The sequence below is a fragment of the Rhinolophus sinicus genome, chromosome 2 (genome assembly GCF_057876585.1).
Source record: "Rhinolophus sinicus isolate RSI-liver-muscle chromosome 2, RSI-T2T, whole genome shotgun sequence".
Lineage (NCBI taxonomy): Eukaryota > Metazoa > Chordata > Mammalia > Chiroptera > Rhinolophidae > Rhinolophus > Rhinolophus sinicus.
In genome coordinates this window covers 122,107,129-122,178,917 of record NC_142502.1, presented here as the reverse complement: position 1 = coordinate 122,178,917, position 71,789 = coordinate 122,107,129, and the positions used below count along the sequence as shown (strand labels likewise).

At 45.2% G+C, this 71,789-nt stretch overlaps 1 protein-coding gene across 9 annotated transcripts; it reads left to right on the top strand.

The window, feature by feature from the left end:
* The first annotated feature begins 30,683 nt into the window (after window positions 1–30,683).
* On the top strand, window positions 30,684–67,576 carry IL1R2 (interleukin 1 receptor type 2). 9 transcript variants are annotated; one of them, XM_074332454.2, is made up of 10 exons: window positions 34,658–34,838; window positions 40,385–40,434; window positions 50,796–50,923; window positions 51,762–52,026; window positions 56,944–57,124; window positions 60,166–60,340; window positions 62,437–62,499; window positions 63,805–63,940; window positions 65,397–65,539; window positions 67,378–67,576. In XM_074332454.2, the coding sequence occupies exons 3-10, from the start codon at window positions 50,818–50,820 to the stop codon at window positions 67,557–67,559; spliced, it is 1,251 nt and encodes a 416-aa protein (XP_074188555.2). In that variant the 5' UTR covers window positions 34,658–34,838; window positions 40,385–40,434; window positions 50,796–50,817; the 3' UTR covers window positions 67,560–67,576. The 9 variants fall into 9 exon arrangements, with proteins under 9 accessions (XP_088652127.1, XP_074188555.2, XP_074188554.2 ...); XM_074332453.2 differs by having other exon boundaries at window positions 40,382–40,434; XM_019753786.3 differs by lacking the exon at window positions 40,385–40,434 and adding an exon at window positions 36,036–36,152.
* Window positions 67,577–71,789: the final 4,213 nt, after the last annotated feature.

The window sequence follows — 71,789 nt, the reverse complement described above, 5'->3', positions numbered from 1 at the left end:
CTGTATTGGAACACCCTTCCGACTCACCTGATCTGGCCCCCAATGACTTCTTTCTTTACCTGAAGAAAAAGGAAATATTGAAAGGAAGACATTTTGATGACACTCAGGACATCATGGGTAATACGATGACAGATCTGAGGGCCATTCCAGTAAAACAGTTCCAAAATTGCTTTGAAGGGTGAACTAGGCGTTGGTGTGGGTGCATAGCTTCCCAAGGGGAGTACCTTGGAGGTGACTGTACTGATATTTAGCAATGAGGTGTGTAGCATTTTTTCTAGGATGTGTTCATGAACATAATTGTCTGACCCTGCATAGGCGCCTTCTAAGATCCTTGCGGCCGTTGGCCTTTGGACAAAGTTCTCCTTCAGTCTAACATGTCAGCTCCCGCAAGCAAGTTAAGGTTCAGTTGATGTGAGGCCAGTAAGCAGATGGTGGCTCCCATTTTTCCTTCCTGGAAAACAGATCTACTACGTGGAGCTTAAAGTTTCTCATGTGTTTTCTTTTCTGAAGAATGGCATTTATTTTTAATGCACTGGGAAGAGGAGTCAGAAGGCCCAGAATCACTTTCTTCACTGAAACGTCAGTCTCTGTTCTTTCTCCTTTACACTAAAATCAGGTCGTGGGTTCTGTGGGACAGCACAAACTTACATGTCCCCGGAGGCTGATAGAGAAGCACCACAGGGAGAAGGAGCTGGCACAGATCTGCAGGGGACTCAAACGTGACTTGTATTCATCTTCTGTTATCAGTATATATTGATTATTACAATTAATATAGGCTTTTCCTTTCTTAAAATGTGTATACATTTTTTTTGGCATCCTCTGTATATATATTCTGGAATATGTGAAACAAACTCAAAATTCAACAACAAAAAGATAAAAAAAATTTAAAAATGGCACAGGACTTGAATAGACATTTCTCCAAAGAAGATACACAAATGTCTGAGAAGCACATGGAAAGATGCTCAGTAACATTAGTCATTAGGGCAATGCCATCAACAATGACAAAAAGGAAAGGATAGACCAATATTTCTTATGAATACAAATGGAAATATTTTTAAATTTATATATTTTAAATATATTTTTAAAGTTTGACTTCTGCAATTACAAGAGGTGCTCAAAGTGTTTACCGTCAGTGTCCAGACACTTTTGATTGTGGCAAATTATTGCTTGAGCATAGATAACATTTCTTAAAATGTGTATACATTTTTTTAGCACCCTGACATTCTTTATACTATATTCTGGATGATATATTCTGGTAATTATATCCTTTTCAGTTAGATGACTTGCAAATATCACAATGTGATGTCTTCCCTTAGCCATTGTTTGAGGGTAATTTTGCTGGCAATAAATTCTCTTAACTTTCCGTGGTCTGAGGATATGCTTGGGCACGTCTCTTCCCAGAGCAGTCGTCACTGTGACTCATCGAATCTTCTCATGCATATATTCAAATCTTTTTTCAGCTCGGAGAAGTGAACTTCCACTGTTTGTTCATTGTCTCACTCCCACCTGCCCCTTTTCCTCATTCAGGAACTCCTATCCTGGATCTGCCCTCCAGGTCTCGTTCGTTTCCCTTCAGATTTCCATCCCTCTGTATTTTGGTGCCACAGTTTGACCTGCTTCTCCCTTTGGATTTTCCACAGCACCATTGGCAGCCAGCTCACCTGCTCTCGGTTTCACCAGTGACTATGACAGCGACTCATTCAAATTATTTACTGAATTTTTGGCTTGAGAAATTTTCAAGTTCCAAAATATCTTTTTTGCCCTGTTCTTAAAAACCGTGAAGTGCTCTTATTTCTTTTTCCCCTAAGAGGTAGCATATGTAGTGGTTAAAAATGTGGATTCTGAAGCCAAACTGCCCAAGTTCAAATCCTAGCTCAGCCTCTTACTGGCCATGTACCCTTTGGCAAGTTACTTAACCTCTATGGGTCTCCATTCCTCCATCTGTAAAATCGATATAAGAATAAGGGAGTGGTGACGCCAAAAGCTGTAAATTCTTCATAATGTCAAATTTGTGCATCTCACTGTCTGACCAGGTTCCGTCTTTCCAGCTGACTCCCTCTACTTTGCAACCCTGTCCTTTGGCTTCACTTGTCTTCATCCCATGTGAAGTTCCTACCTAAGCTTCAAGACTCCTGTGAGGAGTTACACCCTCTCCTGACATGCACACTTTCTTCTCCTGCTCCCTCTCATGTTTGACCTGCCTGACAAAGTCACTACTCTGGCCATACAAACCGCTCCCCTGTTGCAGAAAAAGACACATTCAAGCTGAGTGGTGGCCCTCTAGATTCTGTCCCCAGACCTCATCAGGCCCTTGCTGTGCCAGGAACTCATTTGTACTACATTTTCTTTACTCTCTCCAGCCCTCCCTTCTCACTTCTGCTGTCAGTGTCCCCAGTGGGGACACTTCCCCTCAGTGGAAGCTGGTGGACTAAGTACCACGGTTTATAATACAGTTCAATTCTGGAGCTCTTCTAGCATCTTATACAGTTTGATTTTGCCACCAAATCCTGAAAGGGCCTGAGATCAGCAGAGCGCTCAGTCCACTGGTGCGCTTGTTTAATTTGAACAAGAAAACATGTTTTGAAAATTTCTGTGCTAGACAATATTTCAGACCAGACCCCTCCGGTGATGGGCCATAGTGTCAGTCTCTGGGTTGCATTGGTACAATTTTCAGGGAGAGGTTTCAGGGGACCTATGTGGGGAGTAAAATTGATAAGGCGTGGGGTAATTGGTCCTACTGGGGAGAACGACTAGGTTTTCAAATTAAATGAGCTCCTCTACACAACTGCTCAGTGAGTGGAATGTGTTCTGTAAATTCAGGAAATAGACTGTGGGGCTGCGACGTGTCTCCCGCTCTCTCCGGGAAAGGAAAGTTAAGTCTTGAAATTAGATCTAGACTTCTCAGAACCATGACGTCATTCTCACTGACAAATACATGTTTACGACTGGATTTTTTATTTTGTATTCCTGACTGCTTCCTAGAATTCCTCCAGCAGCAGGCCTCTCCTGGCTGGAAGGGGATTGCCTGTGTGGCAACAGCCTTTGGTGTCTGGGAAGAGGTGCCCAAGAGGAGGAAGAGCTGGACTGCCTCAGGTAAAACGTTGCAGGGGTTATGAAAAGCAGGTTTCCAAAGGCCATCCCACAGGGGCTGGGAGTTATTCACTGGGCACCGCAACCTGACCTTGGAGCTGGTTTTGCCCAGTGAGCCCTTGGAGGAAGCAAAGCCTGTTGCTCAAAGCCCCAGAGTGCAAGGAGAAGCCCTGTTGGCTTGGCGAGCAGAGGTGGGGGTGGTGTCATGGGTGGAGCCCTCTCCACTTTTAGCTGTTGCCACCAGTGGGATCACCTCGCAGGGCACTGTTTAGCTGGGCAGTTAAGGAGGTGGAATTGCATGTGCGTCCGTGGGCAGCGGTAGACAGGTGCATCTTTTCTCTGTTGACCCATGCCAGGGTCTCTTAGGCTTGAGTCCCAACTCAGTAACCAGGAAGCACATATAGAGAGCATCAAAGGGCCGCATGGCTCCTCAAAACTGCCAGCAGCCAGATCCCAATGTGCCCAGGAGGTAGAGGTGAGAACCTACAGCAAGGTGTCAGGTGAGATGTGGGAAGAAATCCTTCTCTCTGGACATTCGCTAGAAGAGAGCAGTGCCTCGGTGCTGTCTGAGCAGCGCACACTTAGGAGGCCAGTCGAACCCAGCCTTTCTCAAACCTTGGATGGCTTAAAAAAACATCCATGGCGGTTGTTAGGTCATTCCAGCGTGCGGCCAGAGACGAGCACAGCCAGGCTTACTCCACGCTTGGGGACACCTGCTGGCCACCGAGCGTGGGAGGTCTGGATGGAGGCAGGACATGGACATGCCCCCATTCCCTCTGTTGTTCCTTTTATCCCTCCAGCTCTGCATAGACAATGTTGCTCTAAGAACAGAAACGCTTGCTCTGGTCTTCCTGCCCTAGGTACCTGCAACAAAGCTGGGGTCTGCAGAGCGGCCATAATTACCCAGGATAACCTTCTGGCACCAATCTAGGGTGAAAAAGTAGAAACACTGATTCCCAGGGCTCGAAGCCATTTCTCAGATTGTCTCTACCCAATGAGGGCTGTGCGACAGTGGGTGCCTCCTGCCCTATCCCGTATCTCCTCCTCTGTGTGGGTGGGGGTGGGTGGCAGAGCTGTTTCTAGAGCAGAAGCCCTTTACCTGGAAACATGCGGTCAGGGAAAGGAGATTGCTGGGTTCCCCCACCCCAGCACTACTGTTTTACTTTAATGAATACACAAATATTTGGTTCATTCCTAACCATAATTCCATAACCTAATCTTTTCATAAAGCACGGCAGTCTCCAAGAACTGTTCAGAGGCTTATTGTCCACAAGAGAGCACGTGTGCAGGTACACAAGCCGCACATACACACTCACAGCCTCATTAACTAACAAAGAAGACAGGGGCCGAGTATGAAGGCCTCCGAAGGACTGCCCATTGCCTGGTCAGTTGGCTTTTGTAACCAGGAAAGAGCTGGAGAAGCTTGGAAAGAAAGGGGAATGGAAGATGACCCCGATGAACTTCCGACAAAGTCCAACCACCCACTTCCTCTCTTAAGTCCAGCAGCACTGGGCCTGGCCAGGAGGTGGAGTTGGGAGGGTGGGCCTGTAGGCGTTTGCCCCACTGAGTCTTGGGACTAGAGCCAAGAGCCCTGGTGTGTGTGTGTGTCGGGGGTGTGTGTGGGTGTGTGTATGCGTGCGCGTGTGTCCGTGTGTGTGCGTGTGCATGTGTGCGTGTGTGTGCATGTGCACGTGCGTGTGCGTGTCCGTATGTGCGTGTGTGCATGTGTGTGTGTGTGCATGTGTGTGCGTGTGTGCGTGTGCATGTCCGTGTGTGCGTGCGTGTGTGTGCACGTGCGTGCGTGTGTGTCAGTGTGTGCGTGCGTGTGCGTGTGTGCATGTGCGTGCGTGTGCATGTGCACGTGCATGTGCGTGTCCGTATGTGCGTGCGTGCGTGCATGTGCGTGCGTGCGTGTGTATGTGTGTGCGTGTGTGCGTGTGCGTGCGTGCGCGTGCATGTGCATGTGTGTGCATGTGTGCGTGTGCGTGTGTGTGTGTGCATGTCCGTGTGTGTGCATGCGTGCGTGCGTGTGTATGTAGTCTTTGGTCTGAGGGATGGCCAGGGGCATCTATAGTGGGGTGTGCGCTGCTCGGCTAGAGAATGGCTAGAGCTTCGTGACTGGTGTGCTCGGGGACCCATCCTCGCATGCGAGGTCCCTTTGGTGCTAGACAGCGCGGGGGCTAGAGGAGGAGGCAATGGGCTGGGGCTGGCCTTTCTCAAGTCTCCATGTTCCTGTCTAGAAACCCACGTGGGAATCCAAGATCTCTCTCATTCTAGGTGGATATGCTGGGGAGTTTGCTAAGAGTATACATATTTCAGTGAAGTGTTTGTTGCTTGAGTCATGTTTTTCAAATTTTAGGTTTAAAGTCTGTAGGCTTCCATTTATAATCTTGCCCCAGGCCCTGCAATGTTGAGGGAGGCCAAAATGTCACCGTGGGAATTCTGTTCTTTGCAGCTTTCTTGAGATAAGCTCCTCATTTGCTGGATCACATGTTTCTCCATCGGCTTTCACTAGGTAACGAACCACCTTAAAACTAAGTGACTCAATCAACAAAGATTTTCATTATTTCTAATGACTTCATGGGTTAGCTGGGTGGTTCTTCTGTCCGGGTGACTCTCCTGTTTCCAGAGCCTCAGCTGGGATGGACATGGTGGCTGATGCCTTTTTCTACACGGACCCTCCTCCTCCAGCAGGCCAGACCGGGCTTGTTCATGGGGTGCTGGGAGAATTTCTAGTGTGAGAACAGAAGCTGCGAGGCCTTTTAAGAACTATGTTTGGATATTGTTTGTCATTTCTGCCACATCCTATTGGTCAAAACAAGGCACAAGACCAGTCTGGTTTCAAGAGTGGGGAAACAGACAGAAGGAGCTGCAAAGTATTGTGGTCTTTTTTTAAAAAATTGATCACGACATACTTTCTTCCTTTTTGGTCTATTCCCTAGTTCTACAAGAACACAAATTCCAGTAGTTTCTTTAGAGTTGTGCATGGGAAGTAAATGTTTTGAGTCCTTTTGTGTCTAAAACCAACAATGGGATTTAGCGTGGGAACTGGTCACGCCAGAAAGATCGACAATGTGATTTAGGGCTGAGGCTTTGTGCCATGCCTGGATAACTGAAGACTACAGCCTGAAATCACCCACGTGAACTGATTTGCCTACTAATGGAGCCCCAAGAAAAGTTCTGGACAGCAAGGCTCAGGGGAGCCTCTGGTCAGCCATACTTCACACATATCACGACATATCGTCACCATCACCAAGAAAATAACATGCCCTGACTCCACGGGGACAGCACAATGGCAGCTCTGTGTTTTGTAGGTTTCCTGGGTGGTACCTGATGCGCTTCTTCCTGTGGCTGATGTTAATTTGTAGCCTTTCTCTAATAAACTGTAACTGTGAGTATAAGAGCTTTCCATGACTTCTGGGTCTTTTTAGTAAATTACAGAAACCTAGAACGGTTTGGGGAATCCCTCAAGCTTGCAGTTGGCTTCAGAAGTGAGGGATGTCTCATGTGGACTACGTCCACTGGTTTGGCAGTTGGATAAATCCTTGCAGTTTCCCAAGAAATCTTTCTTGTTCCCTGATTATGCCTTTGTTTTAACATTTTATTCTTGTAATGTGTACATGTAGGGTGGGTGCAGTATCTTATCTTATTTCTCCAAGGACATTCTCAGGTTTTTATTTCCTGGACCCTATTTCTCCTTCCTTCTATTTTCTGTGAATTTGTTTGTCTCTTTTGGTTCCTCTCTTTCATGTTGGGCACCTTCCTGAAATGTCTGCTGATTCATCACTATCCATTCATGTTTAAGATGAGGCATGAGACGGCAATCAGAAGCCTCGTGTCCTGTGCAGACCTTGTGGACTGGGGACTCATTAGAGTGATCAGATGGTTGGTTGACCTTTCCCTCGGAGGATCCCTAAATCTGCAGACCATTTGGGAGGTGTTGAATTTTTCAAAGACCCTCTGACTTCTCGTGGTGGGGGTGATGTAGACCTGGCTAGGGGAATTCTGGAGACAGAACTTTGTCTGAATCAGACAAAAAATCATTTCTTCTGTCTTTGCCCTACATTTTTACTGCTCTTAGTAGCCTGGAGTCTGACGCTTCCATGGTTCCATTTACTCAGAGAATATACCTCTTTTTATTGAGGGTTGGGTTGGGGGTGGGGACAGGAGTGTGGAAGAAGGGTGGTCACCTTGCTACCTGGAATGGAAGAGGGGCCTGCCAGCCTTGGTTAGTAGCACTCAGTTCAGCCCTGACATCCGAGGTCGGACAATTAAGTTTGCGAACTCGTCCTAGAAAAAGTGCTACATACCTCATTGCTAAATATCACTACAGTCACCTTCGAAGTCCTCCCCTTGGGAAGCTATGCACTGACACCAGTGCCTAGTCCACCCTTCAAAGCCATTTTGGAACTCTTTTTCTGGAATGGCCATCGGAGCTGTCGTCATATTACACTTGATGTCCTGAATGTCATCAAAATGTCTTTCTTTCAATATTTCCTTTATCTTCAGGTAAACAAAGAAGTCATTGGGGGCCAGATCAGGTGAGTAGGGAGGGTGTTCCAATACAGTTATTTGTTTACTGGCTAAAAACTCCCTCACAGACAGTGCTACGTGAGCTGGTGCATTGTCGTGATGCAAGAACCATGAATTGTTGGTGGAAAGTTCAGGTCATCTCATTTTTCCATGCAGCCTTTTTCAGCACTTCCAAATAGTAAACTTGGTTAACTGTTTGTCCAGTTGGTACACATTCCTAATGAATAATCCCTCTGATATCAACCCCTCCGATATCCCTCCGGTATACTTCCATGGGCTGTTCTCAGGTGGCTTTTATCCATGTCTTGTCTCCTCAATGAATATCATCCAGTAATGGCATTTTTGGGGATTGTTCCAGGTATCAAGCATTAGGCCAAGTGTCGGGAGAGACCAAAAAGGAAAAAGTCCCTGTTCTCGAGGATGTTGGCATCTTAAGAGAAAGAATAACTGCATGCAAATAGCTATAATACCAGGTACACGTGCTCTCTGCTTTGACAAAGGAACAAATATAAAGGTGTAGGAATGACAGCATCGTACCAAGGAAGGGTTCCTGGAAGAAGTAAGATCTGGCTGAGTTTTGAAGGGTGAGTTGGATTTCAACATGCAGACTTGGGCATGGGCTGGGAGTGGGCAGTGGAGGGAAAAGGGGGCCTCCCAGTCTCTTTCCATGTGTTTCTCCACCTGGAGCATCAGATTCTTTTCTTGTTGCCATAGTGTGCAGCTCGGTCCTTGGCACAGGCTGGGTGCTTACATTGGAAGGATTGTGTGGGGCTGGTCTAGGAGAAGACTCCAAGACTGACTCCCATAGTAATTCTGCAGAACTGGCCCTGGTCATGCAGGTGGGAAATCAGGAGGCCACCCCTGGAACCACTGAGTTAATAGCTTGTCACATAGCTTGACCGGGGAATTGGGAAGCTGCCCCTTCCTCTACTGCTCTCAACATCCACAAAGCTGGTGAGTAGCCCCAGAAATGCTTTTCAGAAAAACCCAATGTCTCTATGGTCATGCTTGCCAGTAGCAATAGCAGAAGCCACTGGACAACGGCTGTGCTGCCCTTTGGCCTCTGGAACCATGAGGAAGTACATCCAATTGATGGGACCTGGTTTGCATCTAGAACTTGAGCAGCAAGGGCTTTTCGATCTGCAGTATAAATCTTCCACATATGTGGTCGGTCCTGGGCCTCTGAGATTCCAGTAGCAGTGTTTCTTGCAATGCTCCATTTGCTTATAAGCATATTTATGATGATAACTTACATGGTGAGGGATATTTATCTGGGCTGATGCCTGAGCGAATGCCACGGCTCTCCATCTTACCTCTGGTATTGCAGGGGTTTTGGACAATGCACTATTTTATTGTTCATAGAGAGTAAAAGTCCTGTTGGAAAGTTTTGCTCAGGAACAAGGAGATGGTGCCTCTAGAATTTGTGGCGATGGCCTTGGGTGCCAGCTCTGGGCTTGGGGGGCAGCACATGTCGGTGACGTCCTTGGGATACTTGTTCCAAAGGATGAAGCAACCACTGTCATGTCAGAGGTTCCTCCAACATGCCAGATATCCCTTCTGCCTAGAACAATGGACTCCTCCCCTCTGTACCTAACTCCTCACTCTTTAAAGCTCCATTTCCCTGGAAAGGACACACGTCCTACTAGGAAGTGAGTCTTAGCAAACTGAACAGGGCTAGGGGTTTACTTGCTCCTTTTCTACACGGTGATATTTTCTTCCTTTGCCCACATGGAAGGGCTGGAGATTGATATCATCAAAGTCAATGATGGGTCCCCACGCAGCTGGGGAGGGGGGGATGTTCTTTCTGAGAGGGTCTCCCATGGGCTCAGCCACTGGGGAAGGACAGGGGAGGGATCACCAGGGTATCAGGAGACCGCTTTGCCGTCAGTCTAGCCCAGCCACAAGGTGCGTGAGGGCTGGCTTCCCTAGGCACGCAGGCCAGCAGGGTGGTGGAGCATCCCAGGGCCTTTGAGAAATGGAAAGCTGTCTCCAAGGTCATGTCAAAGGTGGTCTCACCCATGTCCCTCACTGGACAGAGGGAGACACGGAGGCTTAGAGTGGCCATGACTTATGTCTAAAGTTGTTTACTGAGTTCTGCAGAGCAAGGCTGTGATTCTTCATATTTTCTCCCCAGTGAAAGGATTAAAAGCATGTTGCTTTTAGCTGATGAAGTAAGGGCAGTGTCTTTTTTTTTTTTTGAAAGCCAATTTGTGACAGCAGATGCTATGTGACCTTGGGTTTTAGGTGCCTTGAGGTAGTATACAGATCCACCCAGACACCCCCGGGGATCCTGGCACGTTGGTACCTGGGACGCAGGAGTTGCTGGCTGTGCCTTTTGCACCTAAGGAGGTGAGAGCCCAGGGAGGCTAAGTGACTCGCCCATGGACAGATCGTGAAATCAGGACCAGATGATGTGGTCTACCTGGTCATGGGCCTGCTCACTTATCCTCTAAGCGCAAAGCTTCCCGAAAGATAACCAATATTTTCTTTGGAAACTCTGGGCCATAAGCCTCTGTCTCAGTGACATGGGGGGCCTGGGAGCTGACCGCAGAGTCTAAGGAATTTAAGGGTCTCTGGCCAATGGTCTCGCAATGGCTTGGCTTAATGTCCCTTGGAGACATGTCCCAGCCCCTCCTACAGCCTCTTCCCTAGAGCTGGGAACGAATCGTGGCCACATGGGCTTTGCGAGTGGCATTTCATAATGTGTTTCTGTTTTGCATAGGGTCAACCGCAAACTGTTTCTCAACCAGGCAGAGAAGTTCTGGCATTGTTTCTTTGCAAGTAAATTACTGTTAGGCAACTGCTGTGTTGAAACACAGTGTGGCTTGTAAAACAAACCTGGGGGTTCTGCCTTTTGTCCTAAAGACTCAACTCTTCCCATGTGGTGGGTGTAACAGGAGAGATGTCAGTGTAGAGAAAACATGCCATGGGTGGGGGGGCCTGGGCCAAATCGCCTCACACACCCTCTGAGTCTCGGTTTCCACATCTTTAAAATGGGACAGAAAGCACATAGCGTGACAGTGGTAGAAAATGAAATGATACCTTTTAAGCAACAAACTCTGCCTGTTCCCTTTCCAACTTCCCCACCCCAACCAAGTTCCTGGGTCCCTGCCCACAGGGACCACTGGTGAGGTTGAAGAGAGTCACAGCAGAGCAGAATTGGTCCAAGGTGTCTGGTGCTGAGGTGGACTGGGGATGGGGGGACTGTACCACACAAACCAAAGTCACTATAAACCAGCGAGAATAATCTACAGGAAGAAGAGTACCCCGTAGGCCGCTTCCCCCGCCTGCTATGAGCAGCTCGAAATGAATCATTCATCAGGGTACTTAAGGGCCTGGCGGTGAAATGCCAAGTGCTGGGTCTGGAAGGCAGAGAGACGGTTATTTCTAGTAGTATGGCCTGGCCAGACCCCTTGTATCAGCCCGGGTCCCAGTGGGAAGCAGAGTCACCCTTGTGTTTCTACAGGAGGGCTGTCTTCCAAGGTGTGGGCAGGTAGGGGGACTGCAGGAGTATTGGGGCAATAGGGTGGCCACAGTGGGAGCCAACCCCCCAGCGCCCACCAAGGAGAAAAAGGGGAGTTTCCTGAGTGAGCAGCGGGGGTGCCTTCCCTGTCTTCTCTCATCTCCCAGTCTCCTGCTGGGGCCTCCTAAGGGCTGAAGAGAAAGCCTGCGTGACACCATTCCAGGGCTCAGCCTCTGGCCCAGAGCAGGGCGGTGTGTGTGTGAGTGTGTGTGTGTGTGTGTGTGTGCCCTCGCCCGCACACGCACATATGTATGTCTGAGCACGCATGATGGAAGATACCAGGCTCATTCCTGACCTGCCCTGAGCCTCACCTCTAAAAACAGTAAGACAATCCTGGCTGTGCCTACCTCTAAGGATGGTCCTGTCAGCACATGAGCAAAGCTCCTCAAACTTGCCAGCTATGGCACCTCTGCCAGGGCTGGGGTTGGGAGGCCAAGGGCACAGGTAGCCCTAAGGGTAACGCATGTTAACTTAGACATTCTTGTGAAATTTGAAATCCAATGGCGTAATGTAATACCCATTCGCTTTCATTTCAAATAATATTTTAACTTACTTATTGAATTTACTTATACTAAAGTATTTTAAATTCCTGAATGTTGAGTACATTTGGTACTCTGGGGGCGTGAAGCATGTTTGGCTTGGGGCTTCATGTGTCCCCTCCACCCTCCCCTAGGGCTTCTCCAGGTGTAGCAGCGCAGCTTGCTGAGCCACCACCTGTGTCCTGCCCGGGGTCACAAAGGTGAGCGCCCAGCAAGGCCTCAGTCTCCATGCTAAGGAAGGTTAGAAGGCGTGTGACAGCTCTCAAGTACATCTCAGGGGTGAGGCGCTGTGGGGGCACCATAGCCGGACTAGTATCAGGCCATCCAAGGTTTGGGGCCACGTCACTCCACATGGAGAAGATGGAGGTGAGGCTAGGTTGTCCTACTGGGAAAACCATAAAAACAAAATCTCACAGCTCAGAAATATCTCTCCACAAAGGCAGGAGAGAAAGAAAACAATTTTGTTATTAAATAAGCCTGAAACCATCCCAGGCAATACGCTAAGAGATTGTCAAGGTGGAAAGAAACGTCACAGCTTATATGGCCAAGCAGGTACGACCGTGACATATATGTTCTCAAGATAAACAGTAACTAGGCCTCATGTAAAAGGACTTGTCAGCGCCACTTGTCACACACAGTTCATCAGTTCATCCTAAATTTACTTGGTAATTGTGGTCACCATTTGTGTTAGTTCATTGAGAGAGAGAGAGAGAGAGAGAGAGAGAGAGAGAGAGAGAGAGTTATCTTTAGGACAGGAAGTAGTTTCGCAACTTGGAGCCAGGCCCCTGTTCTCCCACTGAAATTGGCAGAGAGGCTATCTCCCCTGATGTTTTCATTTCAAAGAAATGGCTCCCAGTTCCATGAGAAAGACATGCCTCGGTCACCAAGCTGGCAAGAGGCTTACTTAGGTTCTAAAAAGGATTTACATACACTTCAAAGAGACAGAAAAAGAACTTGGACTTTTTCTGCTCACTGCTCTAAAAAAAGGGAGAGGGGAGAGGAGCCTCTTCGTTTATTTTCAACAGGGAGAATTCAGCCTCTTATTTTTAATTTGCGTTTATCTTTACAGGCCCTGAGTGGGGAAACGCGTAACAAATTCCACCATGGTCCAGCTGGCTGTTCTCTCTCACACACTGAGAGGACCTCAGGGTGTGATTTAGACTAGAGTGAGGGTGGACAGCCAGGGTCAGGCTGGCTGGGTTGACTCAGTCTTCCATGGGGCTCTTTGTGGCTAATGAAGTGGTTGAGGCTTAGGAGATGGGGGTGGGGGGGGGGGCAACTTGTGTTTCTGCAGACTCAATAGTAGCATTTCTATGGCCAGAGAGCAAACACAGTGGAGCTCACTGCTTTCCATTTTAAACCCACATGTCACAGGTTGAAACCCCTCAGCAAGAGGCTTTGGACAAAGTTGATGGTTGACCTAGGTGCTCAGTGGGAAATGTTCTTAGATCCATATAGGAGACTATGTGCTCCGTCCAGTGGGAGGCTGAAGCACCTGGGTCCCACCAGCCCGAGTCTTTCACTAACAGACAGCAGTGTGCACAGAGCCTGACACCACCCCAGCTCAGTGGCCTCAGGCCCTTGTCTCAGGCCATCTGGTTTCCTCCTGCTTCTAAATATGGCAGGGGCTGTGGGCCTGGCTGGAATTTGGGAGAGGCAGGAGGGTTTAGCCTATGCCTGGCAGGAGAGAAGGCTGCGTTTAGTTTCTAATCCTCTCTTCCTGCGTTCTCTATCTCTGCCCTCAGGCAACACCTCTGCTTCCTTTTAGAAAAGACACACTCAGCTTTAGAACGTTTTCCCCAGCTTCTGCTCCTTTCACATGGGTTTCTTTGTTCTTTCTCCTTAAAGATGAGAAAGAGCAGGAGATACACACACACACACACACACACACACACACACACACACACGACAGTGAGAGACAGACTCAATGGTTTTCCTGGGAATCCAGGATAGCACTAAATAACAAAAATTCAAGTAAAATTTAAAGATCTAATTGGCTTTATTCAATGACTCATAAATCGGGCAACATCACAACTAGTAAGTAGAAAGGAGCTTCATTGAGCGATCGAAAAGTCAAGGTTTATAAAGGCAGAGAGGGCTGGAAAAAGAAAATTATTAGCCAAGAATTCATGGTTTCAGGCCAAGCCGCTCTCCTAAGGGGATGGGAGGGGTCCATCAGCGGGTCACCTCAGTAGTGCTGAGCAGGAAATTCCACCTTGACTGGTCAAAGGCCGCATCCCTGGGGAAGGTTGAAACTGTAGCAGGTTCGGAATTAAGTCTTGGTTTGCTGACGTGGGCCGAGTACAAATGGCTCCATTTTGGGCCTGTTGTCTCCTTTAACAACAGCCATCTTTTTTCTCACATGTGGTCTAAGAGCTACATCAGACTCACCTACAAAAAATGCAGATTTTTTGCACTTCTAGAACTGGAAACTCTGGGGGTGGGGTGGGTCCAGGATTCTGCATTTCTAACCACCATCCCCAGTGCTTCTTACACTGACAGGATTTTGAGAAAGGGGCTCTTCCAGAGATAGCTTGCCTGGGAAAGAGTGCTGTCCCTGGAATTAGAAAGGCAGGACTGCCACTCACTGTGCGGGTGACCTTGGGCAAACCACCTAAGCTCCCTTTGTCAAAGAGAGTTAACACTGCGTGGAAGTTTGGGAAGGGTAACATGAGAAAACGTGTGCATAAAGGGTCTGGAAACTGCAAAGGGCCAACCATAGACGTAGTATGGTACTGTTACTACGTGGGACTCTTCCAGGCCTTTGAGCATCACCGTGTCTGCAAAATACTCTGAGTCCACTAAAGCATCAAGCTCTCTTGTCCCACTGGCTGGGTCCACTGCCAGGTCTTCCTTTTAAAGACGTTCAGAGGAAACTCCAAAGGGAATTCCAGGACCAAGCTGCTGTGCTTGGGAAGCCCCCCCCCCCCCCGCCCCACACACACACACCTCCCACCCTAGTCTTCGCCTGCTCACACTGTGTGCTACCCTGTGATGTCACCCACACCTTGTCCAGGTAGGAGGGAGCTGTGGCCGCTTCCTCCACTAGGGGCACCACTGAGATCTCAGTACCCGGGCTCCTGGGCCATGGCTATTTATGTCTCTCTCCACCCTCCCAGTGACCCCCCCAAAGGTTTCATTTAATGTCCATATGAGCAATGAAGAAAAAAGTGCAGAAGTAACATGGACTCACTATGGTCAAACTGCTAAATTATTGAAATCAAGTAGGCTCAGGCGTGAGGAAATGATCCTGTTCTTGCTTTAACTACCTTGGATACTTAAACTTTTGAACTTTTCAGTTGTGCCTCAGTGTCTGCATGTACCTAAATTCCATAGATAAACCTCTGAAGGACTTAAGAAAGAATGTTCGTATGCTGGAGGTGTGTATATTTCTTATAGGTAACCATGTGTCATGCTTAAGAAACAATGTTTCTTTGTCCAGACCACTGGACATCTGGAAGATTACTCCTCTGAGCTAATCAGTGGTCTAAGAACACAGAACTGACTTTTCTCAAATGTGTGCTTTTTTCCTATAAAAACTCACAGACTTTTCTTTCTCTTTTGAAACACTCTGTGTGTTACCTGGTAGTGTTTTCGATTTGCAGATCCTAAAACCCTTGAATAAATCATTGTCATGTATTTCTTGCCAAAGCCTTCTGATTCATTTATGCTTAGCTGACAACAACTTACACTACACGAGGAAGTAAAACACACACCAGATACTCCTGGGTCTTGTCTTCACGGATGTGTGAACCTTCCCAGTGGGATTCTGGAGTTGTCGGGGGCAGGGGCCAGGGTTGAACAGTCTCATCTCTATATAACGCTTGGCACAATGCTAAATTGACAGTAAATTCTTGTCGAATTGAAGTGTTTTTAGTGCTCTGGTTTTCTCAGATCTGGCCCTATGGGGATCTAACACAATGAATATTTAAATAATAATAATAATAATAATAATAATAATAATAATAATAAATTATTAAGAACTTACTATATGTGCTTGCTACAGTCAGATGCCAAGGTTAAGTGGGTTATCTATGAATCATCTCCTTTAATCGTCCCCACAATTTATAAGCAGGAACTATCACCTCTGAATCCACTGATGAGGAGATGGAATCTCATAGCAGCTAAAGTAAGTGCCCAGAGTCACACAACTGTTGGTAATGGGGCTGGGATCAAACCCAAGTTAGTTCCCCCCCCCGAACTAATAAATAACCCTTTATAAAATGCAAATACTGTAGTAATGGCTGTGATACTCACTCCCAAATTCCCTAAGCATTATAGTAAGAAGGAAGGTGGCATTTCGTGGGCCATCGTGTCTTCTATGTGTATGGCTTTGGCTTTATTCATTTATCTGTGTGTTTTGGGGTTTATATTTTTAACTATTTTCAAAGGACAGCTGCACAGTCCGTGTGATCCGATCCGCACGTCAGCCTGTGAGCCGGTCAGGAGACGCATGGCTGCGTTTTTCTTGAGCGAGACGACTCAGAGAGGCTGCGATTTGCTCCAGGACTGGGGGCTGGGAAGTGACAGGGTCCGACCTAGGACAGGAGACTGCTCACTTCTGTCCCAGGAAAGGCAAATGGAGCCAGAGCCTGGAGGCACTAGCAGGGGAGGGGGGCAGGTTGATTGGATCTGCGGTCTCCAGACCTTGGGCTGGGGGTTCAGAAGCTGGTAGTAGCGATAAGTCAGTCAAAAAAGCTTCAGTCTCCTACTTGATGACAGTAATGCTGTTTAGAGTATGTTAGTTGATAAAACACAGACATACAAAAAGCCACAATGATTCACCATTGCTTTCAATGAATTTTTTTATTTTACGGATCAACAACAGAATCTCTATGCCCTTGGTGAATGGTAAGTTATGCACATGAGACTATAATTAATTTACTGTCCCAATAACTCCTAGAGGGAGGTAAGGATTTCAGGATCTCTGCAATTCCTGTTTTCCCCATTCTTCATCCCTGCCCACCTCTCCCCTTGCCCTCCCACACCCCAGGTCTGTAAGAAAGCTTCAGAGGAAGACTCATTTCAGGGCTGCCGGCCAAGGTGTTGGGAATGAGCGGCTCCCGGGGTCTACAACGGGAAGTGGGCCACCCTGAAGAAAGGCCTCTCAGAGTAGACCCCCCACTGCTGAGTATCATCTGCAGGGCGAGTTCAGCATTGGCAGCCAGTGTCAGACAGCTGCTGCAGTGATCTAGAGCAAGAGTAAGATGGGATTTGGAGGTGGTCTTGTGCTCATGAATACGCCAGGAGGAGAGGCTCAGACGGTGGGATTTTGTGTAGGGTGCAGTGTACATTTGAGAAAGGCTGAAGTGCTCAAATGTCTTTCATAGGAGTATTGTTTTGGTTCGTCGCTTCCCTGGCCTTCAGTGGCCAGGAAAGGATGGGGAATCACAATGTTGATTGCCGTGTACCATGTCCCCTTTCTGTGGGGCAGCATGATGGGTGAGTGTAACTGTCCTATTCCTGCCACTGTAGAGAATGAACAGGTAAGGTTTCTCTTCTCTCCAGTACAGGTCGGCAAGCTGAGACTTTGGATTTTGAATTTTAGCCTTTCTCGTTGTAGGGCATGAACAAATATTTTATATCCCATTGTACAGAACATGCCCTGTGAAAATAATCACTACCCAAATGAGAAAAGCAAAGGCTAATTATCGAGAGCTGGCTATAACAAGGGAGTCAGCCTCCATCACGTGGTTTTGGCAGACACTCGAAGGCAGCCAGAAGAGTTGGGAAGCTGTAATGGTGGAAAAAGAGCAGGCTCAGGTGTTCCCTTATGGAAGGCTGTTGGCCTGGGGAAACGGGAGGTGGACTAACTGGATGGGGGACATCCTATGTGATTGGTTGGTGGGGGCGCATATTTGGCTTTCTCTGGCTGGTCCTAAGTTAGAAGTTCACGGGACAGGGGGACAAATATTAGGGCAGCTGTCAGTTATAATAGTAATCAGTCTTGGCCATTGTGGGACAATTGTTACAGGCAAGGTAAGTTATTGTTTGGCTTACTGGACCGGTTGCTGGAGATGGTGGTCAGAATTCTATTTTTATATGTATTCTGGCTGTTGTCCATTTGTATATTCAGATGAAGGAGGGATGGGAGAACAAAGGTAGAGCTCAGTTGATTTGTGTTGAAGAAAAAAATTGTTGTGTTTCAATGGAAAACTATGCATCATCTATAGCATACACTTCAGGGTTGGTTATCAGAGTCTAGTCCTGTTCGTTACTTTGATGCTGTTCTGTAACTCTTTGTAAGTTGTAGGAAAACTGATAGGCATGTAAATTGTGTCCTGTCTGGTGGAGATTTAACTGGGTTTCCCCAGCCTTCTTGGAAAAACCAGTTTTCCTCCATTTGCAATTCATCTCAGCATTTTTTCCCCACATAAATCAGTGCTGTTTAGACCTTTTCTTTGATCCAGTTATAACATCTGCATACATCCTTTCTATCTTTTTAATACATGTTTATTTTTCTATTTGTATGAGAGTCATGATATTATCTCTTTCTCAAAAGTATATTTAAATGGTGTGTGTGTGTGTGTGTGTGTGTGTGTGTGTGTGTGTGTGTGTGAATGGCAGCAGGTGTCCCTGGAGACCAGGTACAAAGTAGGGTGGCCTTGAGAGTGATCAGGGTCTTGGGGGCTGGGCTCCTCTGTGGGAATGATTTTTCATGTGGCTCCTGGGCAGAAAGTGAAATAATGGTGGTGAGTTCCTTCCTGTGGATTCTTGTTTGACCCTGGACTTGACTGAGATTGCATTTCTCACCAGCTCTGATTAAGGTATGTGTGTCTGTGGTGGTGCAGGTGGGGTGCTCAGGCCAAATCTAATTTAGTGTGCAAAAATTGAGGAATGTGAAGTGTCTTGCATGTCAGATTGATGGAGCAAATACCATGGTTGCTTGACCTTGAAGGTAGGTCTGGGCTTGCTAAGAACATTTGTGTGGCATGTATCCGTACCAGAGAGTTATTACAACTCCATTGACTTGGAAACAAGGCAGGTTTGGGAGAACTGGTGTGTAAATCACTACTAAGAAAGGGAGGGCATGAAAGATCATTTTAAGGACCCTATTTCGTACTCTGAATGACTAAAAGCAGCAGCCACGACAATCACAGCAGAGTCAAATAAAACAGAGTCAAACTCTGCATACCAGAAATACTTCCTGGTGTCAAAAGAACTCGAAAAGAGTCTGGAACCTTTGCTATCAATACATGATAACGATTTAGTCAAGGGTCTTAGAGTTTGCAAATGGGGAGACACAGCTAGGCCAAAATCCAGAAGTGTTCCAAAGAAGAAAGAAAAGTTAAGGGTTCTTATAGAAAAAGTACATTCTTGAGAATCATCAGTCCTGCATTCTTAGCCTTGGGATTGGTCAGGAGGGTGATCAGTCAGATGTTAGGCTGTCTGAATGCCAGGAGGTCTGGAAGGTGTGTGCCAGGTGGGCTGGTCACATCTGGTGGTCTGGATAACGGATGCCAAGTGGTCTGAATACGTGAGTCCTTCAGAGGGTTATCTGGAGGTCTGGTGTGTGTCCAGGTATTTACACACAGTAAACTGAAGTATATCCAGACATTGACACAGGGCTGGAAAATTCAAAAGTTTAAGTTCCCAGGCTCGTTAGAACAAGAAGAGAATCTTTTCCTCAGGCCTCAACCTTCATAATGTTAATAATTTCAGCAGCTTGGTTAAAGTGACTCCATCTTATGTATTCCTTATCTTCACTCTTTCCTCTCTGTAGAGAGAAGGGTGTGCAGGGATAATGTCAGGAGTGAGGACGTGGTCATACTTTCCTCCCCAAGCCTGGGCCTGACTCCTGAGATGTGGGCCAATGTGATGGGCAAGGAGCAGGGCTGGCTGCATGATGAAAACAGAGCTACCAGCAACTTTTGGGGAGAACATGCCATTGGGAGCATGGGGAGTGGGGCTGGAACCTGGGTAGATGATTCAGCTGAGATGATGGGGCAATGGCGGCTCTCGGAGGCCGAGGAATGATGTCGCTGAGGGAATGCTTCAGGGCTCCTGGTGTGCACACGTCAGTGACTTAGGCTGGATGACTGAGAACTCAAAAACACAGCAAAACACACCTGTGGGCACCTATCAGAGAACTGGTTATTCTAGAGCAGGGGTGTCCAAACTTTTTTCAACGTTTTTCACCAAGGGCCATATGTGGTAAAATACACAAACAGCTGGGCCACTCACTCGAGGTGAAGTATGTATTGCCTCACCTGGTTTATTTAAGTAAACTAAATATATTTTTGGAATTTGCTGCGGGCCAATTAACAATGGATCATGGGCCGCAGTTGGCCCACGGGCCGCAGTTTGGACACCGCTGTTCTAGCTCCTTAAAAACTTTCCAGGTATGGGCTGAAGTTTGGGACTTGAGATCACTGGGTACTGGCAGAGCTCTCTCGTCTTGGAACTTCAGAGACTGCATACACAAATGGACAATGGCCAGGATATGTGTATAGAGAGAACTCTGACCCACAACCTGTAGTAACCAGCGTGCTATCTAAAAGTCAGCCTTGTAGGAAGTCAGAGTACTTCTCTAGCAACCAATCTAGGAAGCCAAATAATAACCCCGCTTGTAATAATTGGCCTCCAATGGCCATAACTTGATTAATAACTGACAGCTTCCCTAATATTTGCCCCTGCTTCCAACTTAGGACCAGCTAGAGAAAGCCAAATACGCACCCCTACCAACCAATCACGTGGGATGTCCCCCATCCAGGTAGCCCCCCTCCTGCTTCCCAGGCTCACAGCCCCCCATCAGGGCACACCCAAGCCTTCCCTTTTTCCACCATAACGTTTCCCCACTCCTCTGACTGCCTTTGAGTGTCTGCCAAAACCACATGATAGAGGCTGACTCTCTTGTTATAGTCAGCTCTGGGTAAATAGCCTTTGCTGGTTCTCATTTGAGTGGCCTTCATTTATTGCCCCCCCAAACATGGCTCTGACCCATGAAGAAACCTGACACAAAAGTGGGCTGGCCAGTTGGAGGGCTCCTGATTCAGTTCTGCTCCGAGTTCTCTCAACATCTAGAGGTGAAGCAAGGGGAGGGGAGGGGAAGCAAGTCTTGAGCACGATTTTAGTGGCTCCTTTCCAGGCCCCGATAGCAGGGAGACAGGAGGAAGTGTCACAAGAGTGGGGGTCTTGGCTGTTGCTTTAGCCGCCTGGGAATTTCAGAGAGGTAGATACCCCTGAAAGCCAGCTGCTGAGTCATGGGGTCCCCAAAACCTGGTAAACAGGGATGTGTGATCGCCTTTAGTGCAGTGGGCAGAAGGCCCGGGAGGGAGGAGGGGACCCAGACCTGTCAGCAGATGAGAAAACCAACCAGGAAGGATGATGGGAGGGGGCTGGCGTTTTTGACTTAAAAAAATTACTTTGACATAATTTTACATTTGGAGAAAAGTTGCAAGAATAGTAAAAAGAATTCTCACATTATTCACTCAGATTCCCCAAACGTTAACATTTTATTATATTTGCTTTGTCTTCTCTACCATCTCCCGTGTGTGTGTGTGTGTGTGTGTGTGTGTGTGTATTATTTTGCTCTGAATCATTTAAGAGTGAGTTGTCAGCATGTCCCTTTATTCCTAACTATTCTATGGTATGTTTCCTGAAGACAAGGAATTCTCTTATGTAAGCACGACGCTCAGAAGCAGGTCATTCACATGGTATTATTATCTAACGTACAGATCGTGTGTGGATTTTTCCATTTGTCCTGCTAATGCCCTTAGAGGCAAAAGAGAATCCAAGATTATTCGTTGCCTTTGTTGTCATCCCTCCTTAGTCCTGTAATCTGGAGCAGGTTAGTCTTTCTTTGCATTTCACGAGACGGACACTTTGGAAGAGTGTGAGACGAGGATTCTGTAGAAGGTTCCTCACCTTCTGTCTGGTGTTTACTCCTGAATAGATTCAGGTCTGCACCTTTGCCAGGAACCCCATGGGAGAGGCTGAGCCCATTCAGTGCCTCAGGTAACTGACTTTGATGTCACGTGGGCACTACATGTGACATCACGTGGAGTCCGGAGGTTAAGTTTTACCCCAGGAGCTGCGGACATGTCGGGCAAGAGAGCTTAGGCCAAAGGTCAGCCCACACCCCAGAGGAGGCTCCCTGTCATCTCTATCTCAGTCAACAACCAACCGAACATCAGAGTGGTTTCTTTTTTGTTGAAAACAGTGACCTATTAATGTGCGTGGTACAATTTAGAAATGGGCTCTCACTGCTGAGATGAAAGGTATTTGAGATGTGTGGCTCAAATATTTTAGAGAGCATTTTCCATTCTTGTATAAACAGGACATAACACATCCCCTTAGGGTCCTCCTGTATTTAGCCCACGTCCCTGGTGGTTTCTAGTGGCCTCATGCTGGCTTGGCTTTTGGCTTGAATGAGTATTTCATGTCAGGTGGTGGTCAGAGTACCTACAAGAATGGAGAGCTGGAAACTTCTTGAGCCTATTGCATAGGATATGTGAACATTATTTTGTTGTTGTTGTTGGTCATGGCTTGCTAATAAATGAGTTAAAAATGTCTGTATGTGTATGAGGCAAAAGTAGGTCTTGGAGTCGCTCTCCTGGTAAACTGGTGGCGAGGTTGTGGCATGGAGTTGCCAGGCCCCACCGTCTTCAGACTTGTTCCCCAGCTAATGTTGTCTATCAGGTCTGTTTGCCACCATGGGCTCTTCCTTCATACTGTCACTGAGCATGTAAGAAAGCCCAAGAGCCCCTCCTGTAACTATGCAAGAGGGAAAGTTGGGTGAGTCATGCTGTCCTGCGTCAGGAAACAGAACAAACGGCGATAAAAAGGCAAATCCAGCTCAGAGCACACAGCTGTATTCAACTCAGCTAAACATTGGAATTCCCCTGGGAATCTAAAAAATCCTGGTGCCCAGGTCACACTTCAGACATGTGAGATCTGAACGTCTGTGGTTGGGGCCTGGGCATCAGGATATTTTAAAGCTCCCAGGTGATGGTCAGGTATGGCCTGGGCTGAGAACCACGGCAGACTAGACAGCTGGGACCACCCTCCTGCCATCTCTGAAAGCAGGACCCACGAGGGAGACAGGAAGAGACTGGGATGTTCTTCTTGGGGTGGATGCCAGGCAGGCTAGGGGACTGGCAATGCCACAGAGGCCACCCCCTGCCCCATCACTTTTGGGTGAATCCTCCTTCTCTCCTCTCGACCTCTTGGAAACGTCCAGGGCAAACAATGAAGGGACCAATAGCTCAGACAAAAAAAGCCTGGTTGGCGATGTGGGGTGGGATTGGCACCCAGTACTGGTCACATTTAGTCCTCACACACCTGCCTTAAAGCCAGACAGCATCTCACTGCCCATATCGTGGGAGAAAGGTGCTCACGTGGGCAGGACCATGTTTAAGAGTCTCCGGAAACACCCTTCTGTAAGGTTTTGGTCTCATGTTCGGTTCGCAAGCTCTCTGCTCCCTTCCCGCCCATAGGGGCTGCCCGATGGTGGGGCTGTGGTGGACCCCAGCTTCAGCACCACTTGACCTCCTCCCCTGGAGGACACTGGGAGGCAGGGGATATCTCCATGCTGGTGCTGGCCCAGCTCTTGTCCAAGGAAAGGCTGTTGAGATGTAACTTTCCACCTGGTTCTTAAGGTAGGAACGCAGCGTGTCTCTCTTCAGTTATTTAGAGGCGGCAAGCAGGCCTGGTGTTGACGTCCTGGGTTATGACTTTGGCGTTGCAAGAACAAACGCCAACTCTGACTCGTTTGCGAGCAAAGGCCCACTGAGAATAGGTAACCTGCAGGGGACTTTGAAAAGACAGGAGGGGCCTCTCTGGGAGAGGAAGTGAGGGGGACAACTCTGCCTGGGACAGCAGGGGACTCAGTGCTGGCCAGTCAGAGGTGGGTGTCTGCAGGATGAGGGGCTTGAGTGAAGGTCTGGGCCTGTGGTTAGTGGACAGGACGACTGAGGCCGGAAGGCTGGTGGTGGAGGCCTGTGTCCTGATTTTGTCCACTAATGAGACCACCATGGGCTTCCCTCACCACCGATCTGAGACCAAGTTTGAGTGTGACCCTGGTCATGGTGCTTCATTCAGGGGGCTCTGAGTGGCCAAGAGTGTCTCTGGAAGATGAGAAGCATTGTCATCTCAGAAGGGGCTACTCTGAGTCCCTGACCACACACAGAGCAGAGACTCGGGTGTGGCAGCAGCTTCTGACGGACTGACTGCCCCTTTCCTAGCTGCCACCCCGAGCAAAGGAATTCTCAGCGGCCCCACTGTTCAAACTTCTCAGCTCATCTACCCAATGTGAGCGTGCAGTTATCAAAAGCTCGTCACCCTGAGAACCAGGGCTCTGAGGAATGCAGGTTGACAAGATGTGGGGGAGGTGTCACTCCGTGAGCAGCCTGCAATCCCCTGGGAGAGGTTCTAGAACAGCCGGGAGACAGAGGCCAGGCAAGTGACCTCCACTCTACTCCCTCCCAGAGGGTGGGGCCTGGGGCCAAGGGACCTGTCTGGCTGGAGAGGGGCTCATGTTGTCCCCAGGATCTGAGGGTGGGGAGCAGGGTGTGGAGTTCAGAGGTCCTCCTGGGGTGAAACCCTGTGTGTCTTGCTTACAAGTTATGTGACTTAGGCTCGTTGCCCCTTAATTGTCTTACACCTCAGTAAAGTGAGCTGACACTGCTCAGTGCATGTTGGCTTGGGACCGTAAATGGAAAGATACATGTTGTGTGTGGAGCCCAGTGCCTGGAGCATAGAATGGACTTCATCACCATCAGCACCCTTTGTCTCCTTTCACAGAACTGGGGTACACGTGGAGCTGACGATAAGGCAAGGACTGTCATCAGAACCGGGGATCTCTGGGGACTGCCGACTTCCTCAAAGGTCCATCCCCCACGGCCAGGCCAGGCACAAGGAACCCTCTAGCAGGTCCCCAGGGATGTGTCTGGAAGGGGAAATGGAGTCCATTTCACTAACTCAGACCTCGCTCCTGTTCCCCACCCACCAACTCTCCAGTTTACCCATCTTGCCTTGCCTCCATCGATGTCACTACCTTCCAAGTACCTGGACCAGTTTCCTAGCCTCTGACCTCTCTTCCTCTGGGTATCTGGCCCTACATGTCTGTGTGCAGCTAGGAAGCAGCTCCTGCAGGTCCCGGCCTGACCTGGGAGAGGGTCTGGACAAGAACAAGGTCAGAGGCCTGGCAAGGCTGACTCGACACTGAGCCAGTTGCCTGGGGCTCCCTAAATCCCCTCTGACTGCAGTAGGTTGGTCCCAGCACGCAGGGTGGGGCTGTGCACATGGGTGGGAGCCAAGAGCCCTGGCAGCCAAGGCTGGGTGCAGGGCAGGCCATCACTCAGCCCTTGGATAAACAGACCTGTATCTAGGTGGATTCCTCAGACTAGCGGTCTTTCTTGGTACCTCACGTTGTTGCCGTTCAGGCTGGTTCTTCATGTCCAGTGCATTTGTGAGTTGGTGTTGGTTGTGCAGTAGTGGCTTAGATTGACTGAGTACTTTGTGCACAGAACTTTCCTAACTGCTGGTATAATCGTAAAACAGCCCTATTATTGTCCCTGCTGTATAGCAGAGAAAAGCAAGGCACAGAGAGGTTAAGAATCGTGCCCACGGCCCCTGACTTGTAGAGAATCATACTCACCTTTGCATTTCAACTCCTTGAACTCAGCAGGTGCTTAATAAATGTTTGCTGGGCTTCACTGAATAGTGACTGATATTGCTTGTGAATTTCCCCCCAACTCTCCCTCACCAGCGCCTCCGTTTTGGGGGTGGCTATTCAAGATCAGTGAGTCAGACTTTAGTCATGGGGCAGGGTAGGGGCTGTGCTTCTGTCCATCACCCACACCCCGAGTTGGGCCTCCTATGCCGGGCCTGGGACCCAGAGCCAACCTTGGGGTGTGATCAAGCTGGAAGAATGCCTCTTACCTGCCTTACCTGGAAAGGCATCTCACTTCTGGCCTCTTTCTGCTTGGCAAGAAGAGCAAAGTAATTAACTTTTGATGGGATGTGATAGGCTCAGTGCCCCCAGAGTGAAATATCATTAAAAAAAGAAAATGATCAACACACCCACCCCTTTGCTGCAGGTACGTGACATGCTGGATTGAACTGCTGTGTTGCTACACGCTGGGGAGTAGTTAGGGCACGGTTTCCATCTTGTTGGAGGTGTTTGCCATGACTCTTTGTATATTTTAATCGTCTGAGAATATGGACGACCACCCCATAAATGGTGTGTATGCTATCTTTGCAGAGTTGTGAGCTAACCACTGCCACTGTCACTACATATGAGCAGCTCCATGTCCTGGCACTGAGCTGGCCACTGTCCCCGACAGTCACCCTGTGGGGTTGTGATGAATAACACGGCCTCTGGACCAGAGGGCCCAAGTTGGAATCTCAGCTGCCACAGGAACTCCCTGTGTGTATTAGTTACCACACACAGGCTGGTTTGGAGCAATAACAGTGTGTCTGACAATTCTGGAGGCTAGACGTCCCCAATCGAGGCATTGGCAGGCCCACGCTCCCTCTGACAGCTCTAGGGCAGGGTCCTTCTTTGCCTTTTCTGTATCCTGGTGTTGCCAGCAGTCCTTGGTATCCCTTGGCTAATAGATACATCACTCCACTCACACGGCTGTCATCTGTTTGTATGAGTCTGTCTTGGTCCAAATTTCTCCTTTTTACAAGGACACCAATCATATTGGATCAGTGACCCTAATGACCTTATTTTAACTTGATTGCCAAAGATCTGATTTCCAACTCAGGTCACATTCTGAGGCACTGGCTTTAGGACTCCAATTTGTCTGTTTTTTTGGGGGATGGGGTGAGAGACACAATTCAACCCATAACACTGCGTTGCCTTTGACAACTCACTGAACGTCTACACACCTCTGTTTCTCTATCTGCAAAACGGGCTGCTAATACATCATAATATTTACCTCATAGGGCTGTTGGGATGATTATATAAGTCAGTATGTAAATAACAAGCTTGGAATAGAGTTAGGCACTTAGTAAATGCTCGATAGGTGAGAGCAGCTATTACCATGACCCTCTTCTTACAGCTGCAGAAATGCAGGCTGCAGGAGGTGACAATGCTTGCAGAGGGTGTGAAGCTGGATTAAGAACCTGAGTCTATCTGGACTCAGAGATGGCTCTGGGACAGGCCACCACTGAGAGGTCACATGGCCTGGCGCTGTGCAGCTGAAGGAGGCCGACTGCACCCAGGGAGGGCAGAGTCTCTTCTAGAAAATGGTTTTCTCCATCTGCTTCTTCAGAGAATTGTTGTCAAAGCCAGCAAGGCTTGAATACTCACTGGGGTGTAGGGGGTGTCTTCACCACTTGGTCTTTTACTTGGGTGAAATCCCACCAGCTGTGGCTTCCTTGACTAGAGAGGAGGCCCCAGGCCTCTCCCTACTCTGACAATCTGTGGGTCTATGGATCTCCAAGTACAAGAACCAAACACATGATGGTCTGACTAAACCAGCCCCAGATACTATTTTACTTATTTCTACTAGTATTTGGCGCAAGATGGCTGAAAAGCTTGACCAGCTCCTTGGGGCCTGTTAGAGTGGGCCTGGCTGGCTCCATTAGCCTTTCAGCATCCAGAAGAGCCTCAGATGGGGGCTGGGGGGCTCGTTAGGCTTTAAGGTCCCCAAGGGACTGATAGCTGGGTTGACTGACTCCTAGAGAATCCAGTAGATTCCTCCCCACCTCATCCAGGACCTACAATAACGTCTGGGCATAGAATTCCTCAGAGCCCCTTCCTGGGGCTGACTCCTGTGGGTACAGGCCCAGGAGGGCACGTCAGGTGGGCATGTCTGCCCACGTGTGATCCTAACATTGTCTTCTTGGTCACTGGGAGGGCGGCCAGGATGACCATTGGGTTATTCACTCTCCGGAGACACTGATGGGGAGAAGGGGGAGAAAGACAGGAACCCATGATTCAGGGAAGAGTTATTTGATGCTGAGCAATTATTTGGAGAATCAGATCTGCTTGAGGGAATGTATGTATTTAAAAAAGCAGTTGGATATCAGTCAAGTACACTCTGGAAATGGATCCAGGCTAACAGAGTGTTCTAAACAAAGACAACTGGAAGAAATAATTATGATTTATTATCAATGCATCATCACCTGATGCTAGGTGACTATTTTTCATAAGTATGTAATTGTGTATTTGCTGTACATTGCTGTTTACTTAGCAACCCTTTTCAATACAGGTAGGATCAGAAAAAGTTTCACCCTAATCCTCTTCCAAAAGTGTCAGCATTATTGATGCTCCCATTTTTACTGAATTAGTGGAGTCAGGTTAAGGCTTAGACATCCAAACGTAATGGGGTGATGCACTGCAGACTCTTGGGGGAGAACTGGTTGGTAATGCTGTTTGCCGAGATGAAACTGATTCTAGTGAAAATCGACATTTGAGTGGCTCTATCTCAGGAAGGGGACTGTCCTGTGCAGCAGACCTTAGTATTAGTTATTGGTTAACCAGCATCTTGCTGTTATGAATTGACACATTCATTTGTCCATATCTTCATTATTGTCATTTCTCTCCATGAAAATGTGAGTTCTTAGGGCCCAGAACAATGCTGGGCCTGGAGCAGGGACTCAAAAATATAGTAGTGAAATGAATGACTATACAAATGAATGGATGAATGAGGATCCTGACCCAGACCTGGATCTTTTCTGAGCTGGTTGGTAGGAACTGGAGTCTGATCCCTCTGCTTGACCTGAGTAGATGCTGGACTTTGGACCCTACCAGCTCCATGGCTCTGCGAGGCCCCTTCGGATCTAGCCCGGCAACCTTAGCTTCACCTCTGTCCTTCTTCTTAACTGTCCTCCGGGAGTCAGCCTTGGAATTTGGTCACTCATTTGCTTTCTCTCCCTGCGGGAGCCAAAGACATAGCCCTGGAGAATGTGAGTGGTACACGCCCCAGGCTCTCAACCCGGGTGGGCAGCGTGTTTATATCCACTGGGGGTGTTTCCAAAATATCCACTGGTCCCCGGCCCACCCCTCGCAAGTTCTAGTTGGTGTGAGAGTGGCCTGGTCATCAGTGTTTGTTGAAAGCATCTCACGTGCAGCCAGAGTGGAGAACCACTGGACAGCTCTCCTCTAAATCTTGTGAACATCAGAGCCACCTGGGAGACTTGCTAAACACCTATTGTTTCGCCCCTCCCCTAGCTTCTGATCCAGGAGGCTGAGGTGTGCGCCAAGAGTCCGCTTTTCTAACCAGCTCCCTGGATGGGCTGCTGCTGTCGGTCAGGGCAATGCTTTAATTGCTGCCCTGGGGCTCGGTCATGCCTCCCCCCCCCCCCCCCCCCCGCCCCATTCTCCCTGACCCAGAGTGTTTTCTGCTTCCTGCTCCTACTGTCCTGGTTATTCCCTTTCTCCAGCGGGGTGCTTGTTTTGCCCTCTACACTGGTATGCCCTTCACTGAGCTCTGGGCTATCCCTGCCAAGGCATACAGAAATTGTTTTTATCTACTTTTCCCAACCCAAAGGAGATTAGAATGCTTCAAAAGGTCTTCTACTGAGGGGGAGTAGAGCCCCCAAATGGGGAACTGAACACATAGACATGGATACATTGGGAGGTGGTTGGTTGTGAGTTCTGGGTTGGCTGGTCTGTACGTGAGAGGCCTATGTGGGGAAGAGTGTTAGCTATCTCTAGGACTTGGTGAGCCCCTGGAGGGGTCAACAAGGCCCCAGAAGTCAAAGCACCAGAATACAGACATTGTCAGTAAAAGATGTGGTTAACACAGGACGGTTCACAGAGAAAGGAGGAGTGGATGGTCTGAGTCGGGCAACGGTATTCAATGCAGGTCCATTTGAAAGTCTCATAACCATACCATCCAGTCCTTAAAATCTGCAGTGGTGTGTCACTGGCCCTGTCCTCTAAGCTAGCCAGCCTCTCTCATGCCAGGTCACAGTTCGTGGACCGATGCCAGCTGCCACAGCACGTAGTCACCATCACTCATGGGCCCAAGGAGGCAAAGGGCGGTAGCTGTTGTGAGAGCCACACTGAATGTCATTTCCCGTGAAGGCTGGTGTGCCAGCGTGTGACAGGACATTGAGGAACGTGGATTTTCCTTTGGAATTAACTTCAGCTGAGGTCCTCATTCCAGCTGCCAAAGCCTGCTGAGCCCAAGCGCTGAGCCTGCCCTGACTGCCTGCCCCGGGGGCCATTGTGCTTCGAAGACAGCAGACGGAAGTCAGGGCTCTGCAAGAAGTGTGGGTGCCTGTCAGGATGACTCGGCTGTGTTTTCTATAACACGATACACTGATGGAAGGCGATGGGTGCATTTGGGGCCCTGCAGGCTGACTCAAGCACCATCTCATCACTGCCTTCCGGATGCATGGAGCTCAGGCATCAGCTGGGAAAAATGCTCTACATGTTACTGAGAGATGATTTGAAAGCAGAGGAAGGTCTCACGAATCAAGGAAAGAACTGTCTGGCAGCTAGACTATACTAAGGACCCTGGGGATATAGTAGGGTGGGAGGTGGTGGGGGTGTGGGAAAGGGTGGCCAGAAAGGCCATTTGACCCAAGACTCACAGTCACAAAAGGCTACGTGTGGTGACTTTGCAGCTTTATCTCCAAGTGATGCACAGAGGTGTTAAGGTTTGGATGAGTTGTGAAGCACTTATTTAGAAATGTAAACATTTATATACAATACAACCCGATGCCTGTGATTCAGTTTTGGCATAGATCTTTAATTTTTAGTATCCTGAGAGCATCTTTTTTATTTTTTCATATATTTTTTGCAATGGCTGGGGTCTCTGTTGTTACCTGCTGGAGCCCTGCCCGGTTGTAACAACAGGGAGTAATGACTGGTTAAGCTGGGAGGCTGGCATGTACTGGGGGAGCCAGAATGAACGGTAGCACTTCATTAAGAGAAAACCCCAAAACAACACACACACACACACACACACACACACACGTGAGTCCTAGGGTAGGGATCACTTTTTTTTAAATCACCATTATTATGAGTCTAAAATCAATTTAATAATTCAGCTATTTGTGGTTTTTATTTCTATCAGGAAACATGAGGAGCCATTGGAACATTGACTAGAACAGCTGCTGGGCTTGGTGGGCAGTAGGAGGCCCAGAGGATGAAAAGGTAACGTGGAGGATGGTCCGGGGTGGCTGCTGGGAGGTGGGTGGATGGTTGAGAGAAGCAGGGTGTCCATTCCATGCAAGGGAGACCCTGGGCCTTAACTCACAGTGGGTGAGGTCTTCATGGAGACTTCTGGGCTCCACGTGGAGGGAAGGCTTGGTCTTGTGGATGGAGGAGCAGGGGAGCCGAGAGCTCTGGATTGGGCCTGGACACTCTGGGGAGGGAGAATGAGCATGAAATGGGACCAGCTTCCAGCTCACCTCCCATCCATGCTCTGCGTGCTGTGGGGGGCGGGAAGGAGAGTGGGCAGTGGCCGTGAGTGCCCCGGACGCCCTGGAATTCCCATTCTTTCCCAGTGTCTTTCACTGAAAACCAAGGTAGGGAGAAGAAAGCAAAAGAAATGGCTGGAAAGAAAAAGCCTTCCCATAACAGAGAGCGGATTTTCTCTGAATTGAATGAGATCTCTCCCGTGGCTCTCAGAAGCTCTGTGCACGCTCTGTCTACACTTTCTAGACAACTTTAGCCCTTAGGTGTGAAGGCGGTTGCGTGGTTTTCCATGTGTATGTAGAGCCGTCATCTATGCTTCTGTGCACAATCATGAAGCACAAGTTCTGTGAACTGGAAGGTGTCCTCGAGTTTGTGGGAGGCTGAATAAGTCCCCTAAACACGCCCATACCCTAATCTCCGGCACCCACGATTAGGTTACCTTGTACGGCAAAAAGGATTTTACAGATGAGGTTAAGGATTTTCAGGGGGGAGATTATCCTGGATTACTTGGGGGTACCCCAAATATTTTCATGAGGGTCCTTATTTGAGGGAGGCAAGGGGGTCAGAGGAAGGAGGCCACATGGTGATGGAAGCAGAAGGGGAACCGGCGATGGGCTGGGGACCATAGTCCAGGAATGACAACCTCTAGAAACTGAAAAGGTAAGAAAATGATTTTTCCCTGGACTTTCCAGAAGGAATCAGCATTGCCAATACTTGATTTTAGCTCATTGAGACCTGTGTCAGACTTCTAACCACCAGAACCAGAAGAGAATTAATTCATGTTGTATGAAGCCACCGCTGGTGGTAACTGGTTAAAGAAGCAATAGAAAGCTAGTACAAAACTCATTTACCTCAGCCCTTTGTTTTCACAGAGGAGGTGACCGAAGCCCACTGCAGTCAATATTTTCATTTTAACTTTGTTAATTTGTAAATTATTCATGGGGAGGGAGTGACTTTTCTCCTGCCTCTATAAGACATACAGTTTTTTTCTGTTATTGACCAGAAATGCCTTAGAATTTTCAATTTTAAGGGGTCTGATTGGTAAATTGATCCTATGGGTTTGATGACCACATGCTACCACACGCAGACTCGGGGAAAGGTCCGGGACTGAAAATCTACCTCTGTAAGGGTTGGGCAGGGAAACACCGAGGAAGAAGGCTGGTCATGCCTGTCTGGTAATTAATAGAGTTTATTAAAGGAAACTTACGTATGAGGTGCGTCTTGGGTGGCTGCAAGACAAAATGCATCCCCACACCGCTGGGCAGGTGCCAAAGAATTATCTAGGCAAAAAGGGGATAGTTAACAGTACGATGTGAATGCTGCCAGGTACAGAAATTTCTTTATGTGCTTGACCAGGTCAGGACACTCAGGAACCAGCACGGAGTAGGGGGCAGAGGAGGGGTGCTGACTTATGTCAAAACAAACACTCATTATGATCAGACAGTCTCTAAGGGAGGTTTGAGATAAGTAACCTGCCCTAGAGATTGTCTAAGGTTAGGGCCAGGGTCAACTTGCCGCAGGTCAGGCAGCAGTCATGTCACAGAACCGTGTCTCTTCCACACCCTATTTTCTTGAATCAAAATTAAGGATTCTGATCTGATATGAGTGAGTGCATTTATGAAGATAACACGAGAGAAGCTGTCCCATAAAACCTGGGACAAATAGTCCTCGTTATAATGCATGACATACTGGCCAACACACACTCTCCTCCAGCTCCCTTTTCACTTTCTCCAACCCTCTGGCTTCCACAAGGAAGCAAAAGGGGTTGGAAGCTTGCCCCAAGGGTTTTCAGAGGATGCTGCTGATTTCTGAACCAGAACAGACTTTGGAAAGGCCTTTGGGTCTAAAAAGTGAAGACTCATTGCTTCAATCCTTGCAATAAACATCCTGGGTGACTTTCACCTCAAACCTCAGAAGATTTCGAGATACTTCGGAACATTCTGTGCCTTATCTATTTCCCATCAGTTGGTGGAGAAATTGAACCAAATGTACAGGAGATAGTGAGAACAGGACAGTGTATAGGGAACTGAGGGAGGTGGGAAAGGTAGCCGTTGTTTCGTGAGTACCACGGCAGAGTTGGGGACTGTGGCTGACTCTTAGGTCTGAGGCATTTGTTCTTGAAAGGACTATTCAAGCAATGCTTGTGCCTCCATGATGGAGTTTTCCCATAGTGAGACGGAGGTTATGCAAATTCCTCTTTATGGATCACAAGATGAGCAGTTACTTTAGCAGGGGCAAAGGCAGATTGCATGATTTCACTTCCTCTCTCTGGCTATATTAAGTTGTAGTCTGCCCTGTGCTATTTAGTGACTGGGATCCCAACCAAGACAGGTCAGCTGGGACTGATGTGTTTGATGTCTTTGACCACAGGCAGGGTGTTGACAGGACTCAATTATTCTCATGCCCTTTATCCGGGCATGATGATGGTATTTGGTGAGATTTTCCTGCTGGGGTGAATTCACACCCTTGAAACTTACTTGGCTTGACCCCAAATTTACAGCTCACTGTTTAATCTTACCATGGCAAAACTTGGAACAAATCAAATATTCCCCACTCGACTGGTCCTTGGAAAAAGAATAAACATGGATCCAATGTAACATTTACTCTTTGCCCATTAAGCTCCATTTGGGGGTAGTCACAGCTTCCATAAGAACGTCCCCCTTCATGACAGTATATACATCATTAAATTCATACAGCTTTCTCACCTGTGGTCCCCCTGTGTGCCTGTACATCAGTTTGCTCTTTTTAAAATTGCAGGATGGATTTGACCATCTCTGAATTTCCATCTAGTTTCAACAATGTATTTTTCTCAGATTTTATTTACCCAGTCTGAGTTGTGACCCCTGAGAGTTACCTGCCTTGTTAACAAAAGGATAAAACTGGGGCCAGTGGGTCCTTTTGACTTTGAGCCATTTGTTTTGGATATGAAATTCCTAAGGGTTCTCTAAAAGAGTTTCTGCATCTGGATTTACACCTGGAAGAACCTCAATACCGGTATGTTCATATCAAGCAGGACACTGGACCGAGAGGTCTTTATGGTCCCATCTAGTCTGGACAGCAGGTCTTTGAATCAGCGAGGTGGGAAGGTAGGGCTGAAGGAAATGGCTGTGTGTGTCTGTGGGGCAAGCTCCCGGGGTCCTCTCTAACTTCATGGCTGTGGCTCGTGAGGGGAGAGAGGAGTCGTCACTATTGCCTTTGGGCTCGTTAGAGGAGGTGAGGGGACATAGTCTTGTACAGACATGACTGAGGACCGAACTCTCATTTTCAGAGTATAAACTATTCAGTTAGGTGAATTCCACAAACTGTAATAAAGATTTGGAAATCACCCCCTTTCTTCACTTAACAAGGAAAAGTCATGTAACACGGGCAGCCAGGGACTCATAAACTTAACACTCCTTTGATCCCAGGAGGTCCTAAGGGAGAAACATCCACTATCCCACTGGTTAGAGACCACAAGTCCTCCTTATCTCTAACAGAACCACATAGGGCAAAGGACACACGACTTTAAAACCACCTCTCAGCTGGAAGGATGAGTCTTAGCCAGTCACAGAAAAATAGGGAAACTTACGCAGAGTTTCCTTGGCCACTTCCCCATCTGAGTGATCACATACCCAGCACTATAGCCCGGGGTGCTCCCCTGTGAGGAGAGAAAAGGTGTGTCCACTGCCACTCAGTTGGAGGGAGTGACACAAGCCTGATTAGGAAATCCCGGGAGGACGGGGATATAAATCTGTGCCCCAAATGCTGAGCTTCTACTGAGGTGAAAGTCAGGCCTGGCAGCCCTCCCCAGGTGAGAAGCAACAAGGTGAAAAATGCAGAGCTACAGGTAAGAGACTTCTGAGAGAGAGAGAGAGAGAGAGAGAGAGAGAGAGAGAGAGAGAGAGAGAGGAAATCTGGGAGTCAGGACCCCAGGTTTCCATTTCTGGATGGAACCTCAGGCAGCTCTCCTGATGTCTCTAGACCTCAGGTACCTTCTCTGGGGGACAATCCTCATTTCTGTGACCTTCTCCACCTGTGTGAAGGTGTGGAGACACAGCCCCAGAGAGCAGTTTCCAGGCTCTCGGCCTCACATGGAAAGGTGCTGGCTCAGGTAGTAGATGGCCGTTGGCTGTGGCTAGCTGTAGCCAGTTAGCCAGTTGGCCACTGATGTAACTGCTGCGGCTGCGCTGGAGAGTGGGTCGAGTGAGTCTAGAGGCAAGTCGAGTGGAGTCGGTCGGTTGGCAGAAAAGCGGACAGCAGGTCGCACATAGTGTGAACCCAGCCTCCAGTGAGACCATAGTGGTATGACTCCCCTACCTATGGCTCCGTGGGTGTTCCTTTTTGGCCTAGCCACATCCTGCGTTCTTATGTGGGGAGCAGGAGCTGAGACCCCGCAGGCCGCCCTGCACGACAAAAGGTGACCTTGACTTTTTAGGCCTTCAGTTTCTCTCTCTGTCACAAATTGGGCTGAATGAGAGGGCTTCTGAGGCCCTCCTTAGAGTCATAGCAATGGGCAAAACCGCTGTGGAATCCAGTGAGAGGAAATGAATTGCTACTGGCAGGTGTCCACCTCATGAGAGACTGTGACAGTGAGACGTACACTGAACTCAGAGGCTTTCTTCTTTGGAAGGATTCTGGGATTTCCTAGTGAGGCATGTCTTCTTTTTTAATGTAAGTGTACTTTTCTAACACTGGGCTTGGTTGTCTTGAAGGAGTGGTGAGCAGAGCTTGGTGGGAAAGGGTCAGGTTCAAGTCCAAACTTTGCCTCTTCCTAGCTGTATAATGTCACGTCTGTGTTCATAACATACTCAAAGCTGTCTTTAAGATATTCTGTACTCTAGTGCATAAGGAGTACCATGTGAGTAGAGGTCATCTACCCAGTGGCCACGAGCTTGTCAGTAATCAACAGCCAAGAAGCGTCCAGCTTACCTTTATCCCTGGCTTCTTTCTCATGAAACAATAAAACTGGGCATAATTCTTTAAAAAAATTGTGTTAACCCTTAATTGTAATGAAACAAATTGCACATTTTTTTTACCTGCCCAGTTCCTCAGTTTCCCTATTGGTACATAGTGATCTTGAAGGTGAGGAGGACCACAGGCTGGTGGGATGAGTCCATGCATCTGAATCATGGAGAGCACTTAGAGTCGTGCCTGGCACAAGGTGGGTGCTGCCTCCACGTCTGCTCTCAGTATTGGACATTCTCCCTCTCGAATCCCACTCCTCTTGAATCCCACTTTCCTCTTCTTGGAACCCCAGCTCCCTCGGGAGTCCCCTACCTCCTGGCCCCAGCTTTGCCTCTACCATGGTGTGATGTTGGTCAAGGCTCGTCATCTCTCAGTTTCCTCTTCTATAAACTGAGGCAGTTGAGTGACTGGAACTCCCCAGCGCTACCCCAGCAGCTCAGTGTTTGTGCTGGGATACTGCAGGTCTCCCTCTCGGTGGTCCATCTCATCTCAAGCTCGCCCTCTTCCTGGCCCGTTTCTCTGAGCTCTGCTGTCCCGAGAGGGCAGTGGGTTCCTTCCCCCCACTCGGTGTGGTTTTCCCACACACGCAGTAGGAGGAGACCCTGCCCTCAAACCTCGTCACAGTCTTGTCCATTTTAACTCTTTTTCATTTGTTCAGCCGCTTTGGTTATCCTAAAAGGCGGGAAGGAAGTCTCTGTCCCACTCGTTCCCTGTTGGGCTGGGGGCCTCTTCCACACCCGACAGCAGACCTGTCCCTCAACATCACCACTCCCACCCCAACCTCCAAAGCCCAACTGTTTAACGACAGACAACTGAGTGATCCAGGTCCACAGGCCCCCTCCCCTGCGCCTCCCCCAGGATGCAGCATCGACTCTAGTGACAACACAACTGAAGTAGTGCAAGTACACATTTGGATTGTCTTTTAATGTCATCGCCTGCTCTCTATATGGGGACACTTGATTGTGACAGTGTCTTCAGCCGGTGGTTCTCAGACTTGAGCCTGCAGCAGCATCACCCAAAGGGCTTATTAAAACGCATCACCAGGCCCTCTCAGAATTTCTGATTCTGTAGGTGTGTGTGTGTGTGTGTGTGTGTGTGTGTGTGTGTGTGTGTGTGGTGAGGACTTACATTCCTAATAAGTTCCTGGGTGATGCTGATACTGCTGGTCCGGGTACCGCACCTTGAGAACCACTTTTTGAGGAGATAAGAGGAGGATCCATGTCCAGTGGCAAACGTACGAGTGAGTTATTTCAGGACAAGAGCCTTTGGAAGCTGTTTTCAAAACAGAACTCACAGAGACCTTCTATTGGCTTTGATGAGTGCTAGAGGAGGGGATGTGTTAAAGAGGATTATTCTGTTTAACAGATGGAGAAGTAGGCATAGCAGGAACGAGTGAGTCCATCACTGACTGAAATTTGACCTCAGTCGCCTATCAATTTTGTTCTCTACCCACGAAAGAGTGTTGCTTAAAGGAGGAGGGAAGAGGGAAGCAAAAAGATGAAAGGAATATGAAAATTCCTGTGGTCAGCTGATGGGCCAAACCCAGCGGGGCCACAAGAATAACAGTGGTGGCTTAGTGTCGATTCTCCAGCACCTCAGAGCCCCTGCTCCAGTGGTTAGCATCACTTGGGGAGCTTTTAAAAATCTCAGTACCTGGACCAATTACATCAGGAACCTGGGGGGTGGAGCCCAGGCATCAGCTGTTTTTGAAGCTTCCCAGGCAGTTCCGATGTATGTATAACCAAGGCTGAGATCCACTGCCCTCTCACTGTCCCACCCTTTCTAAGCTACTCAGAGACTTACTTCTTCTTTCAAATCTTGTGTTCGGAACCTGTCATTTACCCGACGATTGTCATCAGATAAATGGGCATTTGAGTCACTGGTAGCACAATCGGGAAAGAAATCTGAGAATCTCAGTGGAACGCCATCCAAGCGTTTCTGAAGCATACTTTAGTTAAGCACCTCTGCTTCATATTAAGCATAAGTCATTTCCTAAACACAGGAGGCAAATGATTGTGGCACTTGATTTTGAGGCAAAGAGCCCAGTTTAAAACCTGGATGTTATCTTGCTGTGCGACTTAGGAGCATAACTTCGTTTCTGGATGTCAGTTTCATGCGTCAGATGAAAAGAATGGATTAGAGAACAGGGTTCTTTGCTATTTTAAAGAATCTCTGGAAAGTAGTCATACCACACAAATTTTTCATGAAATATCAAGAGGAAATCTAAGAATACTTGGACTTAATTGGGGATTGCAAACCTGAGTGCATTCAGGAGCCGCGCAGCAAGTCAAATCAATGCGGCTGTGAGTGGTAGGACGTGTGGCCAACTGGAAGGAGCTTGTCCCTGGGAAAAGACATTCAGTGAAAAAATAACACTTACGCTTTTGCTGAATCATGCCCATTCACAAGTTGAACTGGGCTGTGATGCCCATTTTGTAAGCTTTGACATCTTGTGACAAAATGCTCATTTAATCCTAAATTAAAGGGGTAAGAATCAAATCTTGGCCCCACCACTCCTATTTGTGTTCTAGTGGAGGAGTCAACCTTCTGTAAGCCACAGCGTCTTCATCTCTAAAATGAAAATGATAGCATGTAATTCATAAACTGTTGGGAAAAATGAGAAGAAACTGTGTTTCAAACCTTTGCTTGCCACCTGGCACATGGCGGATGTTCAGGGTTAGCTGTCGTCACCACCTTCAGTATCATCATCATCATCAGATTCTGAGGTTCTGACAGCAGAATTTCAAAAACCACTCTGAGAGGGTTGGGGTGATCAGGGCCCAGGGATGTGACATTACCTGCGCTCTCACTCCATGTAGGTATCTGCCTACTTTATTGAATAAGCCTGTGCTAATGATCAGTGCATATCAAATCCTCTGGGAGTTTTGTGAAGAGGCAGATGGTTCTGACTCCCCAGGTCTGAGGTGGGGCCAGAGATTTTTTTGCATTTCTCACAAGTGATGTCCAGGCTGCTGGCCCATAAGTCACTCACTTTGAGTTGCAAGGCTTTAGGATATTTGGGGAGAGGTTTTCTTGTTTGTGAGCAAGGAAGAAGTTAATGTAAGGCTTTGGATGGGTCCTAAATTTTCTAGTGCTAATATTCATCAGAAAGGTTTCTTAAATGTCTATGGTAGGCAGAATTCTAAGATGACCCCCGCAGATCTATGCCCTTGTCTAAGACCCTCACCGTGAATGAGGGGGGGGCTATACGAATGTGATGGGATGTAATTCCCATGATAGGATTACCTTATATGGCAAAGCTGAAGGAATTTTGCAGATGCAATTTTGGTCCCCAATCGGTTGACTTGAAGTTAATCAAAAGAAGACCATTCTGGGTGAGTCCAACATAACCAGTAGGCTCTGTAAAGGTCTAGAGGTCAAAGTCAAGAGGTCAGAGAGAGGGTGTGATGTTTTCCACTAGCCTCAGGGAAACAAACTGTCATATTGTGGAGAGGGCCATGGGGCAGGAAACTGTGGGTAGCATCTATTTGAGGAGAGTGGCCTTGGCTGACAGCCAGCAAGAAAGAGGGGACCTCAACTGTACAACAGCAAGGGACTGAATTCTACCAATAGCCACATGCACTTGGAAGAGGCCCCTGAGCTCTGATACCATCTGTGAGACCCCAGTGCGGACTCCCAAGGTGAAGCCAGACATCCGACCCACAGCCAATGAGCAAAGAAATGGGTGTTGTTTTAAGTCACTGAGTTTGTAGAAGTTTGCTACACAGCAGTAGAAAATGAACAGAATGCCCTAATTTTTCTCTTTGACTGTCGTGCATGCCAGTCTAAGTTACACTGCAATAATAACCTAAAACACCTCAGTAACTTAATACAACCCAAGCGTATTTTGCTCATGCTACATCATTGTCATTGGTTTCCCTCATCAGACCGTGATGGCTCATCATAGCCGTTTGAGGTCATTTTCAAAAGAAAACTTAACACAGACCGTCTGTTGGACTCGGATCATTTTCACACAGTGCTGAGGTGGGAAATAGGTGTTTCTTCTCTTTAACAGAAGGAGAAACAGATATTCAGGAACGAGTGAGTGGATCCATGGCTGGAAGAAGACCTTAGCCTCCAATCAGGATGGCCTGACCATCCTATGTGGCCACTATTCATAAACAAGGACTCAGGGTTCACAAGGCCGGAGAAGAAAGGGCTGGGGGGTAGGACACCAGAAGAGAAATGGGTAGGCCTGGAAGTGATCAATGTCCTTCCTGCATTATTTTCATGGCTAGAACAAATCATGTGGCTATGCCTAACTTTAAGGGTGCAGAGAAATGCAATGCTGTGTGTGCCCCAAAGTAGAAGTTTCCAGATATTGTTGAACAAGAGTCTCTTTACCACATCGTGTAGGTCATTTGGTGTGGTGGGGAGAGGAAACAGATTTCAGGTCACCCAACTTCATGGAGCTGTTCTCACCAGCAGGGAACAAGCTGGCCGGGCATCAGAAAGCTGAGAGAAGCCAGAGAACACAAGTGAGTGAACCCAACACTTGTCCCCAGCTCCAGGGGAGAACAAAGCGTCTCTTGGTGGGACTTTTTGAGCCTGTAGAAAATCCAGTAAGTCTGGGCTGTCTTCAAGCTGAAGGCTGGTTTTGCTTGTGGCAAGGGATTTTCTCCACACAGCATAGATAAAAATCACATGGGTTTTCTATCTTTGTGTGTGTCTGTGTGCGTGCACGCGCGCTTGACTTTTATTGGCTGTCATGGCTATGCTAGACACAGAATTGGGGAAAGTTTCCACTTTTGGTGACCCTCAGAAATCAAGCCATTCCAGGGGGGAACATTTTCCAGAGAGTGGAAGATGATCTAGCGTACAAACAAAATCCCATCTGTTTTCACAACAAAACAATTTTGGAAGGAAATATTTCGGATAAATATGTAACATGGTGAAAATTTATACTCACTGCAGATCAAAATGTACCTTTAATAACTCTTCTAATAAGAGTTCATTTGTCTGCTGAGGTTCTTTCTCATTAGGAAAAAGGAATTAAAACTACCAGTACATGTTATCTCCATCTCAACTCTGCTTCTCCTGGATTGATTCCATCTCTTACACAAGCAGATGCTCTGTCCTTCGGTTTCTCACCTCACCACCTTCTTCTAGGTGGTGTGTCCCCAGGGCATGCGATGGGGAGGGTGGCTAGTCCATTCCTACTGGTGTGTGGGTCTTCACTGGCTTCCATGGAGATGTCCCTGGACCTGTCTGGTCACACATGTCTTAGCGGAATCTACTAATGAGGTCTGTGGCTGGGAAAACCCATGGTCTGGTCTTTCAGCTGAGTCAGAACTGAGGCTGTGGCGGATGTGGCCCCACTGTGCCTCTCACTGGCTCCACAGGTCCTCTGTGTCTTGGCCATGTCCTTATTTCTCCCCTGGCTTAGACTGGCTACCTGTGCAGGTGACACTCAGAATATTTACCAACCAGCAGGGCACGAGCACCAGCCAGTCAGAACAGATGCTGCAATATCTGTTGCTGGACCACGAGGACCTCGGAGGAGCACCAGGAAAGCCAAGGTAGCAGAGGGTGGCGAACTCAGGGCTTAAGTAAGTGGTGATTCACCAACTGGTAAGGACATGTTTCCGCAGTTGGACACACTGCTCCTTAAGGACTGAGTATCCTACAGCCTCAGCTCTAGGTCAACTTGCCCTTAATCTTGGCAGCCTCGTATCGGCCCAGATCTTGGTTTACCTCCCATTCTCCACTAGAAGCACAGGGATCTTTTCCCCATTGGCAAAGAACTGAGGCTAGCAGGGAACTAACCCTAGTCCTCTCTGTCTAAGGACAAGAGCCTTTGGAGGCCATTTTGAAAACAGAACTCACAGAGACCTTCTATTTTCTACTGTCTCTACCTAAACGCGCGATGTCATTATTTCCATTCTTCTCTACCAACCCCATCTTGGTAAGGGCTGCTTTCTTTACCGCAGTGGGATTCCTCAAGAGATGCAATTTGCAAGCAGAGCAAAAGTGCCTCTACTTTCAGCTTCCCACTCTCTTCTACGTTTTGTCTCTTGGCACTCGGTTTTGGAACTCATGAAAGGGAGCAGAATCTGCCTGCTTCCTCCTGTGGCTTCTCTCCTTTTACCCTGGAGCCCCCAAAGCCTTTTCTTCTACTTCCCTTTCCTACCAGGAAGGAACTTCCCCTATGTCATATCCACTTCCTTCCCTCCTTTCGGAGGAGGCCTTTGCTCTTCCCCTTTCCTGGGGCCATAGTGGCAGAAGCATCAGACATAGCAAGAAAGGAAATACATTGGAAGGTAAGTACATTATTATCCCTATCGCATGTGGCAGGCACTGTCCCATCCTAGAGGGTTCTGAATAAAATTTAAACTGTTCTTCATGGTTCCGGGGACTCATTATGAACATCAAGATTTTCGTGTTGTGGCACCCTGATAACTTCAGGAGGCCACAGGGAGATGTCTGCTCTTAGGCCTCCAATTGCTGTACTTTTTGGTTCTTTCATCTGTCATCGTGGATTTTCTGTCTCCCCTGTCATTGGGCAATCAGCTGCCATTTCTTTCCCTCTGTGTTTTCTTCCACCAGCAGGCTCCCTCTTTCTAAATTGTTACTTCTAATCTGCTTTTGATTGAGCATTTCTGGTCACCCATTGCTGCATAACAAACTTCCCCAGAAGTTAAAGGCTTAAATGAACATTTTATTCTAACTCACATGTTCTGAAAGTCATGAAACTGAGAGGGGCTCAGCTGGGCAATTCTATTCCATGAGGTTTGATTGAGTTCAAACAGTGGTTCTCAGCTGGAGTGTCTAAGATTGCTTTAATGACATGGCTGGTGCCTTTGAGGAGATTCCTGGGAAGATGTGCAGAGGTAGGACTGTCAACCTGCCCTCCCTACACATGGTGTCCTTCGCAAGGTGGTCTCAGGGTAGTTGGACAGTTTACATGGTGGCTGGCTTCCTGCAGAGCAAGCATCCCATGGAAACTGTGTGGAAGCTGCATGGCCTCAGAGTTTACCCGGCATCATTCTGTTGTTAGACTTGAGGCACAGGCTGGCCCACATTCAAGGGAGGTGAACTGGACTTCATCTTTTGATAATGGGGTGGTGCTGTCACATAATAGAAGACCATGTGGGATGAGAGATACTGATGTGACATCTTTAGAAAATACAATAAGCCAGTCTGAGAAACCATAGCCATGCTCATACAAATAAAAAGAAAGAGGTCGTGAAAGGGCTTCAAAACTTCTCCTGTGAGTAAAGTAGACATGCCTTTGTGCCAGGATCCTATTGGCTGTTTTTCAGCTATGTAGAACTTTTTATCCTTGTTTCTTTTGTCTGTGGTATATTTTAAATGGGCAGGTTTTCTGGATGGCGGATAATTCAAACATCTGAGGTGTTTTCCCCACTCGGATTACAAGAGGCTGAAAGCAACACTCAGTCTAAAGACTGTACATCTGCTCATATTACCTGCTGTCCCTTGCCAGCACAGTGTCCAGTTACTAATTAACATTACCCGGGAGTAGCCCCAGCTGGAAATTCCAGTACCTAGGAGAACTCAGATATCTTGAATCCTGGCTCTGCCATTTGCTGCCTAGAGGACTTAAGCAAGTGAGTGGATCCAATTCAGTGGTAATCTAATCAGATTAAGAGGGCTTAATCAAGCCCTCTGACTTGGTCCTTTAGAAATGAAAGCTGTGCCTAGGACTGAAGCCTAAGCTCCAAATCCAGACTGACTTAGAACTCTAGGGTTTTACACCTGGGAGGTGTGATAGAGTTCTAAACAGCCCAACCCTTGCGTTTTAGAGATGAAGAAACTGTGACCCAGATTGGGTAAATGGCTTAGCGGCTTGCTCAAGGTCACATAGCTAGTTAATAGAGTGAAGACGAGAATCCAGCTTCAGTCTCCTGTTCTGTGTGCTTGAAGACTCAACCACTAAGACCTCAGTCTGAGTGAAAGCATTAGAATTCTGCGGTAGGCTTTGGATGTGTGTGTGTGTGTGTGTGTGTGTGTGTGTGTGTCTGTGTGATTGTGTGTGTACATGTTAAACATCTTTCTAGAATATGGGTGTACACATAGGCTTATTTGATTCCATTGGGTAAATTTGCACATCTTTCTAGTGTAGTACCTGGTGTTAGCCAAGTTATTGGCTATGACACCAGAAAGTTCTTGGACTGTGAGCTGGACTTTTAGCAGGAGTTAGTCAGAATGCAGACAGGGAAAGCTCCGACTTCTCACTCAGGTCTTTCAGCTCTGTATTCTTGAGCAAGTTGTTTACCTCCCTGAGCTTTGGGTCTGCTTCTGTAAGCTGCTGATGAGAGAGACCACTTGTTGAGTGTTTTCTTTTTGCCAACTCTGCATTGACCCCTTTATATACCACATGCCATCTAACCCTCCTGTGATGCATGCCAGGCCACAGCCATTTTACAGACCAGCAGACTGAGACTCACAGAGGCAACGGAACCTACCTGCTGGTAGCAAACCATCTAGCTGGCACAGAAGGAAGGCAGGATTCTTCCTGCTGTTTTCTGTCAGACTCCCAAGCCCATGTGCTTTCTACAGTGCTCTCCTGTATAGACTCCTTAACTTTCAGGACTGTTGAAAGATGCAGATTGACTTCTGAGCTGACCCCTAGGGTGCAATCTGACCAATGAGTGAAGCTTGAGGGGAGGGACAAATTTGCATTCTGAAATGACAGAGAAGTTTCTGATTGTAAGTACTTCTCAAGACTAGAAGTGTCCATCTTGGCTAGCAATGGAGAATGCTGGGTTTGGGAAGACTGTTGGGGTGGGCTGCTGAGCTTAATGGCTTCTAGAGCCCCCTTCAGCTCCAGGTTCTGATGCTTCTACAGAGCAGAGAATGAGTATCAAGACCGAGGATTGTGTAGACTCAGGTTTACATCCTCTGTCATTCAGTTAGCTCCATGGCCTTGGGTAAATTACTGAATGTATCTAAGTCTATTTCCATGGCTTCAAGTTCATGATGCGGATGATGCGTTGTACCAGATGCATGAGTTTTGCCCTCTGGAGTTGTTCAGAGCAGTGATTCCTTCTTACATGAATGTCAGGCTGGGAGAATTTGAGGTTGGTGGATTTGTACTGTGGCTGCCCAGGGCCTCTTAGGTAGAGCTTCCACGTCAGTCACTTTGGAGAAGGGTAGCAACTGTTATGGGCTAGCAGAATGGTATTCTCGGGGGTTGGCCTGTGGGAGGGCCTGATGTAGGAGGAAGGAGAAACAAGTGTCTTGGTTGATGGTCCAGCCCACTGGGGGGTCTGAGTGACTCAGGCTTACTGGGAATGCAGTGTGAACAGAGAGTTTGAATGAGTGAGAAGATGAGTTGGGTTGATTTACTGAAACTCTTAGTCGATGTGTCTTGGGGAAGAAGTTGGTCAAGTTCAAAAGGTTTGACAGGAGGAGGGTGGTTTTAGAGGGATCAGATATTTGTTGGCAGAAAGTGAAATATTAAGAGAATGTATAGATCTTGGTGGAGCCAAATCTTAGCCTCTGTAGGTTTTCCCCTTTGAGATTGAGCCCAACATGGCCCAATGCCCAATTCTGCCAAAGATGGGTCTTCAGGCACCATGGCTTCCAGTATGCGATCTATCTCCCTAGGCCACACCAGGATCAAGGACATTGAGGTGCTGTCAATTTGACACAGCCATTGGCCATACAGACCAGAAATAGTCCCACTGTGGTGCTCTGAACTGCCTTAATTTGCAGGGAGAGCTGGCTTCTCTTGTTTCTAAAGAACAAAAGTAATTTGTGGACAACCATCAAGGGTTCTGCTTTGAGCCAGGATAATTTTCAACAAAAGCTGCCTCAAACCTGGTCGTGTATTTCTCTAGAGGATCTTCCTTACCCCCCAGACTCTTACCATTCAATGCTTTCCAGAGATTTAGTTCAAAATTCTTTTACTTTTGCTGTAGGTTTTGAATTTTAAAAAAATTTCCAAGCTTAACTTTGATGTAAATATTTATTTTCCCCATGGCTTTCAGAAGGTCTTATACCATATGCCTGAAACAACATGTTTGGCTTTTTAGGAATTTATTTTATAACCCGGAGGTGACTAAGGAATCTACCTAAAGCCTGACATCTGTTTGACTTCCTTAATACTCAGGCTCTGTCACCTTGTTTCTGTTTTTAGATGACTGTACTGCCTGACTCAGAGTTTTAAGACTCAGTTGCCTAAAAACTTCCAGAAAAAAATGTGAAGATAGAAATAAAGTTTAATTTTCTGGGTGAATTTATACACACACACACACACACACACACACACACACACACACACACACATGCATACACACACATATATGGAAAGAGATTTTTCAAAATTAAATTAAAATGTGAAGTAAACACCTACATTGTCTTGGGCAACATGTACCATCATGAGCAGGAGGCAGTCACCTGGGCATCAGAGGCAGGTAAGCGGTGACCTGGCCTTAATGATGCTGCTGGCGGCGCTGCTCGCTCCCTGTTTGGCTCAGTGCTGTGTCATCAGCCATCAGCTCCTTTCCCCTTACTGCATTCTTCTCCTTCCTTCAACTCTTCACACATTGTCATTGTCTTTTTGTTAATGCCTGGCCCTGCTTTTTCATCCCATTTTTTCTGTTTTCTTACACTGAGTGTGGTGAAACGTAGTTATTTGACCAAAAAAAAAAAATAAATAAAAAATAAAAAATAAAAAATAGGATTGACCTGAAACTCCAATACTTGGAGTGAGCTGCTCTTAAAATTTCTTTCTTCTGGAATACTATTCGGCAGTAACAAAAGATGATATAGGAACATTTGTGACAACATGGATGGATCTTGAGAGTGTAATGCTGAGCGAAATAAGTCAGACAGAAAAAGCAGAGAACCATGTGATTTCACTGATATGTGGTATATAAACCACATATCAACAAAAGAACAAGACAAACAAATGAGAAACAGAACAACAAAAGAACAAGACAAACAAATAAGAAACAAAACTCATAGACACAGACAATAGTTTAGTGGTTACCAGAGGGTAAGGGGGGTGGGGAGTGGGGGGTGGGAGATGAGGGTAAGGGGGATCAAATATATGGTGATGGAAGGAGAACTGACTCTGGGTGGTGAACACACAATGGGATTTATAGATGATGTAATACAGAATTGTACACCTGAAATCTGTGTAATTTTACTAACAATTGTCACCCCAATAAATTAAAAAAAAATTTCTTTCTCCTAGTAAGAAGGTCTACTTAGATTGAAGCAGAAATGTCAAGTTATCTGTAGTTGAAAGGCACATTTAAAGAAAGTAGGGCAGGAGAATAGTGTTTTGCTGCAAACCTCTGCAAGACTAATTCTTTTTCCTTTGGACATGCCAAAGACTTACTGTTTCCCACACTATGGCATTTTGGGTTCCAGCCTTTCTCTGGGGTTTTGACTATTGAAAACTATCACTATGTGTTTGTGGTTTGCTTGTCTGAAGCCACTCCCTGGAAAGGTCACTGTAGAGCAGTATTTTGCCATAGTTCACGGGGAAAAACCAAGAGAATTTCCTTGACTGGGGAACCTGTGTGGGGGTGAGGGGTGGTTATTATTTGAAGAGGACATTTTAGAACTTTGTTTTACTGGAACAGTGTCCTTGTTGAAACATCTCTGCTTCTCACCCTGATCAGATATGTGATTTTGAGAGGAGGCTTAATGTCCAATTCACTTGTATCAACTGAAAAAGAAAGTGATGGCACTAGATTTCTTGAAGATTTTTCCAGCTCTGTAGCTCTGTGAAGCTTCAGCTAACAGCTACCCCTGAATGGATACAGCCTGATTTTCTGGTGTAAAAATAATTTTAAACATGATTACAAAACTTCACATAATCAAAGGCTAAGCCTGAACCTGAGTCTTGGGTTGGGGTGGGTGGGGTTGCTTTCATTTGAGGCGAGACCGCACTGCTCCTTCTGCCTTTGAAATGACTTTTTTAGAGTCAATCAGCAGAAACTGTTGAGTATCAGAAAGAAAACCAGTGAGAACATAACGCCTGGCAGTACCTGGTGCAGTTTTTTCCAACCTCCTCCCACCCCCAAACTGGGGTCCTTTTCAAAAACTCGGGAAAGTTAACATATTGGGGTTGGGTTTGGCTGTGCATAACAGGAAGCCTGGACATATAAAAGAAGGTAGCTGGGAAGGGGGGTGCAGCTCCCTGAAGCCACCAAGGACTCATGCTCTTGTCTTGTGGCCCCACCCCTTTCAACAAGTGGTTTTCATCTTGTGGTCGAAGATGGTGGCTGCAATCCAACCATCATAGCCACACAAAGCCAGCAGGAAGGAAGACTGGTGGAGACTTTAAAGTCTTTTGCAGAGACTTTTAAGTAGACTTCCCAGGAGGAGCATATATTTCCACTTGTATTTCATTGGCCCAAATTTTGTCATGTGGCTACTAGTTGCAAGGGAGAATGGGAAATGTAGTCATTTTTGTGGGATAGTGATGTGCTTAGTTAAGAGTTGGAGATTCTATGATTGGGGAAGTGGGGAGGGACAGATACTGGGAAGGAAACTAGCAGCATCTGTCACAGAAACAGTACTTTTGAAGACTAGGGGCTTTTGAATCATTAGTTCTAGGCTAAAACTTCATGCTTTGCTTGCTAGCTATAACATATTGGCCAAGCTACTTCACCACTTTACTCTGTTCTGTTACATCACCTGTAAAACTGTCATGATATTCATCTCATGGGGGTAAAATAAAACAGCAAATGCTCAGTGTTTAGCACAGTAGCTGCCCCTATTACACTAGTCCCTGTATCAACATCTTTGATTTCATTCATTTATTAGGATATGTGGTATTGGTTATACCTGGTGTATCTAACTCCTACTTCTTTCATATCCTTACTAGAGAGCTAGTGAGTATGGCTGAGAGCAGTACAATTGGGGATGTGCTAAGCTAATGTGTGTCCAAAGGGAACAAAGCAACTTGGTCAATGTTGAGGTGACCTTTATGTTAACCAAGTGACATGGTGAAGCTGAGGGTGGGGATAGAGATAGACTTACGGAAGTATTGGTGTTTCAGAAACATTTAAAGGATAGGACCATGTAGAAGCAGGAAGAGAATAAGGGAGACAGCCCTGGGGCAGACAGCCAGCTAAGGGGAAAATCTCAGGTCCTTCACTGCTCACCCCAGTCCCTCATCACTAGAGGGGGAATTCAGACTGAAACTCTGAGCCCATGCCTCCCGATGGCTCCTGACTGATGAGGGAGGGTTCCTACAGTGCAAGGATCACTTCCTAGTTTGTCAACTGTGCCCTGGCCACTTAAGAGCCATCTGGGTTTACTGTGAGACTGGATGATATATACTTGCCCAGCCAATGGCTGTGAGACCAGTCATTCAAAATGATACATACCTGTTGCAGGAACAGAGAACGAGTCAAACTTTTTCAAGGAAATGGGGGAAGGGTGATTCTAGGAATTTTTTTTCTTTTCTGGATTTACTCATTACTTCCAACTCTCTGGTAGACTTTTCATCATAAATATTCCCTAGTACCTTCTGGGTTTGGGCACCATGTAGGCCGTGAGGGCTATGAATAAGATTGGGCCTCTGTGCTCAAGGCTGTCCCCACCCATGGGGAGCCAGACAAGAAACAGGTGTGGTAGATGGCATGATTGCTCCCATTCCTTTCCCCTCCTGTATAACTTTGCAGCTCCTCCCACTAGAAGTGGGGGCATTTCCCCACCCCAATGATGGTAGGTTTGGTCATATGACTTGTTTTGGCCAATGGAATGTGGGCAGACAAGAGTGAGCTTGTTCTGTGCAAGGTTCTGAGTGCTGTTGCTCACAGTGCTTACATTTTGCCATCACATGAGAAGATCAGCTCCCAGGAAGTCACTGGTCTAGGGAGGATGAGAGACACGTGAAGCTTGGAGCCAAGCCTAACTAACCCAGCCTAACATAGGTCAGCCAATTCCATCTGATCTACAGACCTGTGAGCGAGAACAAACGCTTGTTGTTTTATGCCGTTCAGTTTTGGGGTGGTTTGTTAGTAGTACTGTGTTGGCAATGCTTAGCCGATACAATAGGCTATTTCGATGCAGCGTGAGAGGGACGCAGGGATACACAGCGGCAGCTGATCATCTTGGGGAGGTGTGTGTGGGGGATGCTTCATGAACTTGTGTATGTTACTCGCTTTTTGGACCTCATTTTGCTCTTCCCCTGGGATGCTCTAGACCAGAGAGTTAGCAGTCTGTAGAACTCCTCAGCGTAAGTCAGAATTGTATGTAAAATAAGAGGTAATCCATAGGGACTGTAGGAAAAGATCTCTGATAAGCAAAATACGAAGACTGTTTGACTTCTAGTCATTCATTCACTCATTCAACAAATGGGAGTTAGGGACATAACTGTGAATAAAACAAAGTAGGACCCTAGTGCACGTGGAGCTTACATTCTAGAGAGAGGAGACATGGTTAATGGTGAATGCCACAGAGAGAAATAGAGCAGGAAAAGAAAATATGGAGTATTGGGGCAGAAAAGGGGTGCAGTTTTACATAGGAAGGTCAGAGAAGACCTCACCAAGAGTGATGTTTGAGCAAAGACCGAGGGAGGAGAGGACCCGAACAGGGGCCTTCTCTGAGGAAACCGCATCTCAGGCTGAGGAGCAAGGAATGCTCAGGCACACTTTAAGACAGAGAGAGACACTTAGGATATGGACCCCCCTAATTCAAGACAGTTTGTTAGTGCTCTGAGGATTTGATGTTAGGTGTGTTTGGTGAATATAGACATAGAGAAGCAAATCCTAAAATGTTGAGTTTTCTTGTTAAAGAATCTAGGCAAAAAGGTTTCTGTCATCAGGTGAAACCTGCATGGGACCGTATTTAAGGGATTCTCTCTTTGGGTGTCTGTGGTCCCTGGTGACCCCTCTGTCTCCTCCTCTAGGCTACAGGGTGCCAGACTTGAGATGTCCACTTCCCGTGTCCTCCAGAAGTTGTGGGGAGCAATGTTCATCGTGCACCTATTGATAGTGGGTGTTTCTCCCTTCACCACTCAGCCTGAGGAACGCACAGGTCAGAAGTGATTATTTCAGCTGGAAAGGGGTTGCCTGCAGCTTCTCTGGGGAAAAGAGGTGTTTATCTAGGGAGGTTTTGTTATCAAGAGACAAGTTGTGGTTACTGGAGGGGAAAGGGGGTGTGGGGAGGGCAACGTGGGTAAATGGGCTCAAATGTATGGTAACGGAAGGAAACTAGACTTGGGTGGTGAGCACAGTTATCAAATTATAATGTCGTACACCTGAAGTTTATGCAATGTTATTAACACATTACCTCAATCAACATAATTTAAAAAAAAGAAAGAAAATGACATACAAATACAAAATCAAAGAATTAACAAAAAGCAAGGTGTGAATGTTCATGTCTTGCTAAGTGAGAAATGCTTCCTCTGGCCCACCCCCTCTATTGCCCTGGCCTTGCTCTGGGCATCCACCAGTCCTGCCTAAGAGTGAATCAAGTAAGTGGTGTTTTGCCCTTGATAAAAGGTGCCTTTGGATTTTTAACTACAGGTCTGTCAACAAAGCTGTTTTTCTTTTTTTGTATCTGAACTTAGCTGAGATCTAAGCTGAGATCTACTTTAATGATAAGGAGTTAAGTGAGAAATGTGGCCAAAATTTTAAATCATTTTTCTTGTCACCATGTGAACCTGATTTAACTTTTCCCACAAAATATAAATCGGAATTGCTAGCAACCTGAAATTTGGCATTTGGGAGAGTTGAAACGATTGTAACAGGAAGGCGATAACGGGGTGCTCAGGGTACAGGCCACTTTGTTAGGGGCACACTTCTTCCTCAGATGTGCCCATCAAAGGGAGGTTTTGGACCCAAAGCCTGACTGTGGTGTCTCTGTCCTTCAGTGCCTGCAGGAAACTGCCGATTTCGTGGCAAATATTTCAAAACCAACATCGGGATAGAAGGGGAGCCTGTGGTCCTGCAGTGCCCCCAGATGCGATATTGGTTGGGGGCCTCTGCCAGACCCCATGTCAGCCTGACATGGCGGAAAAATGATTCTGCTGGGATGGTCCCAGGAGGAGAAGAGACAGGAGTGTGGGTCCAGGATGATGCCGTCTGGATTGTGCCAGCCTGGCAGGGGCACTCTGGCATCTACATTTGCACTGTCAGGTAAGCCCCTCTGGGACGACGGGGGTGGGGGGGCTGAGAGGGGTGGGGCTGTGGGGCGTGGGACTCCTTGAAGAATGGACTCTCACACGGTTCTTCAGTGAGGACCTGGATTTCAAAATCCATTGTGCAGGTGAGCATCCATGTTCTGTCTTCTTCACGGCTCCTGATGTGCCTCCCACCGAGAGCCTTCCCTCACATGTCCTCATGGCTCCCTCGCCCTCTTCATTTAAATCTTTGCTCAAATGTCACCTTTTTAGCCACTTTATCTAAAACAGCACTCCTGTCACTCTCTCTCTGGATGTTACTTTTCTTCATCTGACACACATATACGTGGTATGTATGGTTAATGTGTAACTACCCCATTAGAATGTAAACTCCAGGACAGGAACTCAGCTTGTTTTCACTGCTCAATCCCCATGGACACAAGAAGTAGATACAGAACACTGAATGAATTTGACACTTGGATGAGAGTTTAAGAATAAGTTCATCCAACTGCTTATTGTACATGTGAGAGCTGAGCTCACTTGTAAAGTTCTTGCATGTGGTGGGTGTGGAGCTGAGACTGGAACCCACAGCTCCTGACACAGGGTCTAGTCCCCCTCCCACTTTGTTCTGTTGCTTTTTTACAAAAATTGTGGTACCATACACATAACATAAAATTTACCACTTAAACCCTTTAAAGTGTACGATTCAGTTGTGATAAGTACATTCACAATGTTGTGTTACCATCACCACCATCAGCTCCAGAACCTTTTCATCTTCCCAACATGAATCTCTGTGCTTATCGACCATGAACTTCCCATCTCTCCTCCTCCAGCCCCTGGCAACCGCCATCGTACTTCCTGTCTCTATGAATTTGACTACTCTAAGCAACTCGTATGAGTAGAACCATACAGTATCTGTCCTTTTGTGACTGCTTATTTCACTTAGCATAATATCCTTAAGGTTCTTCCATGCCATATCATGTGTCAGAGTTTTCTTCCTTTTTAAAGCGTAATAATATTTCATTGGATATATAGACCACATTTTGCTTATCCATTTATTTATCAATGGATACTTAGGTTTCTTCTGGGTTTTCTTTGGCTGTTGTGAATAATGCTGCTATGAACATAGGTCTTCAAAAATTTGTTTGACTGCCTGCTTTCAATACTTTTAGGTATACCCAGAAATGGAATTGGTCGACCATGTAATAATTCTGTTAATTTTTTGAAGAATCATGATATTGTTTTTCACAGCAGCTACATCATTTTACATTCCCACCAGCCATGTACAAGTTTCCAAATTCTTCACATTCTCACCAACACTATTTTCTGGCTTTGTTTTTTTTTTTGGTTTTTCTTTTTTGAGTTGGGGGGGTGGTTAATAGCCACCTTAATGGGTATGAAGTGGTATATCATTGTGGTTTGGATTTTAATTTCCCTAAAGACTTGTTATATTGAGCATCTTTCCATGTGCTTTATTGGTCATTTTTGTATTTTCTTTGAAGAAATTTCTATTCAAGTCTTTTGCCCATTTTTAATTGAGTTGTTTATTTGTTTTTGAGTTATAGGCATTGTTTATATATTCTAAATATCAATCTTTTATCAGATATATGACTTGCAAATATTTTCTACCATTCCATGGGTGGCCTTTTTACTCTATTGATAATGTTCTTTAATGCACACAAATTTAAAATTTTGATGGTCAAATTTATCTAGTTTTTTCCTTGGTTGCCTGTGCTTTTGATGTAATATCCAAGAAATCACCGTTACATCTATGTCATAAAGCTTTACCCTTGTGTGTTTTTTCTGAGAATTTTTATAGTTTTAGTTCTTATGTTTAGGTCTTTGATCCATTTTGAGTTAAATTTTGGATATGGCATAAGGTCATGGTCCAACTTCATTGTTTTGAATATGGCTATCCAGTTCTCCCAAAATTGTTGTTGGAAAGACTGTCCTCTCCCTAATGAAGGTCTTGATATATCTTGCTGCTTCTTAAAGGAGAAAGTTGTAGGTCTAGTATTGGAGACCTTAAAAATTTCCTGGCTTAGTTCTTCTGAAAGGATAAGAGTTCAGTGTTGGCCTGATTTTGAAATAGTCCTGCCCTTCTCTCTTCAGCTGCTGCCTCTAACCCTTCCCAAGATTCTATTCACTCCTTACCAGGCAGCTTTAGAGTCTCTACAGATTTCATAAACTCATTTGATTTAAGGAGAAGTCATACCCACAAACATTTATTTACATTTTTTGTGTGTGCGTCTATGTGCTACTCTGTAATGAACCCTGCCCAGGAAGCAGACAAGTAATCACTTACCTCCGTATCAGGGAAATGTGGATGTCTGATTTTACAATAGCTATACATGCATAGTTTTCTTTTCCTTTCTAGTACAAAAGGTCCTATTGTTTTCTAAGGAGCACTACTAGAAAAAATAAATAGTAGAAAAAGAACAGAATTTGGAGTCAGGATGATATGGATGCAAATCTGAACCTTCTCATTTTCTATGGTCTTATCACTTGACAATTAATTCTAGGCCTCAGTTTTCTCCACTGTAAGAAGGTTCGTTGGGAGCATTCTGTGAAATCACAGTATAAGAAGCATCTAGTGTGGGGAGCACGGGAGCAGGTGGTCAATATATGCACAGAAATGTCTTTTCTTTCAAAGGCAATACTTCTTGACTACTGAAGTGATAAAATGCAAGAATAGGGGAGTGGTGAACTGAGTCATATTTGTCTTAAAGTTTGTTTCTACACTCAAGTAAAAAAATGGTACCTAATATCCTTATTTTGTTTTCTATTGTTGTAGAACAAAAGAGATGTAGAATTGAGAGGGGTTGGAAATCCAATTGTGGGTCAAGCTTTTGGAGCATGTGGGAGAGTTTACCTGACTGATCTCTAAAACGCTCTTCTACTCTAAGACTGGGGTTCTGAGAGAGTGAGAATCACCAGCACTTGCCACAATACCTTTTGGCATTTACAGTGACAGGGCGTGACACTGCTCTGTCCTTGTGACTTTTATAATCTTGTGATCTAGAACCCACATGGCCTTCCTGTCAATCCGGGTGAGGAAGGTTATGCTACGGAATCAAACAACCCCCAAATCTCAGTGGCTCCAAATAATGAAGGCTTATTTATCACACATGCAACAAGCACAGGGTGGGTGGGCAGACACTCAAGGACGCAGACTGAAGGGGCAGTCGTTATCTCAACTGTTGGTCACTGTACCAAAAGGAAACATGCTGTGGAGGGTCTCTCCCAGCTTTTAAAACTTTGGTGTGGCAGTGACACACATACAATTCATTGACTAGAGTCATATAACTGCACCCACCCATGTAACACCACCATGTGCTGAGCACTGGATCTATTTGGTGAACAGCACTAGTGAATACCACTTTTTGCTGTGGGGATACCACACTACGTGGGGAATATGAGTGGTGGTCAAGTTATTCCCCCACCCCTATTTCTTTTGGGTTTCATTTTCATGGAGTAGCTTGCTACTGGGTAATACCAGATCAATAATATGAATCTTTTTTTAACTCTTGATATGTCTGGTAAGCTTGGTTTTTGGAGATACTGCCCTAATTTAAGGGTTTTCCCAGAGTCCTATTGGGTTGACCTCTTAGTAGCTAGCTATACAGGCTTAGGAATTACTTAATTTCTGTATTGCTAATTTGCCTTATCTAAAAATAATATAATAATAACTCCTAACTCACAGTGTTGGAGAATAAGTGGAATAATGTAAGCAGAGCACCCAGCACCGACCTGGCAGGCACCTCCTCACTCTGAGGAGCTGCTGGGCTGACTACTTCCAGCTGGGCACTGTCCTTTGGCTCTGTCCTTATTTGCATCTCTTCCACTTGCAGTGAGATGATGCAGTTTTCAAGGTGACAGCTAACTTTCTGCATGCCTTTGTGCCTAAAACATTTGTTCATCTCCTTTTTTCTCTCTTTCAACCAGATATAAAATATAATATATATATTGACATATATTTGAATTGATTATTTTCACATTCAGGTAGTTAAGCTTTTATCCCTTATTTCTTTCATATATATGTTTTTCACATTTTGTTTCTTCTTCGGGTATAGCTTGTTTTCCATTTTGCCGTGAAAGTTCTTGTCCCCCCACCCCCTGTATAACACACATTCGCATCATCTTTCTTGTTGTCCTGTGTTTCTTAGGTAGCCAGGACTTAGCAAGGCACATATATTTTTATGTTTTCTACTTAAGAAAATTGTTTTAGTTAATATCCTCTGTCCTTCCCTATATTTCCTCCATGTTGCTATAAACGTTTTGCCTCTGCCCTTTCCCCAGTTATAGGGTCTTGACAGAATTGTGATATTGAGATTATAGTTAACCCAACCTAAACAACAACAACAACAACAACAACAACAACAAACTTACCAAGTTAATTTTGCTTATGTAGTATTACAAAAATCTTTTATAGATTTTTATATTAAGTTCTCAGCAGTTTTCTGAACTTAGACTTCAGTTGATAAATGATTCCACAGAGAAGTAAATGGAATTTTCTTTACATGGAGACCGTAGCTCTTAGAAAACAATTCCTTCATTTAGATATAATTCCCTGGACCAGGAAGTTGGAACATTTGCTCAAGAAGCCCCAGAATCTGGAATGATTTAGGACCACCCCTTGGAAGAGGACTTGGGGATTTCTTAGTGGCTCTTGATGGGATTGAAGTTAGACTTGTGAAGTGTCCTTTGGAAAAATGCAGAATATTTTACACTTTCTTTATAACAATTATGAAAGCATGCCTTTTTTTGTCCCCCAAAGAATCAAAGGGACCAGGGATAGAAGTATTGCAATACTAATCAAAAAAATGTAGAATGCATAATTTAATGAGATTGGGGAAATTTTTCTTAATTTCATTTAGCTTTACTTTTTTTTGCCTTGCCATTTATTATAATTTCTTTTTTCCTTTTAAATCAGAAATGCCTCTTACTGTGATGAAATGTCCATTGAGCTCAGGGTTTTTGAGAAGACAGAAGCCTCAGTGCCTTTCATCTTATACCCGCAAAGTCTCACCTTGTCAACCTCTGGGACATTAGTTTGCCCTGACCTGAGTCAATTCACCCATAACAAAACTGACATGAAGATTCAGTGGTACAAGGTACATCTTTAAAAATTGCCATTTAATTAAAATGTGTTTTTACTAACCATAGGAAAGATATAAAATACCTGTTCTGATGCTAACACATTCACTTTTATTTAAACCAATTATTTTAAGAAAGGGCCAGGATTAAAATGTTCTATTAACCCTTATGTGGCTTGGGTAAGAGTCCTCAGGATAGTGATTTGAGAAGACAGAATATGAAATGAATCCAATAAATAATAGTTATAGAGAGTAGCTTTTAATTCTGTCATTTATCTATTAAAATTGAGAAAAAATTATTTATTTAACAACTTTATACACACATTAACACAGTTTTTCAAAAGCACTTGATAACTAATCTTTGGGTTAAAGCAGTAAATAGAAACACAATTTATTCTTTTGCCTGGTTGAATAAATATTCTCATCAGGTCATGTGTGTAGACCAGATATGGGCAAACCACAGCCCAGGGCCCAATTAAGCCACTGCCTTTTTTTTTTTTTTTTTTTTTTACAGCTTGCAAGTTAAGAATAGTATTCACTTTTTGGAATGGTTAAAATTTTTTTTAAAAAAATAACACTTTATGATGTAAAATGATATAAAACTCAAATTTCAGTGACTATAAATAAAGTGTTACTGGGACACAAACACATTCATTGATTTTCCTGTTTTCACATCGCAATGGACAGAGGCCATGTGGGCTGTGGGCCTAAAATATTTACCACTGGTCCTTTATAGAAAAAGTTAGTTGATATAGACCATAAATTGATACTGGAAAGTACAGTTATTTGTTTAATCATTAAAAGAAATTAACCCTTTACTCAAGAATTAGGTCCATTTAAAAAACTTATATGGAAATAAGGAGATAAGTATATAACACTGTACTAACACATTTACTGCAGCATTGTTTATAATAAGATGTTAGAAACAAGAAAATATTCTTCTTGAGGGATTAGATAAACTAATTTTCTCTCATAGGAACAGTGGAATATCACATACCTATTTACAAAGATGAGATAATTTTATATGTATTAACAAGGAAAGAAAAATACAATATTGTTATAGTTTTTAAAAGGCTTTAAATGGTATATATTCTATTTCTAGTTTATTTAAAAATATAGTTACACGTATTTAAAAATCTGAAGGAATATACATTGAAATGCTAAAACATGTTTTGGGGACAAAGAAGGACTAAATTTCTACTTTTTTAGAAGTCTGTATTATAATATATATTTTATATATATATATATATATATATATATATATATATATATTTTTTTTTTTTTTTATTTTTTTTTTTTTTTACATTGCACTACTTTGCTACCAGCAACAGCATTAAAGGTATTTCCATTGTGTAAAAGAAAAAGAAGTGAGGAACTGCCTTTCACTTAAGAAATATGTTATTCCTTACTCTATATAAACATAACTTTTCAATGTAATCTCAATCGACATTACCTATAATTTCATCATAATTATTAAAATATATCTTTTCAGATAAAAAAGAATAGGTTAACCGATTGACTAGTATTATAACTTCAAGATACACATAGACTATTAATTTAATATTGGAAACTTTTAAATGATTTTCTGAAAGTAGAGGAACGTAGCCAGTTCCCATGAATTAGCCAGTCCAGTTACAGAACGAATTCACTCTTGGTTTAGGAAGAGTATAAAGAGGACACGTGAGAGGAGACACGAGAGAGGACACAGGCTCAGGGGGGATCAGTGTTGGTTCAAAACCCTGTTCCTTCATTTACCTGCTGTGTGGCTTTGGCCAAGTTATTTCACCTCTCGAACCTGCTTCCTGTGCAGAATGATAATTAGTCATTCGTAGTGGCTGGGATTGTTTGGGATAGTAAATGGAGGACTGAGTATGAAGCGCCTCCTGCAGGGCTTGCCATATAAATCTGGGATAAGGATATCATGGTGGTGCTTAGCAAGATTTGTTCCCTTCCTAAGAATGGTAATCATTACTGAGCATGTACTATGCACAAGTCTGTTCTAAACTGGCTGACCTGTAACCCAAGGAAGTAGGGGTCGTTAATAGCTCTATTTTGCAGATTACTAAATGTAAGGAACTCGCCCAAGGTCACACAGCTGGTAGATGGTGAAGCCAAAACCCTAACCCAGGAGGCCCCACACACCATGCCATGCAGGGCAGCCCTGGTTGCCCACGGGCTCTGGCAGAATTGTGGTGCTGGGCTCTATTTGACTTTTTTCATGTTTGACCACTCGTGTTAGGAACAATAAAATCTCCCCTTTTAATTAAATATATTATAAAGTAGTACTTTATGAACCATGTAGCAAACAAACTCTTCTGGTTATGTCTGTCTTCCCATTCAGAGTAAGAATCTGGAATGACTCAAGGTTATATTTGACTACTGAATCCTTTCAATCATCACGGTTTTGAAAGAGATGTTCCTGAGAACATTTTGTCTTCATTAGAATGTTTCCTTAAATCCCATTCAGCTTTTTCTATGTTATAGGAAGCCTTGCCCTTGAGGGTTCTATTCTTCAGAACCCGTGGTATCTTTTGCCCGTATGAAAAATATGGCCTCATTTCTCACATTCAGTTTTTTCTTACAAATTTTTCTGCATCTCTACTGACTCCCAGAATGGAAATGATTTTTAAGGTAATTACAGCAACATCGTCTCTTGTGAACATTGTTTTCAAGTCACCATGACTACATACAGTACTCTTCCCTGGGGGTCTCCTAAGTAAGGTCTGTAGGCAGCTGTTAGGCCATAAATATATCTGTATCTTAAATGGCCTACTTTGTTAAAGAAGAGAGAGTTTCTTTTTTCTCCCATTGTGCTTAAGCAAATGTGCTTTAAGCACTGTGGTTAAACAAACTGAACAATTTTGTTTTATATGTTAACAAATTCCCTCTCCTAAATAGAGAGAGTGAAAAGTATGTCCCAAGAACAACATTAGCAAAGTAAGTAACAGGGCAATTCTTGGGTTGCAAATTCAACACTGGTTGATAATACTGATGCTATTTATAGCTTTTGAGATATAAATTAGTACATAATATAATTCTGAAAAACATTTTCTCTTAAGGATTCTGTCCTTTTGGATCAAGACAACAAGAAGTTTCTAAGTGTGAAGGGAACCACTCACTTACTCATAAATAATGTGTCTGTGGAGGACGCGGGCTATTACAGCTGTGTTACGACGTTTGCCCATAAAGGCATGCGGTACAACATCAGTAGGAATATCAAACTACACACCAAGAGTAAGTGCTGGCCATGAAGGTATCCTTCCACCCTGCGTCAATAACAAGCACGCACAAGACCAATTAGGGTGCACATAGAATTCCTTGAATGTCTTTGGTATGAAAGGAAAAGAGATACAACAACTTTCTTAAAACATCAGGCTAATCAGACATGTGTATGCCACCTTGAGAGGTAGAAAGCAGGATGTTATTTTAAGGAAAGGTGAGCCCTTGGGTGGTTGATAGGGTTCCAAGTCTGAGGCTAAAACACACCATTAGAGGGAGCCAAACAATGTTTCACTTGGAAGGCTTGCACCTACCTCCCGGCCCGCCATTCAAACATGGTTGCCACAAGTTGATGTGTATGTAATTCTAGGACACTAGGATTTTATCGGATTCTTCAGTTAGAAGGCTATGCATTGGCATATCCAGTGAATATTGCCCTTTTTTTTTTTGGTCTTCCCCAAGGCGTGTCTAGTTGCTCTTGAAACCAGGATTTCAAGCAGTGAGTGCTCTTATTAGTTTAAATGATTTCTACTTGAGAATCATGTTGTGAACAGTATTGGTTAGTATTTAATATTTGTTCAATATTTACTCCTTACCTCCTACATGCTGGACATCAAGCTTGGAGCAAGTGTCATAAAAGTGGTTAAGTCCATTCCACCCTAGAGAGTAGATTTCTTTTCTTTATTTTATACACAGAATAATTACACAGTTGGAGTCTTCTAAGGGCATTTCAGGGAGCTCTGGAAATACACTAAAGTTAAATAATTGGTCTATGAGGGGGAAAAGACTAGCTTTTTTCTCACAGAGAATCCAGAGATTCAATTCTACTACAGGGAAAATGTGTCTCCCATGAACTGAAATCTCTAGATTATATTTTTTTTACTGTGTGTGACAATTCATTCACCTCAACTCCTTGTTCCCCCACAGGGGAACACTATGACTTTGAAGGGCATGCTTATCCTGTTCATGTGATACTGCACAGGAACACTAGGGGGCAGCCAACCTACATTTTAGCCTGTGTTGTGATCACACAGTAGCTCAGCAGTTCTGGAAGAGTGGTTCTGGGCCAGTAGTAGCCGCATCACCTGGATATTGGTTAGACATGCACGATCTCAGGCCCCATCCCAGACCTACTGAATTAGAAACAGGGGCCCGGGGAGGGGAGTAGTCTGTGTTTGACAAGTCCCCCAGGGGATGCTAATGAGTCCTCAAGTTTGAGACCCATGGATATATAAAGTCCTTGAGGCTTGTGTCTCCTCTCTTTGCTGCCCCAGCCTCTGAATGGCAGCCATGTGAGGGAAAGGCTGTTGGTCACAGTCGAGAAGTCCCCTGCACTTTGGGCTCTACTGTGATGCTGCCCGATGCTGACTCATGTTAGGGTTTCGGATGCTCTTAGAGGAAGAAGTGAGGGTGGAGCAAGCAGTTATGGAGACGAGCAGCCCTTTGCCCACCCCCAAGCTGTCTTTTTTGCTGCAATTAACGTGCCCAGTTTGTTCAAGCTGCTGGGAGACCTGCCTCTTGGGGAGCTGAGTTCTGAATCCTATGACATCTGCCGCTGTCTCCCTAAAGAGATACATCTTCAATTAACATTGAAGCCAACCTGGGCCACTCTATCACTCAGTGTAGGATTAACATTACAAATAAGTGGTTTCCAAGCCCCCGGGCTTCTTGTTTTATTTTATTTTAGTTTATTTTTTTGAGGTGGCTTCAGTATTCTGTGGCAGGCACTTGGCAAGGTGAGGATGGAGAGGAGGGAGATGTTTTAGGGCAACCCTATCCTGTGGACACTGTGAACATTACTGTTAAAAATTCATTCAGGAAGCCAGGGAGGGGAATGGTTAATTGTTTATCAGAGAGCAAAGAACATCTGTGAGCAGAATGTGTGCTTAACTGTGGCTTCTTCCAGTAATCTGTCTTCTGGGAAAGGCATTGGGCAAGGATGCTCGTCTTTGTGGAAAGCCTGTTTCCTTTGCTAGACAAAGGTCAACTCCCACAATGGCTGGCCATACCGTCAAGGATAACTTAGTTAATTAACCAAACAATGGACCTTGAACCTCAACTTAAAATGAAGCCTTTCCTAATTGAATCTTTTTTCCATATATCTTTCTCAGTAAAAGAAGAGGAGACAGTTCCTGTGATTATCTCCCCTCACCAGACCATATTAGCTTCTCTGGGTAAGGCTTGCAAGGACTGTAACCCACAGGGGTGGCTGGGACCCCTGTGTCTGTGACTGCACCTGCCCCTTTCTGTACAGTGTGCCTGGGTGGAGACCCTAGAACCCCAGCATGAGAGGCTGAAATAACAAATGCCAGAGAGCATTTCCCTGTGTCAAATATTGTTAGAAATGGCACTGTTTGAAGCAGGTATACTTTGCTTCATGAAAAGCCTACCTACAAAAATCTAAATGTAAAAATCTGAACATCTTTGTAGCTGTTATTTAAGTGTGGGAAAGGATTAATGGCATGATACTCTCACAGAACCAGTACCTGTACTATATTTAAAACGATTTCACCCTACCAAAACTTGGCTGACCTCAGCGTTTCCATAATACTCCATTTGTAAAATGAGGCCAACTTCTGGCCCCTCAGAAACTATTCTTGTTGCCAAAATAGCTGGTCAGCTAGTGGGGAGGTCTTATTTTCCCATTTTCCAGAAGGAAAAGCTGCCTGCGGGCTCAAGATGGATGAAGGAACGTAAAAAAAACTACACTCGGGTCAGGCTGGGGTTCAGATTCAGGCCTGTTTGTGAAGCCTGTATCCATTTGGTGTGTTTGTTTTTGTATAATGGTTTCATAGGTCTTATGCTGGCTGCAGAATCCTATTCTCTCTCTCTCTCTCTCTCTCTCTCTCTCTCTCTCTCTCTCTCTCTCTCTCTCTCTCTCTCTCTCCTGTTTGGTGTTAGACTTATGTTTTAAATTTTAATTGGAGGCCATAGCAAACTCCTCGGTGTTCCCAGCCTAGTGAAGCTGAGTTTCCCACTCTGTTTCTCTGAAGGCACCATTTGTATAAAACACAGTGGCTTTTTAAAGAGTTAATCCTACATGAACATGATCTGGGAATGGACAGTTGAGACAGCGGAAACAGAGAGCTGAGACCAGCAATGGGCAAAGAGAAAGAATCCATATGTTAATTGGATTTTGGGGGGTAAGAATTAACTGTGAAAGAAGGCAGCTGTTGAATGCAGAATGCCCTGTAGGATCTGAGGGGCCTTGGGGAAGCCATTTGCCTCTGGGTTTTCATCCACCATGATTAAGACCAGTTGAAGGAACTGGAGGTATTTGGTAAATACTGATTCTCTATGTAAATGGAATCATTTGAGGGAACCAAGTTTACTTCTAAGAAAATAATTAGTCAATGAGGGGTGTTTGAGGAGGTGGGGAAGGGTCTATTGCTCAGATTTGCTGGTGGGCGAGCGGCTGGGGTGACCCCTGTATCCAACTGGATTCTGACGTTCAGTGCACTGTGTCTTGCTGTACACAGGGTCGAGACTGACAATCCCCTGTAAGGTGTTTCTGGGAGCCGGCACAGACTCGGCCACCCTGCTGTGGTGGAAGGCCAACAACACCGACATAAAGAGCACCTACCATGAACGCCGCGTGACCGAGGGGCAGCGCCTGTAAGTGGGTGAAGATGTGTGTCAGTTTAGAAGAGTCTTCTGGGCAGAGCTGTTGTGAAACCTCCATAGGCTTTACTGCTTTTTGTAGAGACAATGTCATATCCAACCTGTTGATATGACACACGTGCCACATTCAAAATAGTTTTTCTATTCTAAACTGTTGGATTTTTAGAATTTTAAAAATTGAGTTTTGCTAAGAATTATCAATTGTTCTTGAGAACCAAGCTTTCTATGAGTTGAATTGTACTCAACAACTTGACATTGAGGTTGCATTTTCTAGCTGTTTAAGCAAACATTAATTTCTTGATTTTTTTACAGTTTTTCTTTTTAAATACTTTGGAGTTAATATATTTCCATTCCCTATGGTGCAACCTGAGTGTCAAACATTTTCACAAACCCTTAAAACAAACTTAGCCACAGTATCTGAAAGCCCCTTCTGTTTCTCAGGGAAACAGGGGCTGCCACAGTCTCTAAGGAAGGTTAATAGTAAAAGTAAGAAAGAATTCTGTTCTCATAAGCATTCATGTCTGGAAAATGTTTTCTCACTCTGAATGTAGATCAATCAGGCCTTGTAAATGGGAACCATTTGCATATGAGTAAGGGAGACTATTCAGTGTTCCAAATTATAAAGTACAGATTTTTAAAATTGTAGTTTGTGTTCTCTGAATTAGCCTGAACTTTGGCTTGCCAAATTTTTGTCTTGTTTTGAAAGACCTATCAAAAAGGGTCTTTCTGGATTCTGGATGCAACCAAGTGAAAATCACATGTGGTTAGCACAGTTGTTCACTTGCAAGTCTTTGCTGTGAAACTAACATGTCCCATATCAGCTTACTTGTACTGTACTTTTACTTAAAGGAGCCTATTTTCCCCCATAGATTAAAAAACAAAATTAGTCCTAGTGGACCCACCTCCCTGACATTTTTATTCATACTAATATGCAGTAGTGAAGCATCTTCAGAGTCCTATAACATTATAAATCACAGTTATGTTGACTAGAATCATTCTCTTTGGTCAGTATACCGCCCTCCACTCTGAACTTGAGTTTACAGAGTGAGAGTTGGCTGTGCAGATGAAAGGAGGGGACTCTGTTGAAAACTGGATTCCTGGAAACTCCTAATCTTTATTATGCAAGCAATTTGTTGATGATACAGTTAAGTTTCCCCAAAACTAGACATTTCTATTCCCACTATTGGTTCTTTGTTCATCAAGGGCCTTAAGAAATGAAATTTTCCATTGTCCAAAGTAAACTGGCTCCTGTAATTTCCTTGTAACAACTGTCCTATTACAGTGACTAACAGGCTTAGAAATTCTCCCAAATAAGTAAGACATAACAGCATGTGCTCCCTGCTTTCTGAATCTAGAAACCACTGTAAGCATAACTGGGAATGTTGGGTGTCTACGTTGTAAGACAAGCTTGCACTGCATGCATCATGTTTGTCGGTATTTCCTCACTCAGGGAATACTCAGAAAATAATGAGAACTACATTGAAATACCACTGATTTTCGACCCAGTCATAAGAGAGGATTTGAACACGGATTTTACATGTGTCGTTCGTAATACACTGGGTATTCAGATGCTACATACCACAGTCAAAGAAGGTATGTATTTCAGGGACATTAAAAGGGAAAACATGTTGACTATTCTGTGGAAACTAGACAGGACTACCAGTTCTCTGGATGATTACTTAGTAAGTCCCTTGTGTTTCCTCTTAGTGGAGCACTGAGAGCAAATCTGTCATATTTTATGATTTTTCTTTTTTTAGTAGGGTGGAGTCTGGCTTTAGAAGATTACATTTAACTAAAAATTTAAATAGCAAGCCAATTTTTGGAAAAGAGATTAAAAGTTTCTGTGATAAACTCTAAGAAACCCTGTGTCCTCGTGTGGTTCTGCCTGGATTGCAGGACCAGCTGTCCTTCATCCTCGAGGAGGGCGGGACATTCTTCATCAGAAAGTTGAGAAATCTTATCCTCCAAGAGTCAGGGACTGGGAGAACCCAGGGTTCAGGGTAGCTTTAGGGTTAAGCTCATCCATTAACAGGAAATAAAGTGCAAGACAAATCAACCCAGTGCCCATGTAAGGACATTTGAAAAAGAAGAGAAGACGAACCCACGTTATCATTTTGACCAAATTGGTTTTTTAATGTTTAAGTACTGAGCAGGAAAGGGAGACGCTGGTAATGTGGTCTGTTGGCAGCCTAAAAGGGGGACAAGCCCATGTCATCCCCACCTGGAATCTCAGCATGCCTCCTGGGCAGTCTGTAGCAAACAGATCAACGCAGATTTCTCCATGTTTGCTGGGGAGGCAGCTGTAGATGTCCCACTAATTGGAAAGCTGAGTATGTGGTTAAGTCCCTGGGCAGAGAATGGTAACATGACACAACTTTTCTCCAAAAAGAAAAGTCTGTGCGCCACCAGCATCACCCACTTGAGCCACTCATTGAAAAATACAGATTCCTGGGCTCACCTCCTATCTATGCAGTCAGATTCTCCTGGGGAAGCCAAAATCTGCCTGCAACTGAGTGGGCTCCTTTCATATTAAAGTTTGAGCTGATTCGTGACCCAAAGGAACCTGTGGATTGTGGGGTCCTGATGCTGGGAACATTTAAACATTTCTATAACATGAGCCTTGTCCCTGCATGTCCTTTGCTGAGTTGGCCATGACTGGCCATAGAGGGCACAGCTAAGAGCCTGTCACCAGGACTGAGAGATGCATTCAAACGGCTGCTCAGAAAATTTTAAGCCTTGTGGGGTTTCAAGGAGTAAGAATCCCCCAGAGATGACAGCCTGAGATGGTGTCAATTCCTGGATGCCTACACAGACTGTGATGAATAGTAGCTTAAAAATGTAGAATTCTGGCCTCATCATCGATGCATCTACAAATGCCCATTCTTGTGTTTGTTAATGTTTTATTCCTAGTCTCTTCCTATATTTTCATAACACAGAGGTGCCAAGGAGTAAAATACTACACAGTTGGGTCCAAGCAATAACCTTGACACCTATAGCTCCTTTGTCCAAAGTTTGTTTTGTTGTCCTTTGTTTCTTTATTGAATCCTCATGACATCCACGCTCACTGGACAAGGACAGATTGTACCCTGGCCCAGTCACAGTTGGCTAGTTGACACCTAAACAGACGACATCGTACTGCACACTATTCAACACGAGGAACAAAGTTAGACCCTCGACACCGACCCACCCCTCCCCCCACATGGTTTCTCTCTGATGAATTTTGGTTCCACTTTGCTTGTTTTCCTAATGCCACAGATATCATTCTCCAATGTCCTTTATCTTGGTGTCAGGGACACACTTCCTGAAAAGCAGTGCACATTTATTAGAAAAACACACCCCACTGCCTTTCTTCCCTCTCTACCTGCACTGTATTGTCCTATTTGGCCATGAGAGAATGTTGGAGCCCTGATGTGACTCTGTTCTTCCTACAGCCACCACGTTCTCCTGGGGGATTGCTCTGGCCCCCATTTCGCTGGTCCTCCTGCTTTTGGGGGGAATATGGATGCACAGACGGTATAAACACAGAACTGGAAAAGCATATGGTTTGACCGTGTTAAAGACTGGCCATCAAGATTTTGAATCCTATCCAAGTGAAATAAAGGAAATAAAATAGTTCAACTACAAACCACATCCTTTCCTATGGAAGTGTCTCTGCCTTTGTGAGGGACCCTGTTCTTTCCTTAGTTGCGAACAAAGCTGCTGTGATTATAGTGGGTTTGTAGTCAAGGACTGAAGTATTAATGTGAAGTTCGTTCTGAAACTGAGTGACAGGAGCAAATGTGGGTCAGGTGAGTAGCTCTCTGCCACTCGTGACCTACTTAAAAGAGTGAGGTACCCTTAGACCTGAGAAAGAGTCAGAAGCATCGAAGCGAGTTTTGAAATTCACTTATTCATCATTTAACAAAAGTGTGCTAAATGTCCATCTTGGGGTGTGTTATATATACAAAGGTAGTGAAGACGTAGTTTGACTCTTTAGGAAGATGCAATTTCATTTTGAGACTGTGAAGGATGGTTTAGAAATGCTAAAGAAGAATCAACAACATTTGGTGAATTTTTTTCAAAAGAATGATCCCCCAAATAGCAATTAGAATAGATTGTCAGAAAAATACACATTAGAACATATTAGTGAACTGAGAAATAGACTCAACTTCTTAACAAAGCTTCTGAAAATAAAGAGAAAGGAAGGATACTGAGATAATTGCATATACATTGGGAAAAAAATAACAGAGCCTCTTATATCATCCACTGAAAATAAAATCCAATTAAATTCTTTTTAAAAATCAAACTGTAGGAAAGTTGCATGGCTCGCTCCTTTACCCATTTAAGTGACTGTCCCAAGGTCCTCTACATAGCACCTCTTTCCATCCCTCCTGCCCTCACTCTCTTTGTGTCATTATAGCTCTTATCACCACCTGAACTTCCATTATATACCTGCTTATTTTCTGTCTGCTTTCCCCACTGGAATGGGAGCTCCAAGGCAGCAGAGATGTTATTTTGGTCACGACTGTAACTCAAGTACCTTAAATCATGCCTGCCACATACTAAACATTTAATAAATATTTGTAGACTAGATGAAAATAGCATGAATTGTCTTGTGTTACCTACCAATAAAAAAATCACCAGAGTAAGAATTGACAGTCTTGATGATGTTACAATTTCTGCATGATGAAATCAAAAAAGCAAAAACGTAAAGGAAATTGTGTCAGTCAAGTTCGAGGAGTTAATAACTATAACATCATAACCCTAGTAAATGAAAGAACATGAGTAGGAAGTTTACAGGAGAAACACACATAAAAGAACCATGGGCAATGATCTATTTCGGTAATAATCGGAGATGCAAATTAAAACAACATTGAGATACCAAAGCACTCACACACTATCAAGTTTCAAAAGGTGATATCAAGGTGATTTTAAAAGTCACTCTCACACGCGATAATTCCATTTATCATTTGGTACTGGGAAGTGAAAAGGCAATATGTATCAAGCCAGTGGGGTACTGGGTCCAGCTTTCACCTTTTTGCAAGAGGCAAGTGGGGCATCTCTTCCCAACTCTGTTCAGGGCTATCGTGCTGGTAGCTTACAGTTGGCCACCGTGGGAGTGTTTATACCACAGAAATTGGCAAATGCCACGAGTTCGCCCTCCCCTCCCCAGCACACCCCTGCAAGGATCGTAGAGATGCCCAGTAATGCTACGTCTGGGAATTACCTTAGGAAATACTTCAGTTAAAGAAAATGATTAGATATATGAAGTAGTTCAATGAAATATAACTCTGATGATGAAAAATTATGCATCAATGATAAATTAGAATGATCAAGAACGTGAGACTGAAATATTTATAATGTTAAGGAAAAACTCTGTATTGTTTTATACAATTTATATGATACAGCAATAGTAAAATTTGTTGTGGCTAGAAAAAGAGAGAAAAGCAAGGATTTTGAAGACAGATTTCTTGGGTTCCATTCCAGCTCCACCATGTGGTACCTCTGTGATTCTGGGTAAGTCCTTTAATCTCATAGTACATCAGTCTTCTCATCTGAAGAACAGGGATAATACCAGGAACCATCCTAGAATGCTGGTATTTAATAATCAAAAAACATAGGAGGAATATACACGAATAAAAACAGTTGTATTGTTTAGACCAAAGGTTGATAAAAACCTTCTGCCCTTATCCAGCCTACCCTGTTTCTGTACATACAGTTTTATTGGAACTCAGCCATTTTTTACATATTGTTCAGGGCTGCTTTTGCTCTTTGAAGGTAGAGCTGAGTTTTGAGGTGAAGGGGGAGGTGTGGACATTGCAAACAGCGGCTCTGGGTATTTGTGCCCTTTCTGGATCTCCAGGCTTGGGTGCCACGTATCTTTCATTCGCCTTTTTTCCTGGGAGTCCTCCTCCAGGTCTCTTCAGAGTTCACCTTCAGATTTTGGCAGCTTCACCAATGACCCAGAAAAGAAGCTGACTGCAGCCAGAAGAGAATCACAAATGACTTTCCAGATGCCCCTTTGACTGCACCCCTTACGTATTTCCTCCCCTGTGCAATTCATAAGTGTGGGGTCATGCTGTTAGGGAAAGTAGGACACGTTGGGGAATTTGGACACTGCATTTATGATAACATCAAGGAATACATGTGATACTGAGATTGATACTTTTTGAGATAAGAGTCATAACCTTTCTAAGAGACATACAGAAATATTTATGTATGATAGTTGAGATTTGCTTCAAAATAATCCACTGCTGGGTGGGAGTATAGATGAAATAAATTTGGTCAGGTGTTGACAATTGTTAATACCTGTGATGGGTGCACGGGCGTTCCTTATACCACTCTCTCTAGTTTTGTATGTATTTAAAAATTTTCATAATACAGAGGGAAAAAACAGAATAGAAACAACCCAAATACCCACTATGCAAGAGAATGAGTGTGTAAACTGCGGTGCAGTAGCAGTGAATTATGCAGTGCTGAGAATGCATGATAGTCTTTTATATAAAGTGGAAAAAACCTAAATCTGTCTGTCTGTCTGTCTGTCTGTCTGTCTGTCTATCTATCTATCTGCACATATACATACATATATTAATATTTATTTACATTTAAGAGCATATATGAGGTTAAACTATATTTTAACTGTACATAGATGCATGCATGTATATTTAAAGGGCACAGTGTGATTTTAAAGGTTTAAAACCGCCTATATTTTAAGAAAGCAAGAAAATGAGACACCCATGGTTCAGGGTTGTACATACATCAGGTGACAGGTAAGGGACAGGGTGGGATGTGTTAGGAAGACGTAAGTTTCATCGAGCTCTAGAGCTCATGTTGGCTGGTGGATTATTGTTATTTATTATCAAACAGATGAAGAAACAGGCCACTCCTGGGCCAATGAAGAGACTATGTCTTGAACCAAGGATTCTGACTAATTTTGTGCAACTGAGTCCACATTAAATGAACAAACAAAAAGAAACAAGGTGGTTAATTGTTTAATTATGCAATTAACCTTAATGTGGCCAATTTCATCTATTTATTTTGATTCTATTGGTTTAAGTTTCTGAAGGTGAATTTTTTCACCTCTCCCTGCAAAATCAGGGAGATGGGGTGGTAAATAGTGTTTGACAGCCTCACATGTCTATGCACTGCCTGTAGGAAAAACAAGCCCTATGTAATCAAACACCACCTCCCCAGGAACTAATTGAGGATAGCCGTGGACACGAGTAACAGGCACCAACAGTAATTTATGTACTAGGAAATGAACTTGATGTCTCAAGTATTTCATATGCTATGGGAATATATAGGGGTTTTTAGAGAGTGGGATTGTATACCAACTGTGCGACTCCCCAGAGCAGGGCCATTCTTGCCCATTAATGCATCCCCTGGCATGGTGTCTTGCCACTTAGGAGGGACTTAAGAAGTGTCTGCTGAGCAGATAGATAAAATGTGTGTTCCTTGGCTTTTCCCAGGCCTTGCCAGCCTATGTGGACAAATGGGAGCCCATCAGTGGGACTCTTCCAAGTTTCCTTGCTACTCCCAAACTCGCACTGGTTATTTCCATGACTGCTGCCAATAGCTCACTTGGACCCATATACTGGCCTTGTGTTTTCATGGCTGTTTTCCTGTCGTTGTCATCCCCACCCACTGGCGTCTGCCACCCATGCCATCTCTTCAGCACTCCTTGTGGTTGCTGCCACTGGCCTCCCACAGAGCCCTGTCTCCCTACAGAGGGCATTGTCCTGGGGTGTTGAGGGGACAAGCAGTCCAGCTGCAGCCTGGTCACCTGCGGAGCCAGGAGCCTCCCTGAACACTCGCCGAGATCTCCTTCTGTGGCACATGTGGTCAGACCAGCCCCTTTCCCACA

Coding starts and splice junctions, on each gene's coding strand:
- IL1R2 (XM_019753787.3), top strand. Junction 50,924..51,761: donor TCAGCCTGAGGAACGCACAG/GTCAGAAGTGAT, acceptor TCTGTCCTTCAG/TGCCTGCAGGAAACTGCCGA. Junction 63,941..65,396: donor GTGACCGAGGGGCAGCGCCT/GTAAGTGGGTGA, acceptor TTCCTCACTCAG/GGAATACTCAGAAAATAATG.